The following is a 71800-nucleotide window of genomic DNA, read 5'->3' as shown; positions in this document are numbered from 1 at the left end:
CACCATACGCCCAGCCTGGGGTTTTTTATTATAAACAGACTTTGTTTTCATGTACAGTTCTATGGATTTTATCACACATATATGTTTGTTTAATGACCACCATAATCACAATATAGAACAGTTCTGGCCAGGCACGGTGGCCTGAAATCCCAGCACTTTGGGAGGCCGAGGCAGGTAGATCACTAGGTCAGGAGTTCAAGACCAGCCTGGCCAAGATGGTGAAACCACATCTCTACTAAATATACAAAAATTAACCAGGCATAGTGGCGGGGGCCTGTAATCCCAGCTACTCGTGGGGCTGAGGCAGGGAGAATCCCTTGAACCCAGGAGATGGAGGTTGCAGTGAGCTGAGATCACCACACTGCACTCCAGCGTGGGCAACAGAGTGAGACTCTGTCTCAAAAAAAAAGAAAGAAAAAGAAAAATTGAGCCGGGCACAGTGGCTCACACCTGTAATCCCAGCACTTTGGGAGGCCAAGGCAGGTGGATCACAAGGTCAGCAGTTTGAGACCAGCCTGACCAACATGGTGAAACCCCATCTCTACTAAAAATACAAAAAAATTAGCTGGGCAGGGTGGGCGCCTGTAATCCCAGCGACTTGGAGGCTGAGGCAGGAGAATTGCTTGAAACTGGAAGGCAGAGGTTGCAGTGAGCCGAGATTGTGCCACTGCACTCTAGTCTGGGCAATAAAAGCAAAACTCCATCTCAAAAAAAAAAAAAAAAAACAGTTCCATCAGTATCCATGTCTTCATGTCTTCAACAATAACAATAATTCCTCTATATACTAAAACCCATCAGTAAATCTAAAGGTGAGAATTTTTCAACCTTAGGAAGGAAACCTACTTTGAAGACCTTCATAGATAATAGCACAGTTCTTTTGGGAATTCTGGACAACTACCACTTAATCTCCTTCTGGCTTCCCTTGAATTCTACCATATACAATTTCTCCCTGAGCATCTGTCTCAGAGCAGGGGGTGTGTGTGTGTGTGTGTGTGTGTGTGTGTGTGTGTGTGTGTGTGTAATGTGCTGTGCCCCTGCTGTCTTACTTCAGCACTGCTGCCCAAACCAAAACAGGTATGCCAGTGTGATTTCCATGCTCTCTCACCACCTCGGATGCCTTTAAATGGACTGTGCTTCGCTGGCTGGCTGGGAATCTTTCACATTGCTGGTGAGCTTGCCAAGTACCACGGACAGATCACAGCATGCATGGAGATCCTTACCCACAATTCTGATTAAGAAAATAGTAAATCAGATATACAGGAAATTTGGAAAGCAAACATCCAAAAATTACACTAAACTATCATAGAAAAGAGACTAATTTTTCATCCTAGTCCTACTTATGAGATTAGAACCGGTGATCCCTGTTTATTTGCAAAACAAAAAGCCTCAAAAACCAATTTGTTAATTTGACCCTGAACTTGTTTAAGTGCCCCCTGCTTTTCCTACTTGTGTAGCACTCAATCCGGTTGCCTATTTCTTGCTACATCTTACTGACTTTCCCTAAACAGGAGTTACTGGGTTGTCCAATTAAAAGCTTTCTATTATTGCAAGTTTTTCTTGGCATTTAGCATTTGACCTAAATAGATTTATGTTTTTTTTCTCCGTCTTTGACTTTAAATTCTATGGTGAGGTGGGGCACAGTGGCTCACACCTATAATCCCAGCACTTTGGGAGGCTGAGGCAGACAGATCACCTGACGTTGGGAGTTCGAGACCAGCCTTACCAACATGGTAAAACCCCATCTCTACTAAAAATACAAAATTCGTCGGGCATAGTGGCGGGCGCCTGTAATCCCAGCTTACTCAGGAGGCTGAGGCAGGATAATCGCTTGAACCCAGGAGGCAGAGGTTGCAGTGAGCCGAGATCGTGCCATTGCACTCCAGCCTGGGCAACAGGAGCAAATCTCTGTCTTAAAAAAAACAAAACAAAAAAAGGACTATGATGAAATACTCAACAGGAAGGCAAATGGGGCTGCTTTCCTTTAAAATACCAGATAAAAGATGTATTTTACTGAAACACTAGCTTTTTCATTAGATAAATAAATCTTTATGTAAAGCTAATTCTGAGAAATGTGTTAAAATTTTTCAGCATGGGAATTTGGACAAGAGACTGTTCAACAAAGGAGAACAATGTGTAACTGTCCCATGTACCCACTAACTCCCCCGTTGGGCATGGAGTAAGTCACTTCTAGGTACAGTTGCTCACTTGTTCATTGAAAATGCTTCTTTTTTATTAACTAGGTTTGAGGACATGATGAGGTTGGTATCCACATCTATTGCTGAATAACAAACCACCCTGAAACTTGGTGACTTGAACCAAGCGATTATTTGCTCCCATTCTTTAGTTTGGCAACTTAATCTAGGCTCTGCTCAATGGTACTTCTGCTCTGTGGTGACATGCATTTGCACACAGCACACAGCCAGGCTGACCTCACGCACAGGAGTTTCAGCTGAGATGGTTGTACAGCTGAGCAAGTGAGACATTTTCCATTGATCACTCTGTCTTCCAAGGGTCTCATCCTCAAGTAGGCTAGTTCAAGCTTGTTCACAAGGTGACAGCGTTCACAAAACGCCTGAGAGTAGAGCCTGCAAAGCCTCTGGAGGCCGAAGCTCAAAGTCACACAGTGCCACTTCTGTTGCATTTATTGGTCAAAGCAAGTCACAATGGCAGCACAGATTCAAACATGTACTGGAATTTGTAGCCATTTTAATCCATCATTAGCTTTTGGTGTTGATCACCCTGAAGAAAATACAAATATAATGTGCTATCTAATTGACCTATAGAAAGTGAATCCAGGCTGGGCGCGGTGGCTCATGCCTTTAATCCCAGCACTTTGGGAGGCCAAGGTGGGCGGATCACGAGGTCAGGAGTTCGAGACCAGCCTGGCCAATATGGTGAAACCCGTCTCTACTAAAAATACAAAAATTAGCTGGGTGTGGTATCACATGCCTGTAGTCCCAGCTACTCAGGAGGCTGAGGCAGAAGAATCGCTTGAACCTGGGAGGTGGAGGTTGTAGTGAGCCGGGATCGTACCACTGCACCACAGCCTGGGCAACAGAGTGAGACTCCATCTCAAAAAAAAAAAAAAAAAAGTGAATCCAATATAAATCTATCAAATAAGAAATACTGAGGCCAGGGCATGGTGGCTCACACCTGTAATCCTAGCACTTCGGGAGGCAGAGGCAGGTGGATCACCTAAGGTCAGGAGTTCGAGACCAGCCTGACCAACATGGTGAAACCCCATCTCCACTAAAAATATAAACATTAGCTGGGCATGGTAGTGCATGCCTGTAATCCCAGCCACTCAGGAGGATGAGGCAGGACAATCGCTTGAACCCCAGAGGTGGAGGTTGCAGTGAGGTAAGATTATGCTATTGCACTCCAGCCTGGGCAACAAGACTGAAACTCCGTCTTAAAAAAAAAAAGAAACGAAAAGAAAAAAAAGAAATATTATCCTAATTTAAATTTACCCCAGAAGTCTGATACATAAAGCTGCTATATGACTGAGGAGAGAAGAGGGGAGAGATTTTGGGCTTTTGATTTCATCATAAATCCTTTAGAAATATTTTGCTTTTACTTATGTGTACATATTACTTTGGTAAATTTCAATGAAAAAAAAAAAATCCATGCAGACTCAATTCTAGGCTCTCTCTCCCTCTAGCTCCAGTACTTATACTAGAAGAAAGCTATCCTAGGAAGTCCTCTACCTGGAAGTCTCTGTAATGGGGAAGGTAATGAGAACACAGAAATGAAGGGCCTTCATGTCTCCAAATAGTATCCTACTGCTCTCCAAGAAAGAAAAATGGACAAGGGTTTGAGGCAGAGTCCAAGCTGAGGGTCCTGAGGCCATACAAACTCCTTTCTTTTCCTGGGTCCATGACCAGGGAGAGAGGTGGGGAGGACATGTGGCTGGAAGTAATTTCAGAACCCCTTTTAGCAGTGGCCATGTGCCAGCATTTCTGCATCTCTATCCCTCCCCTCCCCACACCCACCAGTCCTGCCGGAGCACACTGGACCCATACTGAGGCAGAAGGGGAGGCAGGGAGCAAGGAGAACCATAGAGGAGGTCCCTTTGTTCCTAAATCCATCTTTGACTCCATGTTTTACTAGAATCTTATATTGGGGTATCTAGAGATGTGATAGTGTTGTAACCCAAAAAGAAACTCCTTGGACTGTCCCCACCAGTTAGTGTAAAAACTATCAAGATGAAAAAACCATTGGGCAAAAGGTGTAAAGTCAATTTTTTTTTTTAAGATGGAGTCTTACTCTATCGCCCAGGCTAGCATGCAGTGGCGCAATCTCAGCTCACTGCAACCTCCACCTCATTCAAGCAATTTTTCTGCCTCAGCCTCCCGAGTAACTGGGACTACAGGCATGTACCACCATGCCCGGCTAATTTTTGTATTTTTAGTAGAGACAGGGTTTCAGTATGTTGGCCAGGCTTGTCTCTAACTTCTGACCTCAAGTGATCTGCCCGCCTGGGACTCCCAGAGTGCTAGGATTACAGGCATAAGCCACCATGCCTGGCCCAAAGGTGATTTTTAAATGCTTTATGAATTAATTTCATCAGATGTTTACAAGGTTATTAAGTTTGAAGAGGCCACTTACTCTAATGAAAGTGATCCAGTATTCTGGCAGGACTTGAAATCTGGGGATCTGCATAGGTCTCAGGGAATATCTTGAGGTTTTCCAGGTTCTGCTACAAGGCACGTTTCCCACATATGTATGAGTGTCAGAGGTGTGTGAACCAGAGCAACTCCATCTTAAATAGGAGCTGGGTAAAATGAGGCTGCAACCTACAGTGCTGCATTCCCAGATGGTTAAGACATTCTAAGTCACAGGATGAGACAGGAGGTCAGCACAAACTACAGGTCATAAAGACCTTGCTGATAAAACAGCTTGCAGTAAAGGAGCCAGCCAAAATCAACCAAAACCAAAATGGTGACGAGAGTAACCTCTGGTCATCCTCACTGCTACACTCCCACCAGTGCCATGACAGTTTACAAATGCCACAACAACATCAGGAAGTTACCCTATATGGTCCAAAAAGGGGAGGGATAAATAATCCACCCCTTGTTTAGCATAGAAATAAGCATAATAATGGGGAACCAGCAGCTCTCGGGGCTGCTCTATGGAGTAGCCATTCTTTTAGTCCTTTACTTTTTTTTTTTTTTTTGAGATGGAGTCTTGCTTCGTCACCCAGGCTGGAGTGCAGTGGCACGATCTCAGCTCACTGCAACCTCCACCTCCTGAGTTCATGCAATTCTCCTGCCTCAACCTCCTGAGTAGCTGGGATTACAGGCATGCACCACCATGCCAGGCTAATTTTTGTATTTTTAGTAGAGACGGGATTTCACCATGTTGGCCAGGCTGGTCTCGAACTCCTGACCTCAAGTGATCCACCCATCTCAGCCTCCCAAAGTGCTGGGATTACAGGCGTGAGCCACCGTGCCCAGCTCCTTTACTTTCTTAATAAATTTGCTTTCACTTTGCATTGTGGACTCGCCCTGAATTATTTCTTGTGTGAGATCCAAGAACCCTCTCTTGGGGCCTGGATTGGGACCCCCTTTCCTGAAACATATTTCTGGTGACCACAGAAGAGACTCTAGTGCAGAAACCCTGACCCAACAGCTACCTTTGGGTGAGTGCTGGGGTCCGGTAACATCTTTCTGGTGACCAGGGAAGCGACTATACCGCAGAAACTCCCGACCCAAAGGCTAACATTGGGTAAGTGGTGGGGTCTGGTAACATCTATCTTGCAAACCACAAAAGGGACAATACTGAGGAGACCCCCCTCACCCACAGGAAATAGACTCCAGCAGTGACTGGACAACTTTGGTAAGTGGTGGGGTAAAGAATCAGATTGGGTTAGAGACCCAACTTAGGGGAGTTAGAGTCTCCTCTAAGACAGAGTAGGTCAGAGGCCCCTCTTAATAAAAGGCAAGGATGCTTGACTAACCTCGGGTTAGAGGCCTGACTTAGAAGGGTTAGAGTCCCTTCTAAGATTTAGGGGGTTAGAGGCCCCTCTCAGTAAAGTCTCCCACTCAGCTAAAAAGGGGTTTGGCACTGCAGACTATGCTCTTTGTATTAATCTGCCTTGCACTCTTTGCTGATGGCTGTGGGTGACAGGATTAGGCATGTACAGGATCGTGGGACATGGGGAGCTTTTTCCTCCCTAAGAGGGGAAACTTGAGAACTGATGGGACTGTCGGAAAAGATACCTTCATGACAGCAGCCGCAGCCACTGAACTTTTCATTGTTGCTGCAATGGGTGGCTCTTTCTCTGGCCTCCCTGAGCATTTTGCCTTCCCCGCCCCACCATAGGCAATGCTTTTTTCTCTCTCCTTTCCCTTTTTTTTTTTTTTTTTTTTTTTTTGAGACGGAGTCTCGCTCTGTCGCCGGGGCTGGAGCGCAGTGGCCGGATCTCAGCTCACTGCAAGCTCCGCCTCCCGGGTTTACGCCATTCTCCTGCCTCAGCCTCCTGTGTAGCTGGGACTACAGGCGCCCGCCACCTCGCCCGACTAGTTTTTTGTATTTTTTTAGTAGAGACGGGGTTTCACCGTGTTAGCCAGGATGGTCTCGATCTCCTGACCTCGTGATCCGCCCGTCTCGGCCTCCCAAAGTGCTGGGATTACAGGCTTGAGCCACCGCGCCCGGCCCCTTTTTTTTTTTTCTATCTTTTCTGCTACTCAGGGCAACCATATTGCCCAGAGTCCATGTGCTGAAACTCTAAATCGGAGGCTGGATTAAAGATGACAGGGTTGCCAGCCTCGGTGGCTCACACCTGTAATCCCAGCACTTTGGGAGGCGAAGGTGGGCGGATCACGAGGTCAGGCGTTCAAGACCAGCCTGACCAACATGGTAAAATTCCGTCTCTACTGAAAATACAAAAATTAGCTAGGCGTGGTGGCGTGCAACTGTAATCCCAGCTACTCAAGAGGCTGAGGCAGGAGAATCGCTTGATCCCAGCAGGCAGAGGTTGCAGTGAGCTGAGATCGCGCCACTGCACTCCAGCCTGGGTGACAGAGCAAGACTCTATCTCAAAAAAAAAGGCCGGGCGCGGTGGCTCAAGCCTGTAATCCCAGCATTTTGGGAGGCCGAGATGGGCAGATCACGAGGTCAGCAGATCGAGACCATCCTGGCTAACCCGGTGAAACCCCGTCTCTACTAAAAAATACAAAAAACTAGCCGGGCGAGGTGGCGGGCGCCTGTAGTCCCAGCTACTCGGGAGGCTGAGGCAGGAGAATGGCGTAAACCCGGGAGGCCGAGCTTGCAGTGAACTGAGATCCGGCCACTGCACTCCAGCCTGGGCAACATAGCGAGACTCTGTCTCAAAAAAAAAAAAAAAAAGAAAGAAAAAAAAGAAAAGAAAAGAAAAAGAAAAAAAGATGATAGGGTCCATCTGGGGGCAAATTTAAGCCTTGCCAGTTTGATATTGGGTGCTAAGCAGAGTAGCTAATGTCTATGTTTTATCACACATACTTTGCTCTAGCCAGAACAAAAAAATATTTTTCCTTTATGATGCTGCTTGGCCTCCAGGGTGATGGTGCCACAAGCTGCACCACTAGGGCCACTCATGGAAAGGGAACCCAGAAGCCTGGCATCCCGGGAGAAGGTTAAGAATTTCTTACCAGTGAGATTTCTGGCTTCTCTCTGCGCAAACAGTTGAGTGAATGGTAAAATAATAATAATAATAATTGCAAAAAGAAAAAAAAAGTCTTATCTGAAATTCCTTCTATGGAATAGGGTTCCATCAAAGCCAATTTAAAAAGAGCTTATGTGAAAAATAATTATTCTTGCTGCACTTTATACATATAATCAGGCCAAGTATAATAAAGCCAATCAGTCTTACGATTTCTCTTTAGTAAAAATAGGAAATTGGAGAAAAATATTATGTTTCAAGAACTATGGTACACTTGTTATTAAATTCTAGTCTTATTAGTTATTTTTAAGTTTGTTTCTGCAATTTAGGCTAACGTTGCTCATTCCTGTGAACCAAGCAGTAATCTCTGACTGCTGTTCAGAAGAAACAAGAAGATGGGTAATGTAAAATCTGGATCAGTATTCTTATTCTGGGCACATTATAATCAACTAACAACCCCATATCAGCTTAGTTCCAACAGTTGCCCAGTTCATGAAAAGCCTTCTAATTTAGTTTACTTGGAATAACTTTACTTATTTTGCTTTACTCTTGTGGAATATATTGCTGTTGTACTCTTTGTGTAGGAATACAGGACAAGTTTACTAAATGTTTTCTTAAACACTAATCTTCCAGATATCACCTTTTGTCAAAACTCAAGAGTTATGAATGGACCTTACCATACTGATGCTTTCTGACTGAGCTCCTCTCTACCCTAATTAGCCAGAGACCCTCATAGTTAGGCAGAAATATCTTTGCCCCTTATTCAGCCTGAAGAAGTTAAAGAAGATAGAACTTAATCCCTCTGCAACCTTTAGGATTAAGGGTTCTCCTATAAAAGGGAGGAGGAAATGTCAGAGGCGCGTGAACCAAAGCAACTCCATCTTAAATAGGAGCTGGTTAAAATGAGGCCAAAACCTACCGTGCTGCATTCCCAGATGGTTAAGGCATTCTATGACACAGGATGAGACAGGAAGGTCAGCACAAACTACAGGTCATAAATACCTTGCTGATAAAATAGGTCGCAGTAAAGGAGCCGGCTAAAACCCACCAAAACCAAACTGGCGACAAGAGTGACCTCTGGTCGTCCTCACTGCTACACTCCAGCCAGCGCCATGACAGTTTACAAACGTCAGTAAGTTACCTTATAAGGTCTAAAAAGGGGAGGCATGAATAATTCACGCCTTGTTTAGCATGTCATCAAGAAATAACCACAAAAATAGGCGACCAACAGCTCTCAGGGCTGCTCTGTCTATGGAGTACCCATTTTTTTATTCCTCTTTTTTTTTTTTTTTTTGAGTCAGCTCACTGCAAGCTCTGCCTCCCGGGTCCACACCATTCTCCTGCCTCAGCCTCCCAAGTAGCTGGGACTACAGGCGCCCGCCACCACGCCCGCCTAATTTTTTTTGTATTTTTAGTAAAGACGGGGTTTCACCGTGTTAGCCAGGATGGTCTCGATCTCCCTACCTCGGGATCCGCCCGCCTCGGCCTGCCAAAGTGCTGGGATTACAGACGTGAGCCACCACGCCTGGCCATTATTCCTCTATTCTCTTACTAAACTTGGTTTTTACTGTGGACTTGCCCTGAATTCTTTTTTGCGCGAGATCCAAGAACCCTTGGGTTCATGTTGGCCAGGGCAGCCTGGCCAACATGGAGAAAGCCCCTCTCTACAAAAAAAAAAAAAAAAAAAATACAAAAATTATTAGCCGGGCGTGGTGATGCATGCTTGTAGTCCCAGCTACTCAGGAGGCTGAGGCAGAAGAATCGCTTGAACCCAGGAGGCGGAGAGTGCAGTGAGCCAAGATTGTGCCAATGCACTCCAGCCTGGGCAACAAGAGGGAAACTCCGTCTCAAAAAAAAAAAGATAGAAAATTCCTATGCCTATTATTGCTATCAGTGCTATTACTGCTGTGGCTGGTCAAAGAGAAATGAAACAGGGCAGGACAGCACAAAAAGCAGCTTACATTTTTAAAAGATTTAAAATTAAGCAAAATACAACACAAGTGTCCAGTGGACACCAAGCAAGCAGATAGAAAGCCATTTGGGGGACATTTGTTGCTCTCACGGCCTCCTGCTTTCTAGAGTCGGTTATTGGTTCTGGGACACCAAGAGACACTGGCCAACTATAAGTGTCTTCAACTCAAGTGATACTCTAATAAGTGAATCAGATGAGACAAATAGCAAGGCTGTAATACAGCAGGCGCACAGGCCCAAGAATGAAGAACTTTTTCAAACAAATCCAAAACTTTGTGACATATTCTTTTGAGATGGGGTCTTGCTTTGTCGCCCAGGGTGGAGTGCAGTGGCGTGATCTCAACTCACTGCAACGTCTGCCTCCCACGTTCAAGCAGTTCTCTCGCCTCAGCCTCCCAGGTAGCTGGGACTACAGGCGTGCATCACCATGCCCAGCTAATTTTTGTATTTTTTGGTAAAGACGCGCTTTTGCCATGTTGGCCAGGCTGGTCACAAACTCCTGAGCTCAAGTAATCCGCCCACCTTGGTTACGGCTGTAAAGAACTGCACACACAATGAATACAGTGGCTTATCTAAAAATGCCGGCTTATGCTATCTCAGATCTCTCTGTACAAGTAGAATCAGGGCCGGGCATGGTGGCTCACACCTGTAATCACTGCACTTTGGCAGGCTAAGGAGGGCAGATTGCTTGAGCCCAGGAGTTTGAGACCAGCCTGGGCAACATAAGTGAGATCTTGTCTGTAGAAATAATAAAGAAAATTAGCTGGCATGGTGGCATATGCCTATAGTCCCAGCTTCTCGGGAAGTGGAGGTGGGAGGATCACTTAAGCCGGGGGCTGTCAAGGCTGCCGTGAGCTGAGATCATGCCACTGAACTCCAGACTGGGCAACAGAGTGAGATGCTCTCAAATAAAAAAATAAAAATAAAGCAGAATCAGGGTATGACTGTTTTATACATTTACTTTTATGTCAAAAGGATGAAATTAATCCGCCAAGTGTTGGTAGATTATGGTCTTTAGTAAATTTATTTATTTTTTGAGGAGCCTCGCACCGTCACCCAGGCTGGAGGGCAGTGGTGCAATCTCTGCTCACTGCAACCTCCACCTCCCAGGTTCAAGCAATTATCCTGCCTCAGTCTCCTGAGTAGCTGGGACTACAGGCGCTCACCACAACACCTGGCTAATTTTTGCATTTTTAGTAGAGATGGGGTTTCACCATGTTGACCAGGCTGGTCTCCAACTCCTGACCTCAGGTGATCCACCTGCCTTGGCCTCCCAAAGTGCTGGGATTACAGACCTGAGTCACTGTGCCCAGCCAGTCTTTAGTAAATTTAAACTGGTGGTTAGATATCATAATAAAGGGAAGCCAGTAAGATGTTACTCATTATTGTTTGGTTGGTTTTTTTTTGTTTTTGTTTTTGTTTTTGTTTTTTTGAGACGGAGTCTCGCTCTGTCGCCCAGGCTGGGGTGCAGTGGCCGGATCTCAGCTCACTGCAAGCTCCGCCTCCCGGGTTCACGCCATTCTCCTGCCTCACCGCCACCTCGCCCGGCTAGTTTTTTGTATTTTTTAGTAGAGACGGGGTTTCACCGTGTTAGCCAGGATGGTCTCGATCTCCTGACCTCGTGATCCGCCCGTCTCGGCCTCCCAAAGTGCTGGGATTACAGGCGTGAGCCACCGCGCCCGGCCTGTTTGTTGTTGTTGTTTTTTTTTTTTTTTTTTTTTTTTTTTTTTGAGACGGAGTCTCGCGCTGTCGCCCAGCCCAGGCTGGAGTGCAGTGGCGCGATCTCGGCTCACTGCAAGCTCCGCCTCCCGGGTTCACGCCATTCTCCTGCCTCAGCCTCCCGAGTAGCTGGGACTACAGGCGCCCACAACCGCGCCCGGCTAATTTTTTGTATTTTTAGTAGAGACGGGGTTTCACCGTGGTCTCGATCTCCTGACCTTGTGATCCGCCCGCCTCGGCCTCCCAAAGTGCTGGGATTACAGGCGTGAGCCACCGCGCCCGGCCTGTTTGTTGTTTTAATAAACACTGAATTAAACATTCCAAATACACCTTCTGTGTAAAAAGAAACTTTTAACATAATGCCTCTAAAACTTAGGTACTATTGGAAAATATGAAAGTGTTTGTTTGTTTTGAGACGGAGTCTTGCTCTATTCCCAGGCTGGAGTGCAGTGGCACAATCTCCGCTCACTACAACCTTGGCCTCCTGGGTTCGAGCTATTCTCCTGCCTCAGCCTCCCAAGTAGTTGGGACTACAGGTGCATGCCACCACGCCCAGCTAATTTTTGCATTTTTAGTAGAGACGGGGTTTCGCCATGTTGGCCAGAATGGTCTCAATCTCTTGACCTCGTGATCCACCCGCCTGAGCCTCCCAAAGTGTTGGGATTACAGGCGTGAGCCACCACACCTGGCTAAGTAGTTCTATCTTAAGAACACAAGGATAGGCTGGGTGCGGTGATGCATGCCTGTAATCCCAGCACTTTGGGAAAGGAAACAAAGGAAGGAAAGGAAGAAAAGGAGGAGGGAAGAAATTCGACTTTAGGCCGTGGCTCACACCTGTAATCCCAGCACTTTGGGAGGCCGAGGAGGGAGCGGATCACCTGAGGTCGGGAATTCAAGACCATCCTGACCAACATGGTGAAACCCCATCTCTACTAAAAATACAAAAATTAGCTGGGCGTGGTGCAGGCACCTGTAATCCTAACTACTTGGGAGGTTGAGGCAGGAGAATCACTTGAACCTGGGAGGTGGAGGTTGCAGTGAGCCTAGATCGCACCACTGCCCTCCAGCCTTGGCGACAGAGCAAAGACTCTGTGTCAGGAAGAGAAAAAAAAAGAAATTCAACTTTATAAGATATTAAGGGACATCATGCTGATTTTGGAAATGTTAAGAAGTAGAAAACAGAATATTTAAGAGACCATAACAAATTATGATATTTATGGATATTCCTTTAGACTTACACTAACTTACTAGATTTCAAAGATATAGGGGTCCGATTTTTTTTTTTTTTTTTTTTCCTTGAGAAGGAGTATCACTCTGTTGTCCAGGCTGGAATGTACTGGAGCAATTCCAGCTCATTGCAACCTCCACTTCCTGGGTTCAAGCAATTCTCCTGCCTCAGCCTCCTGAGTAGCTGGGATTACAGGCGTGTGCCATCACACCTGGCTAATTTTGGTATTTTTAGTAGAGATGGGGTTTCACTGTGTTGGCTAGGCTGGTCTTGAACTCCCAACATTAAGTGATCTGCCCACGTCAGCCTCCCAAAGTGCTAGGATTACAGCGTGCGCAACCACGCCCAGTCAGATCTGATTTTGTAATAACCTATAACATTTAGGATTTAGTAATACAATAGTAGATAACTTACATCTACAAAATGAACGTGGATCAGCATGAAGTTGTGAGAGGTGTGGTATTAATAAAAATAAGCACATTAGGTTGCAAATGCTGATTCCATGTTGAGAAATCATGCATTTCAATCCGCATATACAAGTAAGTAACAAGTTAACAGTAAGCAGTTAACAGTGGTTAATTCTGGAGAAGAAACAAATCAAAGAGAGTTAGTAGGAAGAGAGCTAATCAAGATGAATTCGAGAATGTAATTGTGTGAGTTGTGACCTAAACATTATCTAATTAGAGCACATAAAGGAAGACATGAAAATTGTGGTATTTCAAAGTTAATAAAAGTTAGGATACTGTTCTCTAAGATTGCCTCTTCTGGTAGAATCTTCAGTACTGGTAAATTTCCATTTGCAGTTTATCCCTTAAGATCTTCCATCAAGCTTTCATAAATTTTAAATCTTATAGTACTGTTATGACTTATACAGACGTTTGATGTAGCTGAGTTTGAACGTCTTTGGTCACAAATTGGAACCCTTCAGTGTATTAACAGACTGTATAAAGTCTCATTCAAGGAGCTGAGATGAGCACCCCAGCCCCCAACAGCTGAATGGGGTAAAGTGAATGACTGTCATAGGTCACAACACATTAATCAAATTAAAAATTAAGTCTACACCAACACTGGTGTAGAAATTAGCAATGATATAAAAGAAATGAGAAGGGAAAGTTCTTCTTGACTGGAGAAATTTATCAGCTAATATATAAGGTATGGTAGTAATAACTGATTCAAGCAAGAATCAATAGATGTTAAAATCAGTGGGTTTGTTGAGGAAGGAGACTCAATGTATCCTCCCACAGAATTATGAGAAGAAACCTTATAGTAGAGAAATCTGGCAGACAACCCCTTAACCACCTAACACAACAAATATTGGAATAAGCTGACATCATGTGCCTTCTGATGTAATATAACAGAGTTAAGTATCCTTGCCAAAATGCATAACCTGAACTGAAGCTGGAAAAAACAGAAAAAAACAAATTAAGGGACATTCTTTAAACATCTGGTGCACACCCTTTAAAGTGTCATTGTAAAAGACAAAGGCTAAGGAATTGTTCCAAGTTAAAGGAAACTGAAGAAATGTAACAACTGCAATGGATAATAAATGGAGGGGATTAGGTATCAAGATATTTATGTTTGAAAAGACATTTGTTGAGCATCCCAAATCCAGAAATCTGAAACTTTCTGAGCACTAACATGATGCTCAAAGGAAATGCTCATTGAACCATTTCAGATTTTTGATTTTCAGATTCGGGATGCTCAACTGGTAAGTATAATGCAAATACTCAAAAATCCAAAATCCGAAACACTGTAGTCCCAAGCTTTTTGGTTAAGGGATACTCAATCTGTAGAGACTGTATATTAGAACATTACATTAATTTTGCTGGGTGCAGTCACTCATGCCTGTAATCTCAGCACTTCAGAAGGCCAAGGTGAGCAGATCACTTGAGGCCGTGAGTTCCAGAGTCTGGCCAACATAGTGAAACCCCGTCTCTACTAAAAACACAAAAATTAGCCAGGAGTGGTGGCATGCGCCTGTAATCCCAGCTACTCAGAAAGCTGAGGCACGAGAATGGCTTGAAACTGAACCTGGGAGGTGCAGGTTGCAGTGAGCTAAGATTGAGCTAGACGACTGTCTCAAAAAAATTTTTTTTAAATAATCATCAATGTCCCAAATGTATTATATTGATTGTAGAAGAAAATGCCCTTATCCTTAGGAGATACAAATGACATATTTAGAAAGGGTATATCTGCAACTGAATTTCTAGTGGTTTAGCAAATAACATAAATATATAGAAAGCAAATGTGAGTGGTGAATCCAACTGGAGTACGTTTTCTTTCTTTTTTTTTTTGAGACAGAGTCTCACTCTGTCACCCAGGCTGGAGTGCAACGGCACGGTCTCAGCTCACTGCAACCTCCACCTCTGGGTTCAAGCGATTCTCCTGCCTCAGCCTCCCGAGTAGCTGGCATTACAGGTGTGTGCCACCATGCCTGGCTAATTTCTGTATTTTTAGTAGAGATGGGGGATTCACCATGTCAGCCATGCTGGTCTTGAACTCCTGAGCTCAAGTGATGTGCCCGCCTTGGCCTCCCGAAGTGCTGGGATTACAGGCGTGAGCCACCACGCCCATCCTAGTATACCATTATTTCAATGTCTCTATGAGCTTGAACCTTTCTCAAAATAAAGTTGAAAAAAATATCTTTTTCGGCCAGTTGTTTCAATGTCTCTGGAAGCCTGAACTTTCTCAAAACAAAGTTGAAAAAAGTATCTTTTTTGGCCGGGTGCGGTGGCTCACCCCTGTAATCCCAGCACTTTGGGAGGCCAAAGTGGGAGGACTACTTCAGGTCAGAAGTTCGAGACCAGCCTGGCCAACAGGCGAAACCCCATCTCTACTAAAAATACAAAACTTAGCCAGGTGTGGTGGCGCATGCCTGTAGTCCCAGCTACTTGGGAAGCTGAGGCAAGAAAATTGCAGTGAGCCGAGGTTGCAGTGAAACAAGATCGCACCACTGCATTCCAGCCTGGATGACAAAGCGAGACCCTGTCTCAAAAAACAACAATCATCTTTTTCAAAGCTTGCTATTTCTTGATACTTGGGATGACTCTCCTTACTTTTTTTTTTTTTGAGATGGAGTTTCGCTCTTGTTGCCCAAGTTGAAGTGCAATGGTATGATCTCGGCTCACCGCAACCTCCGCCTCCCAGGTTCAAGCAATTCTCCTGCCTAAGCCTCCCAAGTAGCTGGGACTACAGGCATGTGCCACCATGCCCGACTAATTTTGTATTTTTTCAGTAGAGATGGCATTTCTCCATGTTGGCCAGGCTGGTCTCAAACTCCCAACCTCACAAGATCCACCCGCCTCAGTCTCCCAAAGTGCTGGGATTACAGGCGTGAGCCACCACGCCTGGCAATTCTCCTTACTTTGTTAGGCATCCACAAAGAAAACAGTCTGTTTACAAAGAGATTTCTACGTTATCAGAATTTTAAAATCACAGTAAAACTACCATTGTGTATTAGTTAATATCAATATACACATACTATTCTTGGCCTAGGCAATTAACTCTTTGTCCCAATAAGGGCCAGTATGTGAAAATAAAAGCATTGTGGCTCTCATGGAAATGTTAACAGATCGACACAAAGGCTTACATACTACTTACATACCAGTAAAATGCTCACTACTTCGCAAACCATGCAAAAAAGATGAGCTATACAACTTAACCAGAAACTGAGAACGCAACTTTTCTTTAATAGTTGGTTATCTAGTGAAAGAAGTCTTAATGCTAGTACTATATGCCAAGCAAATGCCACTCTATAGATAGATGTGCTACACATCCACTTTATAGATGAGGAAACAGGCTTAGTAAAGTTAAAATGATCTGCCTGATTATGGAAGAGAAGCCCCTTGTAAACCTGGCTCCCACTGCAGGGCCCACAAAGCTCTTGATACAGTGAACTTCAAATCCTTTGAAAAAGAGCCACTTTTGGCTGGGCGCGGGGGTGGCTCACACCTGTAATCCCAGCACTTTGGGAGGCCAAGGCAGGCAGAACACGAGGTCAGGAGATGGAGACCATCCTGACCAACATGGTGAAACCCCATCTCTACTAAAAATACAAAAATTGGCTGGGCATGGTGGTGGGTGCCTGTAATTCCAGCTACTCCAGGAGGCTGAGGCTGGATAATTGTTTGAACTAGGGAGTCAAACCCCATCTCTACTAAAAATACAAAAATTGGCTGGGCATGGTGGTGGGTGCCTGTAATTCCAGCTACTCCAGGAGGCTGAGGCTGGATAATTGTTTGAACTAGGGAGTCGGAGGTTGCAGTGAGCAGAGATCGCACCACTGTACTCCAGCCTGGGCGACAGAGCGAGACTCCGTCGCAAAAAGAAGAAAAATAAGAAAAGCCACCACTTTCTTCACACTGACCTCCCTGAGTAGCAAATGTTAGCATATGGGTCTTAGAACTTTCATCAATCTGCCTTTATGAAGCTGAGGATGAGTTTCCATAGGCTGCTCACCCTACTATACTGTTAACTCTTCCTACATTCAATCCAAGTGAGACCCTTGGGAAGAAAAAGGGATGGAGCAACAAGGCAAGTGTGAATGTGTAATATATGTAAAAACCCTTACCAGGGATAGTTGTGGGAAAGCAACAGCAAAAGACTGGAGAAAGACCTTGTACCAATTACTTCATTCATTAAACACACCAAACCAGATTATCAAAGGATTTATATATTCAAGATAAACTCCCCATATATCCCAGATGAGCTAGAAAATTCCATGCTACTCATCATCGACTCTACCATAATAAAATCAATGCTTAGAAAATTCATTTTGTGGTCGGGCATAATGGCTCACACCTGGAATCCCAGCACTTTAGGAGGTCGAAGCGGGTGGATTGCTTGAGTCCAGGAGTTCAAGACCAGCCTGGGGAACAAGGCAAAAACCCTGTCAATAAAAAGAAAGAAAGAAAAAAAACAAACTAGCTGGGTGCGTGGCATGCACCTGTAGTTCCAGCTACTCCAAGAGGCTGAGGTGGGAGGATTGCTTGAGTCCAGAAGGTTGAGGCAGCAGCAATGAGCCATGATGGTGCCACTGCACTACAGCCTCGGCAACAGAGCAAGACCGTGTCTCAAGGGAAAAAAAAAAAATCATTTTGCTTTGTTGCTGATAAGGAGTTTTGCGGGAAGTGGAAAGAGGGTGAATAACTCACCAATCCAAATATGAAATATCCTTCTCCAGACTCAGAATCTTCCAGATCTGATGCTGCGTCAAAACAAAATGTGGCGGGGCATGATGGCTCATGCCTATAATACGCTTTTGAGAGGAGGATGCAGGTGGTGTGGTGGGGTAGGTCTGTAGTGCCAGCTACTCAGGCTGAGGCAAGAGGACCGCTTGAGCCCAGGAGTTGAAGGCTGCAGGGACTGTGATCATGCCACCACACTCCAGCCTGGGAGAGAGTAAGACCTTTTCTCAAAACAAAAAAACAACAGGCCGGGCATGGTGGCTCACGCCTGTAATCCCAGCACTTTGGGAGGCCAAAGTGGGAGGAATACTTCAGCTCAGGAGTTCGAGACCAGCCTGGGCAACATGGTGAAACCCCGTCTCTACTAAAATACAAAAATAAGCTGGGCATTGCAGCGGACACCTGTAATCCCAGCTACTCAGGAGACTGAGGTAGGAGAATCTCTTGAACCTGTCTTGCAGGAGGCCAAGGTTACAGTGAAAGGAGATCATGCCATGGCACTCCAGCCTGGGCAACAGAGCAAGACTCCGTCTGGGAGGGGGGAACACAGGCTGGGCACAGTGGCTCATCTGTAACCCCAGCATTTAGGGAGACTGAGGTGGGAGGATCATCTGAGCCCACCCTGGGCAACACAGTGAGAACTCCATCTCATTTTATAAAAAACAAAGTAACAGCAACCGGGTGCTGTAATCCCAGCACTTTGGGAGGCTGAGGCGGGTGGATCATGAGGTCAGGAGATTGATACCATCCTGGCCAACATGGTGAAACCCCGTCTCTACTAAAAATACAAAAATTAGCCAGTGTGGCCGCACACGCCTATAGTCCCACCTACCTGGGAGGCTGAGGCAGGATAATCGCTTGAATCCGAGAGACGGAGGTTGCAGTGGGCCAACATTGCACCACCGCACTCCAGCCTGGCAACAGAGCAAGACTCCATCTCAAAAAAATTAAAAAATAACAAAATGGCCGGGCGCGGTGGCTCACGCCTGTAATCCCAGCACTTTGGGAGGCCGAGGCGGGCGGATCACAAGGTCAGGAGATCAAGACCACGGTGAAACCCCGTCTCTACTAAAAATACAAAAAATTAGCCGGGCGCGGTTGTGGGCACCTGTAGTCCCAGCTACTCGGGAGGCTGAGGCAGGAGAATGGCGTGAACCCGGGAGGCGGAGCTTGCAGTGAGCCGAGATGGCGCCACTGCACTCCAGCCTGGGCGACAGAGCAAGACTCCGTCTCAAAAAAAAAAAACAAACAAACAAACAAAAAAAACAAATGCCATCATATTGCTTCAAAGCCCCACGTGGCCAGAGAGGTCTCTCAACTCTTCCCTAAATTGCACAAAAGTATATGCCTTGCTCAACATACAGTTCAACTGTTTTAAGTTTCTTTCTGTTAAGAGGAAGCAGAGGCTTACTACGAGATGTATCACTTTCCCTTGGGTTTCTTCTCAGAGCTTCATTAAACACAATAAAAGCTTAAAATCATGCCCTGGCACCAATGAACACTGTACTGTGTAACTCAATTTATCTTCCTGTCCAAACATCTGGTGGTGGGACGCAGCAGCTCACACCTATAATCTCAACACTTTGGGAGGCCAAATCGGGAGGATTACTTGAGGCCAGGACTTTGACACCAGCCTGGGCAATATAGCGAGACCTCATGTCTATTTAAAAAAAAAACATCTGGCCAGGCACAGTGGCTCACGCCTGTAATCCCAGCACTTTAGGAGGCTGAGGCGGATGGATCACGAGGTCAGGAGTTCAAGACCAGCCTGGCCAACTAAAACTACAAAAATTGGCCAGGCGCAGTAGCAGGCACCTGTGATTCCAGCTACTTGGGAGGCTGGGGAAGAAGAGTCACTTGAACCCAGGTAGCAGAGGTTGCAGTAAGCCAAGATCATGCCACTGCACTCTAGCCTGGGTGACAGAGACTGTTTCAAAATTCACTAACTCCAGGCCTGCTACTGAATCAAAATTCACTAATTCCAGGCCTGCTACTGAAAAGGGATATGCATATTAAAACTATTAAGGGGACTTGTGGTTGGGAAGTAATTACTATGTAAAATCTTGTGTGAATTGTTCAATTTCTCCCCCACCTCCCACCAAGCAGTGTATGCTTTGGGTTACTACCCATACTGGATTGTTACCTCAAACATGCTGTGACTTTTCTACCTACAACTGGTCACCTGTGATAAATACATACTTTTTTAAGACGGAGTCTCACACTGTCGCCTGGGCTGGAGTGCAACAGGGCGATGTCGCCTCACTGCAACCTCCACCTCCTGGCTTTAAGCAATTCTCTTGCCTCAGCCTCCCAAATGGCTGGGATTACAGGCTCCCGCCACCACACCCGGCTAATTTTTGTATTTTTAGTAGAGACGTGGTTTCACTATGTTGGCCAGGCTGGCCTTGAACTCCTGACCTCATGATCCACCTGCCTCAGCCTCCCAAAGAGATGGGATTACAGGCGTAAGCCACTGTGCCCAGCCTGAGAAATAATCTTGAAAAGCCTATTAATACACTTGCAGTTCCAGCAACATAAATTTGGCTTTCCTACATTCTGGATATACCAATAATAAACAAAGGCATCATGGTTTTTAAAACTTTATTTCAACATTAACTATGCTTACAGAAATACACTCATATTGGTTAATAGAATGCAATTTAACTTATCCTACACAATTTGGACCAAAAACTTGGTACATGGTTTAAGATTTTAAAAAAGGATTTGCAATCTGTTTTATTTTTATCTATTACAAATGTATAAAAGATCTTCCATCAAATGCTGCTAAAGAAGGCAGCAAGAACCTTGAGAAATTTACCTTTGGTTTGCCTCAGAAAAGTAACACGTATTGCACTGCATAAGTTTATAAAATTGGTGCAACAAAACATTGTTGTAATGTTTCAATGCCAGTTTAGAAAGTTCAATAACTAATGGATATGCAAGGGACTGGGAGGGAACCTATGTACACATGTGAAACTGTAAAAGCTAACTGATTTAGTTAATATTGCATGTAGATTGTAAATCTACACAAACCAAGATTCAGATAATTTCTTCAATCTGAATTAACACTATCTGTTCACTTCATCTGCTGAGGTCAACCAGGAAACTAGGAACACCAGCTGTTAAGTTTTTCTAACTTACGTGAAAAAGAAAATTAACTTTCTTCCTCAGCTTTTCAGTCCAGAAGTGACAGTATGCTACAGGCAAGGTATTCCTTCCATTGTCAACATTCATAGGGTGACATGCAATGAGGTCTACTTGGGTTTTAATTTGTATCAACACTCATATGCAAAATAGTCTCCAAAGTTAATTACCACATGACTTTAGAAGTGACTCTAAAAAATAAAATGGCCCTTCTTAGAAGACTAGAGCAAAAGATCCAGCCATACTTATAAGTCTTATTAAAAAAAAAAAAATGCAGCTCCTTGTGAATTACACAATTTTTAAAAAAAGTAGCCCCAGAATAAGAAGCAGCTCTGAAAAGAGGAAAAAATATAACTTAAAATATCTTGAAAACCAATGTGAATACAGGTTCAAAAGATAGTTAAGAGATTCATTTTCATAAGACTACCTAAGATTAAGGCTTATACGCTAGTATTTCAAGTTTATCACTAATTGCTAAACATCAATTTACAAATAACATGTTCAATTTTCGTTCTTTTATCCAAAGGGAAAATTCTAGGTTAAATTCTATCCAGTGTGGGGGAGGGGGACTAGAAAATAAAAATATTCAAACAGTTCCATGCAAATATCACATTTTTCAAATGGAAGAACTTCCACCTAGACCAGAAGTTCATACTGCTAATGTACTTTTCATTGAAACAATTTTTAGTAAGTACAAATACACGGCATTAAGGTTCAGAACCTAATATAGGCCTGACAATCAAGTCCTTATTTTCTGGAAGAAGGCCTCAAGTCCAATCAATTTCCAGTAACAATGTTTTTACAAATCAATCAAATAATAAGGGGTTTTAATTTCCTTCATGTTTTTCTTTTTAGCACTTTAGTCTTAAGACTAGATTAGAATTAGAATTCCCCAAAAGGCAAATGGTTTTTCTTTGCAGTATGAAAGAATCCACAAAAAAACCTCTTCCCCAAACTAATTGCTAATAACCAATCTGTGCTTAAGATGAATCTTTTTCTATACAATGTAAACGGTAACTTAGGTAAAATGTCCCCATGAACATTAAAACTAGTCGTTAGTAAGACTTAACTAGCTTTATAATTTAAGTTTTAAAACATAAATATTTGCAGCTTGATCTTCTGTTGACAATGATTGTCGGAGCCTAGAATTCAACATTTACAACGTCCATTCATGCACACAAAACACACACCATTATCACACAACTTACTCCTCATGTCTTAAGAGAAGAATCTTCTGCTTCTTTAAATCTTTGGCCTCCCAGTCAATTCCATGTTCAAACAACTTTTAACTCAAACTTCACTCTCAGATTTTTAACAAGCTTTCTACCCACACATTATTAATGCGTTTCCTAATCTTTCATGTTGTACTGCCAAAATCTGAAACCTGCCTCAAAGAGATCATCAGATTTTTAAAAAAATGATAAAGTGGTTATTTCAAAACAGAATATGGGAGGTCAGAATTCAAGATTCCCTAATGGGATCATATTTTATTTTACTGCAATTAATGACTGCTATCAGTAAGAAAAATCCTCTATTGGATTCTTTCATACACTTTGGCAACTGGCCAAAGAACCTACAAAAACGTTTTGAAGTACATGCCCTTTTTCATACAAAGTGCCCTCATAGGAACACTAGGATAGCTGCAATTCATTTGAGGCCTCACCTGTAGAAAGAGGCTATCACACAGACAGCCAGGACACCCACCAGTTTGTGGAGATCCCTGAGAAAGTATGATTTTTAAAAATCTGGACTGTACTTGTTTCACCAGCCTTTTTCACTGTATAGGAAAGTTGCAGCTGGTCTACCAGCACTCATACTACCTCTCTTATCCTAGGTTTGCCGCGTAATAGCTATGGCTTTGGAATCTCCCAAGTGATATTCTATAAATGAAGGAATAATTATGTCTCCTAATTCCAGGTTTGCAGTTTCCAAATAACACTTACAGTTCTTTATTGTAAAGTAGCCATATGGACACCAACCATCTATGAGAAAAGGTTTTCCTCAAGCATTTATCACTCTACAATTAGGAATTAGCTGTACCAAAACACACAGAAAAAAACCCAAAAAACTGATGGTTGGTATTTGAGATAAAAATTTGTTCGATATGGAACCTAGTGATTTATTGCAAAATCAAAACTGATAGCTGTGAATTTACTACATCCACTCAAAATAAATAAGTTATATGAAATACAGATTCTGGCATAGATATAAGATGTAAAAATCAAAATCAATGGATTGAACCTGCATGTTTCATTTGCTCACAAACTTGCACACACTATTATTCTGCAAAATAGACAACTGCAGCAAAGAAAAAGAAAACTGTCCTTTTGCAAACAAGTCTAAAAGCATCCCTCCAAAGCGCCGAACAAAATAAACATGCATATATATGTATAAAGTGTTACTGTTCAACACAAATGCTATTTCTAGGAAAAATTTAACTGCATAGGCAAAAAAAACAAAAACAGAAACCAAAAGAAAAAAAAATGTGCAACATCTTAAGCCATTAAAGCACCAAAATAAAAAACACACCAAAATCACTGTTTTTATGATGATTAACATACACAAATAAAAAATATTGATCAATACTCAGGAAGTAAATACTTGGACTGACAGAAATGTCTATTGTTGGGAAAATTTTCTTCAATTTAAATGTCTTATCTCTAAAAAAAAATCTTAAAGTGCTAACTTTATATAAAGCAGGCAAATTCTTCAAGTAATTTGCTATTAAGTAAGCCAATTTTTTATAGATCTCAATAAAAAATGAATAAACTAAAGTGAAACAGGAAGATAAGACATGGAGGAAAAAAATGACAAGTTGTAGCTGGATAAAGCAATAAAATGCTGTTATACCATCTTAGGCTTCTAATTTCAATTAAACACATAAGCTAACAGATTTAGGTATCTGCTGGTTTAGTACACTAACTCTCTTACATTTGCTAAAATTTACACAACAATCAACAAACAGGTACACATAAAAAGTCCTAAGGAAAAGAATGCCACTTAAAAATCAACATCAGATACTAATTAAAGCAATCTTAAAAGGTTGTCTGCTACTATAAATGAATATAAAATATAATATACCTTACAAACTAAGAACCGAAACCTTGTTCAAAGTTTCATTACTCCTGCCCTTGAGCTGCTTCTTCAAGATAGTACACATTAACCAAATGGCGATTGAGGTGTTTGCTGTAATCTTTTCCCTTTCTGAAAGAACGATCACAGAAGATACAAACAAAATCTCCCTTAGCCGCTTTGACTGCCAAGGCTTCCTTTGCATTTTTTCTGCTAGATTCTTGTGGAACTGGCCGAGCCCCATGCAATCCAGAATCATCACTACCCTCTGACATGTTGTCACTTAGGTCACTTCCTTCATGGCTGTGGATGCCTTCATCTTCATCAATTTCCTGAGACTCATTTACTGCCATGGTAGCAGGAGGTGATGCCAGTGCAGTTTTGGACACTGCTTCATGTTCTTCTACTGCTGAAGGGGGAAGCACTGGTGAAACTGCTTCTTCAACTGTTGAATTTATACCGGGGAGATTCTCTCTTATGTTCTGATCAGTGTCCATTTTCATTTCACAAACCATAGTGTCAGTCTGATGTTTACCATTTAAAATTTCACCCTCTGGCGTATTCAAGTTTTGTCCAGAGGATGAAACATTGGTAGATTCGTTGATATTAGCAGCAAGACCAGGTAGGCTCTCATCTGCCTCTTCTGCTCCTACTTTCTGAAGAGGGGCTTCTTTATTTCCTTCACCTATGTTGAGTAATTTTTGGTCTCCTGATGCCTCTTCTCTTAAATTTTCCTTTGGCAGCGGTGGTGATGGTGGTGAGAGATCCTCTGTGCTTACACTTTCCTTTAGAAGCCGGCTATCTTTAACAGGCACTAAGCCAACTTCAATAAGGACTTGCTCCTTCCGTGCCCTTTCACTCTGCATGTTAGACTTTTCCTTTTTATCTTTTCGGAGAGGAGGCTTTTTGGAAACTGACTCCATGTGAAGGGGAGGCTCTCTGGGAGGTGGCTCCCTCTGATCAGGCTCCTTCTGAACCACCCCCATGGGAGGAGATGCCTCCATCTGAACAGGCTCGTTCTGGACCACCTTTATGGGAGGAGACAGCTCTATCTGAACAGGTTCCTTCTGAACCACCTCCATGGGAGGAGACAGCTCTATCTGAACAGGTTCCTTCTGAACCACCTCCATGGGATGAGACAGCTCCATCTGAACAGGCTCCTTCTGGACCACCTGCATGGGAGCAGGTTCTACCTGGGCAACCTCCATCTGAGCAGGTTCCACGGGAGCAGGCCCCATTTGGGCAACCTCCGTCTGAGCAGTCTCCATGGGAGGAGGCAGCTCCATGTGAGCAGGTACCATTTGGGCACCCGCCATCTGAGCAGGCTCCAGGGGAGGCAGCAGCTCCTTCTGAGCAGGCCCCTCCTGAGCCACCTCCATCTGAATAGGCTCGTCATGAGCAGGCTGTATCTGGGCACCCTCTACCTGAGCAGGATCTATGGGAGGTGGCGGCTCCACCTGAACGGGTCCCTTCTGAATCGCCTCTGTGGGAGCAGGCTCCACCTGAGGAGGGTCCATCTGAGCAGATTCCTTCTCAACAGGTTCCTTCTGAGGAGGCTTACTGCTTTTCTTACTTGATTTATTTTTCAGAGTTTTCTTCTTTGTACTTTTTTTCAAGCAAGTATTTTGCTTTTTATTCTCCTCCACTTTGCTGTCACCCTTTGGCACTTCCTGACTATTATTTTTGGATTTGCTTTCTACCTTCTTTTTCTTTTTTGTTGAAGATTCCTCATCATTCACAGCATCATGTAAAGAATGGGTGTCAACTTCCAGCTTCCTTTTGCTTTTCTTAGTTTTACTGAATTTTTCTGAATTGCTTCCTGTATGCACATCCATTTCTTTCGTCTCTGTTACTGATTTTCGAGTTCTGGTAGTCACCTGAATCATTGACACATTATTAGAAGGCTTTTTCTCTTTTGAGACATCTCTTTTCTCTGCTTTGACGGACTTTTCGTTTTTCTTTCCAGCCACATCCCCTTTTATTTTTGTTTGTTCTATTTCTGTTTTTTCATTGGTAATATCAGGCAAGTCCACCTCTCGTTTTTTGGTTTTCTTTAGTTTCACTTTTGAGACATCCATTGTTTTATTAGGACAAGTAGGATGCTTAGATTTGAAGTGATACTGTAGATTACACTTCTTGGAAGCTGCATAGTCACACACAGGGCAATTGAACTGCCGTGGGTTCACATGTAGCTCTACGTGTTTTTTGAAGTTGCTTCTATCTGCTGTTTTGTAATCACAGTGTGGGCAATTAAGAGGTTTAGGCCCATTGTGAACCTGTCTTGCATGGCGGGTTACTTCGTGTTGATTAGAGGCCACGTAACTGCACTGATCACATTTAAATGGCTTCTCACCTGAAGACAAATCAAAAGTATAAGAGAAGACATAGATTAAGACAAATTCAAGATTAAAATATAAGGAACTGTATATGTAAAGTAACAACAAAGACTATTTATTGAAAATGCTGTATCATGCACCTTACATTTACCATATTTATTTGTATAACATTTCTCTTATCCTTTGACATTGATTCTCAAAAGAGAGGAATAAATCTCAGTCAACCACAAGCTTCAAAAAAGTTCAAGTTAGAGTCCTCAAGTACTATTAAAGAACAGAGATTCTTTAAGACATACACAACTATTGGCAAAGTTCAATTGGGCTCTGGATGTTAATTTGGGGGAAAATTATCAATTTTAATTTTTTGTGTGTTTAGTTAAAACAAATACCTAATGAAGTAGAAAATAAAATTCTGGCCAGGTGCAGTGGCTCACGACTAGAATCTCAACTCTATGGGAGGCCATGGCAGAAGGACTGCTTGAGCCCAGAAGCTACAGAACAACCTGAGCAAAATAAATAAAAACAAAAATTAACTTTGGGAGGCCAAGATGGGCGGATACCTTTTGGCCAGGAGTTTGAGACCAGCCTGGCCAACATGGTGAAACCCCATCTCTACTAAAAAATACAAAAAAAATTAGCTGGACATGGTGCTGCACACCAGTAATCCCACCTAATCGGGAGGCTGAGACACGAGAATTGCTTTAACTCAGGAGGCGGAGGTTGCAGTGAGCTGAGATCGCACCACTTCACTCCAGCCTGGGCAATAGCAAGACTCTGTCTAAAAAAAAAAATTAGCCAGGCATGGTGGAGTGCACCTGTAGAAGTCCCAGCTACTTGGGAGACAAAGGCAGGAGGACCGCTTAAGCCCAGGAATTTGAAGTAGCAGTGAGTTGTGAATGTGCTACTGTACTCCAACCTGGGCAACAGAGCAAGGCCCTGACTCAAAAATAAATCTATAAATAAAATTCCCGGCCAGGCATGGTGGCTCACACCTGTAATCCCAGCACTTTGGGAGGCCAAGGCAGTGGATCACCTGAGGTCAGGAGTTCAAGACCAGCCTGGTCAACACGGTGAAACCCTGTTTCTACTAAAAATACAAAAAATTAGCCGGGTGTGGTGGCAGACGCCTGTAATCCCAGCTACTCGGGAGGCTGAAGCAGGAGAATTGCTTGAACCCAGAAGGTGAGGTTACAGTGAGCCAAGATCGCTCCACTGCACTATAGCCTGGGCAACCAGAGCGAAATTTCGTCTCAAAAATAAATAAAAATAAAATAAAATTCCCGTACTCCCTCCACTCTAATTTTCTTATGGTAAATCTTGAGAAAAATATCTTTCACGCTGGGCTATACTCCCAGATCCTAGATGCAAAAGTTTTGAAATTCTGCTTTAGCCTGAGCAAAGGCTTTTTCTTGAAATTTAATCCTTCTGTCCATCATGGCAAGAGCTGAGTAAATTTTCACTTAGCAAACTTTCTGTGCTAGCGTTGCTATTTTAAAGCAAAAATACAAGCCAAGGTAATTATTCAGAAAACTTTCCTGATTTCCTCCCCTCCTCTTTCTATAAAATACATAAAGGAACTAGGTAATGAGAAGTGGCACACAAATAGATATGGTATGTAAAATAAAGTCACAATCACTGATACATACAAAACCAGAACCACCCCCACCCCCAAATTAAAGGCATAAGAGTAATACATTCTACCTGAATACATACCCATCTAGATCACACTCTAGTAAATATTACCAAATGGTATCCATACCCCACTGGTCCAATGGAATGCATAGTAGAAAAACGGAAATTGACATTTATGAAAATTCATCTCAAACATTCTCAAATTCATATCAAATCTTACTAAAACTTTTCATAAAACAAAACTCAGACATTAGGTAAAACCATGTAGATGTTAAGTTTTACATGATTAGAAAATGCCTGGTGATAAAATAATCACCTTATCCAGGTAGTCAAATTGGATATTCAGCTGACTGGACAATTCTTCTCCATGTTGGTCTACTAACAGATTTATAAATATGCAAGTTTCTACAACATGCTACATTACTCTAAACCTGGTTCTATACTGTCCTCTCCAGTGAATGATTTAAATGAAGACAAACATTTTCTTAACATATATGGACATAGAACATAGAAAGATAGGTAGCATAAGGCCTAAGAACTTCTTCTAGATAGAGCTAGACTGGGAGATAAAACAACGATGTCTGCAAGTTGCTTACTCTGAGACTTTGAGCAAAGTCCTGAAACCTCTCTCGAGTTCAATTTCTTATTTTCTTTTTTTTGAGACAGAGTTTCGCTCTTGTTGCCCATGCTGGAGTGTAATGGCGCGATCTCAGCTCACCACAACCTCCGCCTCCCAGGTTCAAACGATTATCCTGCCTCACTCTCCCTAGTAGCTGAGATTACAGGCATGTGCCACTAAGCCTGGCTAATTTTGTATTTTTAGTAGAGATGCGGTTTCTCCATGTTGATCAGGCTGGTCTCGAATTCCCGACCTCAGGTGAGCCGCCCTCCTCAGCCTCCCAAAGTGCTGGGATTACAGGCATAAGCCACCATGCCCAGTCTCAATTTCATCTATAAAATACTCTCTAAGTGTTGTCAGCTATAAATAATCTTATCTATGTAAAGTCCTTAACATGAAACAGAGAGCAAGAACTCAAAATGAATTATCTATAATTGTTCACTTTTGGAACCAACTGGTAACTCTGAGTATGGATAAATAAAAGGCGGACTTGGCCGGGCACGGTCGGTCACACCTGTAATCCCAGAACTCTAGGAGGCATTTTTGCAAAAATATAAAATTTTGGGGGGCATTTTGTAAAAACAAAAAAAAATTAGCTAGGCATAGTGATGTGCATCTACAGTCCCAGCTACTTGGGAGGTTGAGGCAGGAGAATCCCTTGAACCCGGGAGGCAGAGGGTGCAGTGAGCCGAGATTGCACCACTGTACTCCAGCCTTGGCAACAGAGCGAGACTCCATCTCAAAAAATAAAAAAATAAAAAAGGCTGGGTGCAGTGGCTCACGCCTGTAATCCCAGCACTTTGGAAGACCGAAGCAGGCGAATCAAGAGGTCAAGAGTTGGAGACCAGGAGTTCGAGACCAGTCTAGCCAACATGGTGAAACTCCATCTCTACTAAAGATACAAAAAATTAGCTGGGCATGGTGGCACGTGCCTGTAATCCCAGCTACTCGGGAGGCTGAGGCAGGAGAATCGCTTGAACCCAGGAGGCAGAGGTTGCAGTGAGCTGAGATTGCACCACTGCACTCCAGCCTGGACAACAAGGTGAGACTCCATCTCAATCAATCAATCAATTAATGAGAAGACTCTTACGTATCCTGTCTTTCCTACATTATGACTAAATAGATAAGTAGAATTTATCTCTCCTCTTCAAATTTACACTAATAATAAAATAATTATAATTAAAATAGGACTGTTTTATAACTCTAATGAATAAGGAGATCTATACAGCAAGCAAGCATCAATCAAGGTACAAGGGTCTACCTAAGGAATGGTGAACGGAAAGGGAGGATGTAGAAATTTTCTGTTTAAAATTTGATGGCATGATTTATTTGCTCCATTGTTTTTCTCCCATAATTTTTACTTTATTGCCATTAAATCTTGCTTATATCATGTTCATCAAGATTTTCTAATTAGTACCTACCTGAATATTAATCTTTTTGCCCTGTACAAACAATTTTAAATTCTTTTTCCCAATTCTAGTAACAGCTTCTCTTCTTTATAAATCTGCCAGTCTGTTTTATGCCTCCGAAATGAATTTATAGGTGTAAGCCAAGACAAAAAGGGAAAGCGTTTTGCAAGATTTATACATATGTAACAAAAATATTTTTAGAAGAATGGCCAGGCATAGTGGTTCACACCTGTAATCCTAGCACTTTTGGGAGGATGAGGTGAGGAAGATTGCTTGAGCTAAGGAGTTTGAGACCAGCCTGGGCAACCTAGTAAGACCCTGTCTACAAAAAAATTTAAAACTTAGACAGATGTTGTAGCACAAGCCTACAGTGCCATCTACTCCAGAGGCGGAGGTGGGAGTACCGTTTGAGCCTAGGAGGTCAAAGCTGCAGTGAAAAATACACAAATACAAGCCTCTCAATTTTTTAAAAATTTTTGAATTCTATTAAAAATAAAAACAAAACAAAAATCTAGAGAGAATGGCAAATAAATTTTTCTCCCTTTTTTTTTTTTTTGAGACTGAGTCTCTCTCAGCCGCCCAGGCAGGAGTGCAGTGGTGCGATCTCGGCTCACTGCAACCCCTATCTCCCAGGTTCAAGTGATTCTCCCATCTCAGCCTCCCGAGCAGCTGGGATTACAGGCACCTGCCATCATGCCAGGCTGATTTTTGTGTTTTAGGAGTGATGGGGTACCACCATGTTGGCCAGCCTGGTCTTGAACTCCTGACCTCAGGTAATCCACCCACCTTGCTTTCCCAAAGCGCTAGGATTACAGGTGTGAACCACCATGCACAGCCAGAAAAGAAAATTTTTAAGTAAAAAGTAATGGGGACATACAATACATTACCAGCAATAAAATGAAGTCCAATAATGCAACATGGATAAGTCTCAAGAACACTTTATAAAAGAATGTTCTAAAACTAGGTACAGTGGCCCATGCCTGTATTCCTAGCACTTTGGCAGGCTGAGGCAGGTGAATTGCTTGAGCCCAGGAGTTCAAAACCAGCCTAGGCAACATAGTAACACTCCAACTCTACAAAAACAAAAAACAAAAAAACAGGCATGGCAGCGCACACCTGTAGTCCCAGCTACTTGGAAGGTTAAGGTGGGAGGACTACGTGAGCCCAAGAGGTTTAGGCAGCTGTAATTGCACCCACTGCACTCCAGCCTAGGTGACAGTAAGATCCCATCTCAAACAAACAAACAAAAAATGCTATAATGTTCTTTGGTAGGAGACAAAATATCATCCAGGGGAAAGACTGAGTGGAAAGGGCAAAGTGTTTCTGAGCAGAAATATTCCATCTCTTGTTCTTGAGTGATAATCAAATAGGTGAAAGCACAGTCACTGCGCTGTACACTTAAGATCTGTGCATTTTTAAATTTATAAATTATACCTCAATAAAATATTGTTTTTAAAATTTATTCTACAAAGGCTCTCAAACCATTACAATATCTTTCAAACAATCCCAGCTATTTAAAAGAGTCCCTTGGAACCAACGTTATCAATAGAAAAAATAAAAAATATGTATGTATGGGCAGTGATTCATACCTGTAAGAGACAAGAGAATTGCTTGAGGCCAGGAGTTAGAGGCCAGTCTGGGCAACACAGAATGACCCAGTCTCCATAAAAAGAAATAGGATATTGGCTGCACGCAGTGGCTCCCCCCGCTGTAATCCCAGCACTTTGGGAGGCTGAGGTGGGCGAATCACAAGGTCAGGAGATTGAGACCATCCTGGCTAACATGGTGAAACCCTGTCTCTACTAAAAATCCAAAAAATTAGCCTGGCATGGTAGCACAAGCCTGTAGTCCCAGCTACTCAGAGGCAGGAGAATCGCTTGAACCCAGGAGGCAGAGGTTGCAGTGAGCCGAGGTCGCGCCATTGCACTCCAGCCTGGGTGACAGTGAGACTCGGTCTCAATAAATGAATAGTATATTTAAATAAAAATAATAGTCCCAGCCAAACGCGGTGACTCATGCCTGTAATCCCAGCACTTTGGGAGACTGAGATGGGTGGATCACCTGAGGTCAGGAGTTCAAGACCAGCCTAGTCAACACCTCTACTAAAAATACAAAAATTGGCCGGGCGCGGTGGCTCACGCCTGTAATCCCAGCACTTTGGGAGGCCGAGGCGGGCGGATCACGAGGTCAGGAGATCGAGACCACGGTGAAACCCCGTCTCTACTAAAAATACAAAAAATTAGCCGGGCGCGGTTGTGGGCGCCTGTAGTCCCAGCTACTCGGGAGGCTGAGGCAGGAGAATGGCGTGAACCCGGGAGGCGGAGCTTGCAGTGAGCCGAGATCGCGCCACTGCACTCCAGCCTGGGCGACAGAGCGAGACTCCGTCTCAAAAAAAAAAAAAAATTTGGCCGGGCATGGTGGCTCACGTCTGTAATCCCAGCACTTTGGGAGGCCAAGGCAGGCTGATCACGAGGTCAGGAGATCAAGACCATCCTCGCTAACACGGTGAAACCCCATCTCTACTAAAAATACAAAAAAATCAGCCGGGCGTGGCGACGGGCACCTGTAGTCCCAGCTACCCAGGAGGCTGAGGCAGGAGAATGGCATGAACCCGGGAGGTGGAGCTTGCAGTGAGCAGAGATCGCGCCATTGCACTCCAGCCTGGGCGACAGAGCAAGACCCTGTCTCCAAAAAAAACAAACAATTAGCCAGGCATGGTGGCAGGCACCTGTAATTTCAGCTACACAGGAGGCTGAGGAAGAATCTATAGCTTGAACCCGGGAGGCAGAAGTCGCAGTGAGCCGAGATAGCGCCATTGTACTCCAGCTGGGTGACAAGAGCGAAACTGTCTTGAAAATAATAATAATCCCCAATTAGCTGAAGTGGTGGCATGTGCCAGTAGACCTAGCTACTCAGGAGACTGAGGCAAGAGGATGGCTTGAGCCCAGGCATTTGAAGTTGCAGTAAGGCATGATCACAACACTGCATTCCAGCCTGCACAACAGAGTCCCCAACTCCAAAAACAACAACAAAATTACTTATTTGTGAGCTTGTATCCTATAATATGTAATCTGAAACTCAGTATCTTCTTAGTACTAAGATTGGAGACAGCAAATACTTGTTTTTAGTACCCAGCATACATACAATAGCTAGTGGCTACTACTAGTTTTTAAGATACCATTAAAATACTTGCTATACTGTTAACAACAAATACTAAAAATCATTTTTAAAATATAGCAGGCAAAACTCAAAACATTTTGCGAACCCAAATACAATGGTTTCAGGCAAAGATTATCAACTGGTATAAAACATCATAAACATTTAAACAGTGACAAGACAAAGTATTACTAATTGAACAAAAGGATAAAAGTATGTAGTCATTCTAAATACAGTGACCTAACATTATATTAATGGATCAACCACTTGTGACTTTAAATGAGGCTTATCATTTGTGAGAAAGATTATCAAGCATTTAAATTTAATTTACAATAATTAAATTTAGTTTACAATATAAGGGACAGAAGAAAAGCTAAATGACACCATGAAAAAACAAGTGGACATATCCAGAAGGAAGGACATTCTACAGGAAAAAAGGTCTGTAAAATGGGGATAATAGAACTCATGCAACATAAAACTGTTATGAAGACTAAAACTAGTTAACTAATATAAAGCTCTTGGCCAGGAGCAGTGGCTCACACCTGTAATCCCAGCACGTTGGGAGGCTGAGGCAGGCGGATCACCTGACATCAGGAGTTTGAGACCACGCTGGCCAACATGGTAAAACCCCATCTCTACTAAAAATACAAAATTAGCCAGGTGTGGTGGCGCATGCCTGTAATCCCAGTTACTCGGGAGGCTGAGGCAGGAGAATCACTTGAACCCAGGAGACAGAGGTTGCAGTGAGCTGTGATCACACCATTGTACTCCAGCCTGGGCAACAAGAGCGAAACTCCATCTCAGAAAAAAAAAGTAATATTACTGCTACTACAAAACTCTTAAATATTTCACTAAAAAACTAGAGTACAACTATCAACAGGACATGATGCCTACTTCCAAAGTCTGAGATTGCATCCACGTTACCATCAGAGAATGAAACCAAAAAAAACACCCAAAAATAATAAAACCAGGTTTCTGGTTAAGTGGCACCACTCAATGGCTTAGAGGTTTAGGAAAAAAAAACACTCAAAGTACATTAGTGTGACAACCATGTAGGGTCAAGAAAGGCTAGCAAGCATACTATAGGACACCTTCATAGCTGTTCAAATAAATCAGAATCTGCAATATAATCAAGTCTGATTATCAAGTCTTGTTACTAACTCATGGCAGCAATGTCCAGTAGAAATATAATGCATATCACACATGTAATCTTAAATTTTCTAGTAGTCATACTACAAACGTAAAAAGGAAACAGGTAAAATTAATTTTATTACTTTTTAAAGCCAATGTATATAACAGTTTTGCCATATGATCAACTTGAAAAATAAATATTTAACATTCTTTATTTTTTCTCTAACCTGCTTCAGAGAAAGACAGTCTTTTCTTCATACTGTTTGAAATCTGTGGCCAGGCACAGTGGCTCACACCTGTAATCCTAGCACTTTGGGAGGCCAAGATGGGCAGATCACTTTAGGCCAGGAGTTCAAGACAAATTACAAAAATTAGCTGGGCATGGTGGCACCTGCTTGTAATCCCAGCTACTGGGGAGGCTGAGGCATGAGAATTGCTTGAACCCGGAAGGCAGAGGTTGCAGTGAGCTGAAATCTATGCCACTGCACTCCAGCCTGGGGGACAGAGTAAGACTCTGTCTCAACAACAACAAAAAATCTGGTAAGTACATATTTTATAAGTATCAATTTAAACTACTACTGCTTCAAAAGCTTAATGTGGCTAATGGCTACTCAGCTGAATAGCACACATCTAAGGTAAGGTAATTACTAACTTAAGGGGGACAGGCCTACATAGGCTTTTGTAACAGCAAGATTGAAGATACTTTTCCCACAGGGATATACTTTCTAAATCTGTATTCTAATCAGAAGCGGTAGTTCGGCCAGGCGTGATGGCTCATGCCTGTAATCCCAGTACTTTGGGAGGCCAAGGTGGGCAGATCAGGAGGTCAGGAGTTCGAGACCAGCCTGATCAACATGGTGAAACCCCATCTCCACTAAAAATACAAGAATTAATCGGGCGTGGTGATGTGCGCCTGTAATCCCAGCTACTCAGGAGGCTGAGGCAGGAGAATCGCTTGAACCCGGAGGCAGAGGTTGTGGTGAACTGAGATCACACCACTGCACTCCAGCCTAGGCAAAAGAGCAAGACTGTCTCCAAAAAATAAAAAATAAAAAGTAAAAGTGGTAGTTCACCAAGAGTCAATCAGGGCTACCCATTCAAGCAAGATCACCGATGCTAACATCACTTTTTAACTTGGCCACTTACATACTTTAATAGGGACTTCTTTATCGAGATGGAGTTTTGCTCTTAATGGCATGATCTTGGCTCACCGCAACCTCTGCCTCCCAAGGTTCAAGCAATTCTCCTGCCTCAGCCTCCTGAGTAGCTGGGATTACAGGCATGCACCACCATGCCTGGCTAATTTTGTATTTTTAGTAGAGATAAGATTTCTCCATGTTGGTCAGGGTGGTCTCGAACTCCCAGCCTCAGGTGATCTGCCCACCTTGGCATCCCAAAGTGCTGGGATTACAGACTTGAGCCACAGTGCTGGCCAATGGAGACTAACTCTGAGCGGTGATGGTGATTGTTTCAGTCCCTGCAGTGGACGAATCTCTCATGTCACGGTCCTACACTCTTACCATAGCTTAATAAATTGGCATCCTAGATTGTCATTTTCTTTTTCAAGCTAAGATTTTGCAGTCAGTCCTCAAAAGCTCTACCAAACCTTGAAACAGAACAAACCTAAATTTCAGGACCTGAGAAGCTAAGAAGGAATCCCTGACACTTGTCAACCACACATTGTGAGTCTCAGCTTTATACTGTTAGGAGAAATGTGAGAAGTAGGGGTTAAAGGATCAATCAGCCTTGGTGTACATTAGTTTAACTTTTGTTGGAGTCACGGAACACTTCAAAGATTTGATGAGAATTAAGGCCCCTCCTCCCAGAAAAAGTGTACAAAAAAATTTCATTTTCAGGAAGTCCACCTTTGGATTCCATGTCCTCAGATTGACAGAACATTGATTTTCAAATTCTGAATTCTAGGCCGGGCGCGGTGGCTCAAGCCTGTAATCCCAGCACTTTGGGAGGCCGAGACGGGTGGATCACGAGGTCAGGAGATCGAGACCATCCTGGCTAACACAATGAAACCCCGTCTCCACTAAAAATACAAAAAAATTAGCCGGGCGTGGTGGCGGCGCCTGTAGTCCCAGCTACTCGGGAGGCTGAGGCAGGAGAATGGCGGGAACCCGGGAGGCGGAGCTTGCAGTGAGCCGAGATCGCGCCACTGCACTCCAGCCTGGGCGACAGAGCGAGACTCCGCCTCAAAAAAAAAAAAAAACAAAAAAACAAATTCTGACTTCTAAATTATATTAAAAATAAATAATAAATAAACGACTCGGTTACAAGCCCTTAGAAGAACTTCCCTAAAATGGTCGTTGACTGAAAATGATAGGAAAGTTCCCATTTCTTACCAACCTGAATGAGTACGCATATGTCTAGTTAGATGAGTCTTCTGAGAACTTGAGTAAGGACAAAGTTCACATTTATATGGGCGTTCTCCTGCAAATTTCAATAATGAAGAGTGTTTAAATGTCACAAAATAAGCCAAATACAATTCTTACTAACAATGCAACAATATTCAGTGCTCAGCACATTTTAACAAGAATTTTTTTTTTCCTATTTCTGGCAAAAAGATCAATTTATCATGTATTTAAAATGTAAGTTATTTATTTCAGAAACTATGACTACATTATTTTGGCTTTGCTGACAAAAAAACATTGACTTTCTGAATTCTCAAAGCCCTTTGAATTTTCACAGTGATACTGCATGTTAATACATTAAGTAGTGAGAAGTGAAAAACTATCTTTATAAGGTACAAAGCATATTTTTGTTATGTAAGATTCACCTTTTATAAAAGTCTACCCCAACTGTCTGATGCTATTAACAGTTTTTTTTTAACTTGTAAATGACGAATCTACTACCATTTGAAAGTGTTAGCTTAAAACAACAATACTTTTGAGTGAGAATGTAACTGCTTTATGCTAAAAATTTTCAAGTGGTAGAGTTCCAGACCAGACTGGGCAATACAGCAATACCCCATTTCTAAAAATTTATTTTAAAAAACTAGCCTGGGGCTGGGCACGGTGGCTCATGCCTGAAATCCCAGCACTTTGGGAGGCCGAGGCTGACAGATCACGAGGTCAGGAGTTCAAGACCATCCTGGCCAACATAATTAAACCCCACCTCTACTAAAAATACAAAAAAAAAAAAATTAGCCAGGCACGGTGACATGTGCCTATTGTCCCAGCTACTCAGGAGGCTGAGTGAGTCAGGAGAATCGCTTGACCCCGGGAGGTGGAGGTTGCAGTGAGTGAGACCTCATCTCATTAAAAAAAAAAAAAAAAAAAAAAAGCCTGGGCTGAGCATGGGGATTGAGGCCCCCAACTGTAACCCCAACACTTTGGGAGGCCAAGACAGGTCAATCACTTGAGCCCAGGAGTTCAAGACTAGCCTGGGCAACATAGCAAGACCTCCTCTCTACAAAAAACAGAAAAATTAGCTAGGTGTGGTGGCGCATGCCTGTGGTCCCCGCTACTTGGGAGGAACGAGATGGGAGGATTGCTTGAGCCCAGGAAGGACGAGGCTAGTGTGAGTCATGATTGTACCACTGTGCTCCAGCCTGGGTGAAAGTGAGACCCCATAGTCTCACTTGGGAGGCTGAGGCAGGATGATCACTTGAGCCCAGAGTTTGAGGTTGCAGTGAGCTATGATGGCACCACTATACTCCAGCCTCGAGTACAGAGAGAGGTCCTGTCTCTAAAAGTAAAAATAAATAAAAAACAGTAAGTTAAAAAGAAAAATGTAAGAGAAGATCATCAATTTTCTTTTTATTGTTTTTTATGAGACAGGGTCTCACTCTGTCGCCCAGACTGGAGTGCGGTGGCGTGAACATAGCTCCTGCAGCCTGGACCTCCCGGGCTCAACAGATCCTCCCACTTCAGCCTCCTAAGTAGCTGGGACCATAGGTGTGGCAACCAAGCCCAGATAATTTTTTTTTTTTGGTAGAGAACAGGTTTTGCCATGTTGCCCAGACTGGTCTCTAACCCCTGGGCTTAAGCAATCTACCTGTCTTGGCCTCCCAGAGTGCTGGGATTACAGGCATAAGCCACCATGCCCAACCAGTTACCAATTTTTAAAACAAATTACAAAAGTTACAGGGACTGAAGACTAGAAGCCAGTGATTTAATACTGAATTTTAAGACTCAAAGGTAGGACATGTATATTCTTTTTAGACACGGCTATCAACAACAAAACAAGGTTTTTTTTGTTTTTTTTTGAGACGGAGTCTCCCTCTGTTGTCTATGCTAGAGTGCAGTGGCGAGATCTCAGCTCACTGCAAGCTCCGCCTCCTGGGTTCACACCATTCTCCTGCCTCAGCCTCCTGAGCAGCTGGGACTACAGGCGCCCGCCACCATGACCGGCTAATTTTTTTTGTATTTTTAGCAGACACAGGGTTTCACCTTGTTAGCCAGGATGGGCTCGATCTCCTGCCCTCGTGATCCACCCGTCTCGGCCTCCCAAAGTGCAGGAATTACAGGTGTGAGCCACCACACCCAGCAAAACAAGCTTTTAAAAAAAGGTGTACAATTTGTTTTAATATAGTCTCCAGACACAAGATAATTATGACCTTGGTAAAGTTACTAAAACACCCCGTTTCCCCATCTGCAAAACTAACAGAATCTTCATTCCCTGTAATTGCAAAAGTTTAAATAATACATGCAGAGCATTTAACACTGTGTCTGGCACATAGTAAAGCCCTCAATAAATGTCAGCTATCAATTTTGTCTAAGACAGAAACAAATGTTGTCTAATAAAATAAGGAAAAGGTGGTACACAGAAAACAAGAATAGGCCAGGCATGGTGGCTCATGCCTGTAATCCCAGCACTTTGGGAGGCAGGCGGATCGTTTGAGCCCAGAAGGTCGAGGCTTCAGTGAGCCGTGATCATGCCACTGCACTCCACACAGGGCAACAGAGCGAGACCCTGTCTCAAAACAAAAAACAAACAACAACAACAAAAAGAATGGTGATAGGTGGGAAATGTGTTCCTAGTAACTATTCTTCTGTAATTCGCTGGTAGCTATGTATTAGCTGTAAAGAGCTGGTAGCAACAGAATGCCTACCTTATGACCTGGAACAATCAAGATAGTTTTACATTAATGGAATTCTGTAAAAAAGGGATATACAAATAGCCAATAAACACATGAAAAGATGAACATTGGCCGGGCGCGGTGGCTCACGCCTGTAATCCCTGCTCTTTGAGAGGCCGAGATGGGCGGATCACGAGGTCAGGAGATCGAGACCATCCTGGCTAACACGGTGAAACCCCATCTCTACTAAAATACAAAAAAAAAATTAGCCGGGCGCGGTGGCGGGCGCCTGTAGACCCAGCTACTCGGGAGGCTGAGGCAGGAGAATGGCGCGAACCCGGGAGGCGGAGCTTGCAGTGAGCCAAGATGGTGCCACTGCACTCCAGCCTGGGCGACAGAGTGAAGACTCCGCCTCAAAAAAAAAAAAAAAAAAAAAAGATGAACATTATCATTAGCTGTGAGGGAAACGCAAATCAAAACCACATGAGATGAAGACTTCATACCCACTAGGATAGCTGTAATCACAAAGACAGATGTTAACAATATTATTGCTGAGGATGTGCTGAAATTGGAACCCTCACACATTGCTGGTGGGACTGTAAAATGGCATGGCTAATTTGGAAAACAGTTTGGCAGTTACCCAAAATGTTGCTACTATACTGCCCCACAATCTCACTCTTAGGTATACATCCAAAAGAAACAAAAACATATGTCCACACAACACTTAAACATGAATATTCATAGCAGCATTATTCAGATTGCATATTATGATGCCACTTATATGAAATATTCAGAATAGGCCAATCTATAGTGAACTGTACATGTAAATTGTATCTCAATGAAGTTGGAAAAAATTAAATACCATTGCAGATAAACTTGAAGAATCAAAAATAATTTACTTTTAAATTCTTTTGTTTTATTGTTTTTTGAGACAGAGTCTCATTCTGTCGCCCAGGCTGGAGTGCAGTGGCACGATCTTGGCTCACTGCAACCTCTGCCTCTCGGGTTCAAGCGATTCTCCTGCCTCAGTCTCCCAAGAAGCTGGGACTTCTCGTATTTTTAGTAGAGACAGGGTTTCACCATGCCAACCAGGCTAGTCTTGAATTCCCAACCTACTACTAAAAACAATACAAAAAAAAACTAGCCGGGCGAGGTGGCGGGCGCCTGTAGTCCCAGCTACTCGGGAGGCTGAGGCAGGAGAAAGGCGGGAACCCGGGAGGCGGAGCTTGCAGTGAGCTGAGATCCAGCCACAGCACTCCAGCCTGGGCGACAGAGCCAGACTCCGTCTCAAAAAAAAAAAAAAAAAAAAACCAAAATCACTAAACTAAAGAGGTCAACCTGAATGAAAGTAATCCCCAGCTCCCAACTTCCCCTGGTTTTGGTGGAGGCTGCAGTGAGTGGAGATTGCTGAACTTTAAATGCTACTTTTGTTTTTGGTTTTTTTTTGAGACAGAGTCTCATTCTGTCGCCCAGGCTGGAGTGCAGATGCGCAATCTCGACTCACTGCAACCTCCACCTCCCAGGTTTAAGCGATTCTCCTGCCTCAGCCTCTCAAAGTGCTAGGATTACAGACGTGAGCCATCGTGGAAGGCTTTAAATGTGATACTTGTATATGACCTTGGGAACATCACTTCAGGCTTTTAAATCTGAAGTTTTCCCCTCTGCAAACATGAACTATCATCACAGATGCTATTTTCCTCAATGGATTGTTCTGAAGATTAGCACAGAAAAGAAGACAGCACCTAACACTGGGCACAAGAAACACAATTAAGCCCATTAAGTCAATCAGAAAACTGGGCTACTTACAAGTGGAAATGAGAAGTAATTCCTGAACACTATCAATTAAGTGATTCCTGTCTTTTCTACTCTTCCGCACCAGATGAATTTATTTTCCATAATTTTCAGAACTATCCATTTAATACAAGAGATACTTTCGGAATTTACATAGTCAAAATATTAACCTTCAATCTATACATCACCCAATTGTTTTAAAATGTAAAAAAAGGCCAGGTTCAGTGGCTCACGCTTGTAATTCCAGCACCCTGAGAGGCCGAGGCGGGCTGATCACAAGGTCAGGAGTCTGAGACCAGCCTGGCCAACACAGTGAAATCCTGTCTCTATTAAAAAATTTTTTAAAAATTAGCTGGGCGTGATGGCACGCGCCTGTAATCCCAGCTACTCGGGAGGCTGAGGCAGGAGAATTACTTAAGCCTGGGAGGCGGAGGTTGCAGTGAGCCGAGATCACGCCATTGCACTCCAGCCCGAGCAACAGAGCAAGACTCCGTCTAAAAAAAAAAAAAAAAATATATATATATATATATATATATACACACACACACATACACACACACACACACATATACATACATAAAAAACTGGATGGACACGGTGGCTCATGCCTGTAATCTTTGGGAGGCCGCAGCGGGCATATCACTTGAGGCCGGGAGTTTGAGACCAGCCTGACCAACATGGAGAAACCCCATCTCTAATAAAAATACAAAATTAGTCAGGTGTGGTGGCACATGCCTGGAATCCCAGCTACTCAGGAGGCTGAGGTAGGAGAACTGCTTGTACCTGGGAGGCGGAGGTTGCAGTGAGCCAAGATTGCGCCACTGCACTCCAGCCTGGGTAACAAGAGTAAAACTGTCACACACACACACAAAAAGAATCAGAATGAAGGTAATACCGGGCAAAAATAAGCATTAAGACCAAATAAACCAGGCATGATGGCTCATGCCTGCAATCCCAGCACTTCATTAGGCTGAGGTGGGCAGATCACCTGAGGTCAGGAGTTCAAGACTAGCCTGGGCAACATGGGAAACCACATCTCTACTGAAAATACAAAAATTAGCCGGACATGATGGAAGGCACCTGTAATTCCAGCTAAATGAATATGATGTACTTATTTATGAGTTTAGTATACATGATGGCTGGGATTTAAGATATTGTAGGTGAGGCTGGTTTAGTCTAACAATTTGTCTAATTCAAACTGTCAAGTGATTAATGGGGTTGTATCCCCAAGTAACTTTCATTTCCTACTCTACATATTTTTATAATGCTTGACCTTTACTTCTGAAATCAAATGATTTCAAAGCATGGAGACAATCACAGGTTATGATCAATTCCAAAGGGACTACAAATTCTTTTACTGGACTAAATTTTAAAGCATTCGACACATGAGCCATCCATCTGCTGGGGCCTAGCAATCTTGTAACAGAGGTCATTCTTGTAATGGAATCTCACCTGCAAGTTTTATTGTTTAAGCCTACCACTTAATAGTTTCAAGTCTTTGGGATGTAAAAAATAACTAAATAAAATAAATTTTTAAAAATTAAGTCGGCTGGATATGGTGGCTCACACCCATAATCCCAGCACTTTGGGAGACTGAGGGCAGATTACTTGAGTTCAGGAGTTAGAGACCAACCTGGGCAGCATGGCAGAAACCCTGTATCTACAAAAAATACAAATATTAGCCAGGTGTGGTGGCATGCATCTGTGGTCCCAGCTACTTGGGGGACTGAGGCAAGAGGGTCACTTGAGTCCAGGAGGTCGAGGGTGCAGTGAGCAGTGATCACACCACTGCACTCCAGGATGGGTGACGAAGTAAAGCTATCTCAAAAAAAAAAAAAAAATTGGCCAGGTGCGGTGGCTCACACCTGTCATCCCAGCACTTTGGGAGGCTGCGGTGGGTGGATCACGAGGTCAGGAGTTTGAGATCAGCCTGGTCAACGTGGTGAAACCCTGTCTCTACTAAAAATACAAAAACTTAGCTAGGCATGGTGGTGGGCACCTACAATCCCAGCTACTCGGGAGGCTGAGGCATGAGAACTGCTTGAACCTGGGAGACAGAGGTTGCAGTGAGCCAAGACCATGCCATTGCACTCCAGCCTGGGGAACAGAATGACACTCTGTGTCAAAAAAAAAAAAAAAAAAAAAAATTAGCCAGACACAGTGGTGGGCGCCTGTAATCCCAGCTACTTGGGAGGCTGAGCCAGGGAGGTGGAGGCAGGAGAATCGCTTGAACCCTGAGGCAGAGGTTACACTGAGCCGAGATTGTGCCACTGCATTCCAGCCTGGGCGACAGAGCCAGACTCCGTCTCAAAAAAAAAAAAAAAAACAGTTTCAACATTATTTTTTTTTTTTTTTTTTTGAGACGGAGTCTCGCTGTGTCTCCCAGGCTGAAGTGCAGTGGCGTGATCTCGGCTCACTGCAAGCTCCACCTCCCGGGTTCACGCCATTCTCCCGCCTCAGCCTCCCAAGTAGCTGAGACTACAGGCGCCCGCCACCACGCCCGGCTAGTTTTTTGTATTTTTAGTAGAGACGGGGTTTCACCATGTTAGCCAGGATAGTCTTGATCTCCTGACCTCGTGATCCACCCGCCTCGGCCTCCCAAAGTGCTGGGATTACAGGCTTGAGCCACCGCGCCCGGCCTTGTTTCAACTTTTTTTATACAGTTGCGCTTAGTATGAGTTCAAACACGCTAAACACAATTGTCTGAAAAATACATTTTCTACATGTGTTTGCTTTCATAGCAAAATAGTTTCAATTGGTGATAATCCCACCCATGTTTTAAAAACTATCTTCTCACATTTCTTTTTTGTGGACAAAGACAAGTTGTCCATTTAGGAACTCAATGCTATAAGTCAAATGTTTCCAAGTTTGAGGCTTTTGTTAAGTGGAGATATGCAAGGTTAATCACTGAGTTTTCCTTTTTATATAAGCCCTCAATTCCTTTCAGAAACTATACTGCATCTTAAATGTGTTCACTGTCACAGAAATAAATATAGAAACTTTTTTTTTCTGTTTTCTTTTTGAGACGGGGGTCTTTCCATGTTTCCCAGACTAGTCTAGAACTTCTGGGCTCAGGCAGTCCTTCCGCCTTGGCCTCCTGAAGTGATGGAATTACAGGCATGAGCCACCATGCACGGCCAGTCTAATTTGCTGAAGGTAAATCCCAAGTTAGGATATGTACTTTAGGAAGAGCATGGTAAGATGTCTTGGCTGTTTCTCCCAGGTAACATTCTGTGCTTTACATGTAACTTCACATAATCCTCCCATCCCAGATATTGTTACTCCATGGAGAAATTTCTGAACAAAGAGGTTAAACAACTTGTGCAAGGTCACAAAGATAGCAAAAATGGAACCTGGATTTGAACCAGAGTCCTTTTCCTCAAGCACTACTTAACCACTCAAGTAACAATCAGAAAAGAGAACTGAACTTATGGACTAGAAAGCTTCTCTTACCTGTATGAGTTCTAACATGCTGAACATAATTGTTTTTTCTGTCTGAAAAATAGTTGCATTTTCCACATGTGTACACTTTCCTTGGAAAATGGTTTCTTAAATGTTTCCTCCAGTGATACTCGCTCACTGTTGTGTATGTACAAATGATGCACTTGTAGACTCGCTCATTATCCCCAGCTCTGGTGTGGTGTTTCAGGTGTGCAGTATAGTGATCGTATCGATTGGTATTGTAGCCGCAGCGGTCACAGCGAATGGGGCCCTTGGAGAAATCTCCCTCTTCTGCAGTGGAAGAGCCAGATTCCCTGGCTTTTGCCTGCTTCTCCGCACTCTCTTCCACAAAAAATTTCTTAGCACTGTGAACTCTGATGTGATGCACAAACTGTTCTTCAGATTCTGCTTCATACTGGCATGGCTTACAGCGAAAGGGTTTGGTCTTCGAGCTCTTGCCTTTGTCCTCTGCTCCAGGTGTTTCAGGAGAAAGATCTTTATTTGAGCTGTAAATCTCTGGAGCACCTGATGCCTCAAATACAGGCTGAGGTTCTACAACGCTGAGTTCCAAACTTCTCAGTTCCATGTTTTCCAGTCCATGAGGTTCACCTTTTATTTCAGCAGACTCTTCAAGTCCTTCTCCTTCTTCACTATCTGAAAAGTTGTTATCCCCAACAGGCATCAATTCTGCCATCTGTCTTTCTTCACCGACCAGGTAATCACAGCAGCTGCCATTTACTTCCCCAGTTAAGGCTACGTTTGCCAGCATAATAAGCTGAGGTGCGGCCAGTTCAGCTTTGGAAAGGTCATGCAAGTCATACATGTCGTTAGGCAAGGCCATTCCAATGTTGCCACTGCTGGTAAACAGCCCTCCTCCTCCAGAAGACTGCCCCATTACCTGGGTGGCCATAACTGTATTCTGAATTAAAAACAAAACAAAACAAGAGCACCAGTTTAAACACTGCTGTTACTGGCTTAAAACCACATCACTGTAAATCTTCATAACTTAAAAATTTTCCAATATGATCTTTATAACTCAGTAAACTTCATCACCTATTAAAAACAAATCTTTAAAACAGCAGTTAATTCCCAATAGTCTTTACGGCAATCACCAAAAAAAAATGTCTACTATCCCTAGAAAACACTTCTACCAATTGTTTGACGTAACTCATTCACCATCCAGCCACTGGCATGTGGTCCCTCAAGCACTTTTAATTGTTCTGGTGGGGATAAAAAGTAACCTTCATTTTTACTGTTAAAATTACTCCAAAAATTCAAAACATTAGTAAATTATTGTCCTCCCAACTTTTCCCACCTTCAACAGTTCAATGGTCTGAATCAGAAAGCCCAGAAATCCACAAGCCATTCAGTGCATTTATTAAGTACACAAACACATCTGGAAAGTAGAAGCCTGCAATAATTGTTCAACTTAATTGGATTTCGCATGAACTCAACTAACTCCAAAAGAATAAACTACTGTGAAAAACTACCACTACAAGTCAGTCCCTTAATTTTTCGACAACTCCACAGGCTTAAAAGGAAAAACATTATGGACCCCTTTTCTTGTGAAAAAGGAAGTTTGATTTATTCAAAACTTCACAAATAAAAATTAATAAGCTTATTTTTCTGCAGGCTGAAGTTCCACAACACTGAATTCCAAGCTTTTCAATACGAATAAAATCATCGTGGAACTCAACTCGACAATCAGCAACTTTCTTGCATTGTGCTTGACTTGGCCTACTTGCCTAGTGGAAGCCATTACAAGATCACCTTCTTGAAAACAAGTTGGGCTTTCTAAATGCTACGTTACTTCTCAATCTAAAAGGTGCCATTCTCAAACGAAGTGTTCACTTGCAAATTAAAAGAAGTAACAAGTTCTAAGAAAATAAAGTTAAACCGAAAATACAAAAAGTAATCCGCCTCATCCAAGTGTATAAACACAAACCGGTTTAGTTCTACGTACCAACAAAAGTTGGAAGCAAATGCCATCACAGAAAACAGGGCGAAGGCTGTCCTGGGGCTGAACAGCCCAAGCTACTCGGCAATTTGGCCCAACATCGACTTTTCTAATGGCTCCCTACCCCCTAACTGCCACCCCAAATGGAATTTTAACGATTGTTAGGAAGACCATCCAAGCACAGCCCGAAAGCCCAACATGCCGCACGAATTCCTCCGTGCTGCTGCCACCAGCGCCTGCCTCGGCGGCGGCATTCCTAACTGAAATAGGCATTCGGCCATTTTCTCAAAATACCAAACACAAAGCAGCTCTTTGCAAACTCGGGCGCTCTCGCTTCCTCTCGCCTCGGCCCGCTCACTGCACATATTTACACACCAACTCGCGGGAGTCGCCCTGACACTCGTCCCGAGCCTTTTCCTGCGCTCTCCAACACTAAAACGGGGGAAGGGAGCAAGCTCGGGACGCTGTTTGGCCGGACCGAGTCCTCCCGGAGTCCAGGCAGCCCCCTCCCCAGCCCTAGGGCCCCCGTCCCGAGAAAGAACGGAAAGTTACCGCGCAGCCGGCGTCCGGGCTTCTCCGACCTCCCCCGGGCCCCTCCGACTGCCCCGGGACTCGCCCAACGCCCAGGGCCGGGGAGGCTCCGCGGGCGCCCTCGCGAGGCGTCGGGCTCCGAGCACCGGAGAGGGCCCCCACGCGGGCCAGCCGCCGCCCCCGCGCCCCGGAAGTTTGCGAACTTCACTCCCCCACGGCGCCCGGCAGGACGCGCGCCCCAGCCCCGCCAGCTCCAGCGGTCGGGTAGCCGGACGCGGGGGCCAGCGGCGCCGGGCGGCCGAAGCGCAGAAATCGCTGTCCAGCCCCGCTGGCGGAACCGCCCGGGCCCCGGGGCTGACTCAACCCGCCCGGCCGCACTCAACGGCGCCTTCCGGCGACAGGGAGAAGCCCTGGGGGAGGGGACCAGGAGGGCCGCGGGCCGGCGCGGGGCTGCGGTGGGACCCGGGGGCAGGAGGAGGAAGCAGAGGAAGTTTCAGGACTAGGGGCCCGAGCAGCTCCGCTCCTTGGTCTCAGAGGACCCGACTCGGAGGAGCGTCCGGTCAGCGCGGAGGCGGCGTCCCGGCCTCCAGTGGGGAGGGGGTCCAGGCGACGCGCCGCTCCCAACAAACGCCCCCAGCCCCCGGGCGGCGGCTGTGTAACCCGATCCTGCTCGGCCGCCAGCCCCCGCCCGGCGCGGCCGCCGCCGCCGGAGCCACAGTATCTGCAAATCAGCCCTGGACAGCGCCTGGCTCCTAGTCCTTCCGCGCCCTCCCCCTCCCGCCACCGCCGCCACCCGGCCGGCCCTCCCCCAACCCTGACCGAGCCCCCAGCCGCGCGCCGCACTTACCGGCCTTCCTCGGGGAGGAGGGGCGGGCGACCCCAAGTCGCCGCTCCTTCTCCTACTACTTTTCTTTGTTGCTGGAGTTTCGGGGGAGGGGTGGGGGAGGGTGGAAAAGTTGGGTGCTGGGGCCGTCGAGGACGAAGAAGGCCAAAGAGTGGGGCTACAGAGGGTGCTCAGACCTCCGGGCCTCGCCCTGCCGTCTCGGCTGCCGCCGCCGCCGCCGGGGTCTGGGGCCCCGGGCCTCGGCGGCGCTCGCTCCGCTGCTGCGCCGCGAGCTCGCGGGAGCCGCACATTCCAACACAGGACGCTGCGCCGCGCACCCAGTCCGCGTCGCCGCCGCCGCCGCCGCCGCCCGCGGGACACGCCCCCTCCGACGCCCGCGCGCGCCCCCGAGACACGCCCCCTCCGACGCCCGCGCGCGTGGCCGCTAGGCGCGCCCCGCCCCCCGACCAAGCAGGGAGTGCCCCAGTCTCCAGCCCGCCTGGGGGTGCGTCTAGGGGGAGCCGCCCGTAATCCTCGCTGCCCCTCACTCCTGCCCTTAGGTCAGAAAAGAGGCGGGCCCCACTCCCTTTCTCGATTTCTTTTACAAACAAACAACAAAAGTTCCCCCCAGCCCTGGCGTGCATACATGAGAATAGAGCTGTTAAAAGAAGAATCCGCAGGCTTTGACTGGTCTCTTTAGAGCTATTGTCACCGGCCTCTCAAGTATAAAGCGCTCCAAGATACCCTTCAGATCTTTTCAAGTCTCCACCCATAGCTATCCTTGACTAATTAAGCTTCGTTTTAAGCATTTGCGGTAAAAAAAAAAAAAAAAAAAAAAAAGCCTTCCAAATTTCAAACTTCCGGAGGGGGAATGTAGTCAGTTTGGAAGACGTGAGAAGACGTTTCGGGAAGGAGGTTATGGACTCAGAAAGTGAGCGTGAGGACTGAGGGGACAGATCCTTAGACGTAGCAGGTTGCAAGTCATTGCTGAGCCCGGAAAGCACGACTACAGGGGAGGAATTACCCTCAGATGACAGAAGAAAAGGTGCTGAGGACGGGAAGGCTGCCTGGAACCACGTTGTGTCGGAGTAACCCGGCTCACGTCTATGAAGCGAGATAACGAAGCGGAATGCCTGGCCCATGGTCATGTGCTGAGAAAAACAAAAACAAACAACAGGAACAGAGAGAGAAAGAGTAATTCCACCCCCTTTCTCACCTGAAATAGCTTATCCAGTCGGCCTTTGAAACACCTTCCTAAATGTCTGTCATAAGTCACACCTGTCCTCAGAAGCATAATGGCTCCCCATGACTACCAACTTAAAGCTTAAACCTCTTAGTGTGGCGTTCAAGCCCCTACTTAACTTGACCTAGATAAGCCTATTGCTGGTATTAGAACATAAGTAGCAAGTGCTATGGGGGTTTGCCAGTAGGGAGATGGATCCCAAGAGGTTCTAGAAACTCTTCACAGTAGACGCATTCTGTCTGAACTTGGAGAATGAGGAAAACTTCAACAGGTGGAAAGTAGGGCAAGGAACACTCCACACTGTGAAAAGGGCAAGCTCAAAATCTCAAAGCAGTTGTTAAGACATCCCAGCTTCTCCTCAGGGTACCTCACTTCCTTCTCTTTGAAGTTCCTTTATTTGTTTCTCTTGGGGCAGGGCTTCCAGACTCTTCATTTCCTGGTATACCCACATAGGACCTCTGTTTCCCTCTATCTGGACAATATATTACTAATTAATGCAGTCTCCGATGCAAGATGAAATGAAGACTCTAAGGTGCTCGGCCACCAAAAGTTTCAGTGAGGCGATTTCAAATGTAAGACCTCTCCATGAATCAAACCTGAAAAGTACTCATTTTCATTCAACCAAAGAGACAGGAAGGAAGGGAGGGAGGGAGGAAAGGAAGATCAACATTTTTAGGACTGGTACAAACTTTTCTATATATATTTTATTTGTTTAACTAAAATCGAATTTGAGGTCACATGGCTTTTTTGGATGCTGTAGCCCAGGGTACAGTTCAGGTCTCTACCAAGGTTGTCAAAGACATAAACTTGTTTTCTTTCCCTTTTTTGTGTCCAAAAAGGCAAAAATGAAATATCTCTTGTTAAACTTGCTAAACGTCCTTCATTTCCTCAATCTGCTTACTGGAAATGTCTTATTAATTGCAAATTTATTCCCACATATTGTGATGCAAATAGAAGAATGGCAAACGGGCAGCTGCATTCATTTAAAATTAGCAGAGGCCCTTGTTCAAAGGATGGCATATTGAGAGTGACCCAAATTATCATGACATGAAGGCCACAGGTCAAATTCAAGGCCAAATTACAAATCAATAGAAAATTTCCTTGGGGGAAGCTGTTACTATGAACTTGAATTCCTAATTGTTTTTCAAAAGTCTGTATTTTACTTTGCTGTATCCAAACGTTAGGATCTTCTGCAAGATAAAAACTTTGAGAATGAGTTCTGCTTTTCTTATATGGTTTTTGCCCTGCAGATTTAACTTGTCGATTTTTTTATTTTAATTATCATATGTTCTTAATAATATTTTCTCTAGAGATTTATTTCTTTTTTTTTTTTTTTTTTTTTTTTTTTGCAAGACAGAGTTTCGCTCTTGTTGCCCAGGCTGGAGTGCAATAGTACGATCTCGGCTCACCACAACCTCCGCCTCCCAGGTTCAAGCAATTCTCCTGCCTCAGCCTTCCGAATAGCTGGGATTATAGGCATGCGCCACTACGCCAAGCTAATTTTGTAGTTTTAGTTAGAAACGGGGGTTTCTCCATGTTGGTCAGGCTAGTCTCAAACTCCTGGCCTTAGGTGATCTGCCTGCCTCGGCTTCCCCAAGTGCTGGAATTACAGGTGTCAGCCACGGCACAAGGCCAATTATATATATATATACATATATATATTTTTTTTTCTTTTCTTTTCTTTTCTTTTTTTTTCAAGACAGAGTCTTGCTCTGTCGCCCAGGCTGGAATGCAAAGGTGCAATTTCGGCTCACTGCAACCTTCACCTCCCCGGGTTCAAGCGATTCTCCTGCCTCAGCCTCCCAAGTAGCTGGGATTACAGGCACGTGCCACCTCGCCTGGCTAATTTTTGCATTTTCAGTAGAGACGGGGTTTCACCATGTTGGCCAGGCTGGTCTTGAACTCCTGCCCTCAGATGATCCACCTGACTGGGCCTCCCAAAGTGCTAGGATTACAGGTGTGAGCCACCGTGCCCGGCCGGCCAATTATATATTTTTTAAAGTTCGGTATACCTGGTCTGCCTAATTTCTTCTCTATATCTCTCCTTTGCCTTCTATAGAGACCCACCAACAGGCCCTGAGCTACACTGGCTTCAAGATTGATGGTATCTGAAGACAGACGATTAAAGGCCTGGTCTAGTCCTGTTTGATTGTTTGATGCAGCATCATCTACTCTTTTTTTCTTTTTTCTTTTTTGATAGGGAGTCTCGCTCTGTTGCCCAGGCTAGAATGCAGTGACGAGATCTTGGCTCACTGGAACCTCTGCCTCCTGGGTTCAAGCAATTCTCCTGCCTCAGCCTCCCAAGCAGCTGAGATTACGGGCACCTGCCAGGACGCCCAGCTAATTTTTGTATTTTAGTAGAGATGGGAATTCACCATGTTAGTCAGGCTAGTCTCGAACTCCTGACCTCAAGTGATCCACCCGCCTCGGCCTCCCAAAGTGCTGGGATTACCTGTGTAAGCCACTGAGTCCAGCCAGCATCATCTACTCATGCTGCCGGTTGGACTCTGACCTCTTATTCTGGTTCTGATAACTGGAATAGTGTCTTATTCATTATAGGCATCAACAGCTTGAGCCAGGGAGGTGTTCCCTACATGCTGAGAAGGGAAAGAGGTGAACAAGAGAACTTGAGACTTGAGCTGGGCTCCTTCCTGCCTTCTTTTGAAGCCTAGATCACATTTGGAACTACTCTCTCCATTGTTCTCTTCCCTTCAGCCACTCTGGCCTCCTTGAACCCTGGCTAGTCTTCTAACTCAGATCCATTGCTTTGCTTGCTGTTCTTCTTTTGAAAGACTATCCAGGGGCTGGGCGCAGTGGCTCATGCCTGTAATCCCAGGGCTTTGGGTAGGCCGAGGCAGGCAGATCATGAGGTCAGGGGTTCGAGACCAGCCAGACCAACATGGTGAAGCTCCGTCTCTACTAAAGATACAAAAAATTAGTGGGGAGTGGTGGTGCATGCCTGTAATCCCAGCTACTTAGGAGGCTGAGGCAGGAGAATCACTTGAACCTGGGAGGCGGAGCGTGCAGTGAGCCAAGATCATGCAATTGCACTCCAGCCTAGGCGACAGGGCAAGACTCTGTCAAAAAAAAAAAAAAGAAAGAAAGAAAGAAAGAAAGAAAAGAAAAGAAAGAAAAGGAAAGGAAAGGAGGGGAGGGGAGGAGAGGGGAGGAGAGGGGACGGGACAGGAGGGGAAGAGAGGGGAGGGGACGGGAGGGGAGGGGAGGGGAAGGGACTACCCAGGCAGTGGTTTACACCTGTAATCCCAGCACTTTGGGAGGCCGAGGCAGGCGGATCACAAGGTTAGGAGATCAAGACCATCCTGGCTAACATGGTGAAACCCCGTCTCTACTAAAAATACAAAAATCGTTAGCCAGGCGTGGTGGCAGGCGCCTGTAGTCCCAGCTACTCAGGAGGTTGAGGCAGGAGAATGGCATGAACCTGGGAGGCGAAGCTTGCAGTGAGCCAACATCGCACCACTGTACTCCAGCCAGGGCAACAGAGTGAGACTCCGTCTCAACCAAAAAAAAAAAAGACTATCCAGGACCTCTCCATCACTGCTGCTCATCCCTTCCCCTCCTTGACACAAATGTCATTTTCTCAGCGGCCATACTATTTAAAATTATAATCCTCTCCCATTTTCATCCAATCCTGATGCCCTTCCCTGCTGTTTCTGTCTCTGGCATTTATTACTAACTTGCTAGGTATTTTTATTTATTTACCCTACTTATTGTTTCTCTTCCTTCACTGGAACTTAAGCTCCAGAAAGGTAGAGACATTTCTTTATTCCCAGCACCTATAACTTGGCAGTTCCTCAACAAATATTAGTTAGATGAATGGTTACAAAATCCTAGCTTGGTATCACAATCTCTCAAAGTGGGGACCATCTTTACCCATGTTGGTACCCACCATTCAGTACCCATCACAGTCTTCCCTCATGCTAAGCGTGAGCTTGCCTCCTTGAATCTCATAATAACTACTGTTAAATAAATAAATGCTCCTGGATCTCTGGTCTCGGCGTTCTGCCCTCCTGGTGAAAATCTCCCTGCCTGCTCTTCTTCATATTGTATTCCTAGCACATTCCTGGTTTCACACATCAGCCTCTGGTTGGATTTTCCTTGGTGATCATTAACAATCTGTTTTGGCCAGGTGTGGTGGCTCACGCCTGTAATCCCAGCACTTTGGGAGGCCGAAGCGGGCAGATCACCTGAAGTCGGGAGTTCTAGACCAGCCTGAGCAACATAGAGAAACCCTGTCTCTACTAAAAATACAAAAAGAGCCGGGGCATGGTGGCACATAACTGTAATCCCAGTTACTCAGGAGACTAAGGCAGGAGAATGGCTTGAACGTGGCAGGCGGAGGTTGCGTGAGCCGAGATCGCACCAGTGCACTCCAGCCTGGGCAACAAGAATGAAACTCCATCTCAAAAAAAAAAAAAAAAAAAAAAAATCTGCTTCAACCTTAGGTGTCACTCCATTTGATGGGTTTAAATACAAGTTGCATAGCCCATCATCTGCATTTCTCTGCCCCTGTCTTCTCTGGCCTTCACCATTGTCCTTTTTTCCAGAATTCTCCCTCCATATGGTATGTAGACCACAAAACGTCACAAATGCGAGAGATCTTAGAGGTGCAGGCTCTTGTTTTATGTATAAAAGGAGACAGGCCTTCAAGCTTTTGGCTTGTCCAAGTTTGCACATAGTTAGGGCACAGATGGAAGTAGGACCCGTGACTCAATTTCTAGTCAGTCCAGTGCTCTTTCCATGTCTCTCAGACACTTCGTCCAGTCTTCTTTCTGCTCTTCCCTGGCCCCATTCCCAAAAACATCTTTTAATCTTTGGGACCTGATGGGTGACTATGTACAATGGCTTTAGAGATGTATATATTTGAGATACGGGGACTTTTCGGATCCCCAATTCCATAACTCTGAAGCCTACTTTTTTTTTTTTTTTTTTGAGACGGAGTCTCGCTCTGTCGCCCAGGCTGGAGTGCAGTGGCCAGATCTCAGCTCACTGCAAGCTCCGCCTCCCGGGTTTATGCCATTCTCCTGCCTCAGGCTCCCAAGTAGCTGGGACTACAGGCGCCCGCCACCTCGCCTGGCTAGTTTTTTTTTTTGTATTTTTTAGTAGAGACGGGGTTTCACTGGGTTAGCCAGGATGGTCTCGATCTCCTGACCTCGTGATCCACCTGTCTCAGCCTCCCAAAGTGCTGGGATTACAAGCTTGAGCCACCGCACCCGGCCGAAGCCTACTTTTTATATTATGATTAATTACCTTCTGGGTCGGGCCCAGTGGCTCACACCTATAATCCCAGCACTTTGGGAGGCCGAAGTGGGAAGATCACTTGAGCCCAAGAGTTCGAGACCAGCCTGGGCAACATAGTGAGACCTCATCTCTAGTAAAAATCGTTTTTTAAAAATAGCTGTTGTGGCCAGGCGCAGTGGCTCATGCCTGTAATCCCAGCACTTTGGGAGGCCAAGGCGGGTGGATCACGAGGTCAGGAGATCGAGACCATCCTGGTTAACATGGTGAAACCCCGTTTCTACTAAAAATACAAAAAATTAGCCAGGTGTGGTGGCAGGCACCATGTAGTCCCAGCTACTCTAAACACTGAGGCAGGAGAATCACTTGAACCTGGGAGGCAGAGGTTGCAGTGAGCCGAGATCGCACCACTGTACTCCAGCCTGGCAATAGAGACTCCGTCTCAAAAAAAAAAAAAAAAAAAAAAAAAAAAAAGCTGGTGTGGTGGGGTGTGCCTGTAGCCCCAGATACTTGGGAGGCTGAGGTGGGAAGATTGCTTGAGTCCAGGAGATTTAGGCTGCAGTGAGCCAGGATTACACCACTGCGCTCCAGCTGGGTAACACAGCAAGACCATGTCTCAAAAAAAAAAAAAAGATTTATTACCTTCTGGCTTGGGAAGCAGAAGCCCTTATTGTCTTCCATGGCATTTAAAACACTCAAGAGCCAACATTGACATGTTAATTTACAAAGCTAATCATCAATTTAGAGGAATATGGACTTGACTCACAAGACAACTTCTGGCAACCTTTCCTTCTTCCCAAGGAGAGGTTAAAACCTTCCCACATGAGCTCCTAAAGTGCCATAAGTATACTCTTGTACCTGTATTCTTTCCCATGTCTTTCTCATCTGTCTGAGAGGGTCTAGAGACAAGAAACCGTGTTGTGTGTTCTCAACATGCTGATATTTCTGACACAGTAATTAAAATCAAACTCCTGGCAAAGTGTATCAACCCAGACAAAGCTCAAGCCAGGCACTGGTTTTATGCATAAATGTTTCCTAGATTAATGAGCCTGTACATTTTCCTTGTTTGTCTAAAAATTATCACTAAACCTACTAGAATGGCTAAAAGTTTAAAAAACTAAGTATAAAATGCAACAAGGACTGGGTGCAGTTCTCATGTGGGGCTAGGAGGTGGGTAAAGAAGTATAAAATCGGCCGGGCGCAGTGGCTCAAGCCTGTAATCCCAGCACTTTGGAAGGCCGAGACCGGCGGATCACGAGGTCAGGAGATCGAGACCATCCTGGCTAACCCAGTGAAACCCCGTCTCTACTAAAAAATACAAAAAACTAGCCGGGCGAGGCGGCAGGCGCCTGTAGTCCCAGCTACTCGGGAGGCTGAGGCAGGAGAATGGCATGAACCCGGGAGGCGGAGCTTGCAGTGAGCTGAGATCCGGCCACTGCACTCCAGCCTGGGCGACAGACTGAGACTCCGTCTCAAAAAAAAAAAAAAAAAGAAGTATAAAATGGGTTTTGACTTTCACCAGCTCATTATCTAGTTGAGGAAATAAAATATATCCTGCTTTAGTAAAAGCACAGTCAGTAAGAGCTTTTAGAGTTTGAAGAATTTGCTTCCAGCTAGTAGATTTAAGTAAGCTTCAAGGAGGAGGTGGGATTTGTTTTGCCAGAAACGATGCAGTCCATGGCACAGTTTACATGGGGAGAGTCCAAAGTACAGAGATCAGTTACCTTAAGGTCATTCCTAATGCATCACTCCATGAAAGGCAGGGAAACTGGTCCTCACGAAAGATGAAAAGGCAGAAGAAGCAATGCAGGAAAAACAGCTAAACCAAGATGGCACATCAGCTGGAGTTGGAGCAAAAGAAGACTGAAGATGAAGTGTACAGGATCAATGGGGTACAGAAGCCCTTTTACATATTGGTGTGGCCTGCTCCAAAGAGGTATTTAAAAAGCAGAGATCCGACCAGGCACAGTGGCTCACACCTGTAATCTCACCGAGATCGCACCACTGCACGACAGCCTGGTGACAGAGCGAGAGACTCCGTCTCAAAAAAAACAAAAAACAAACAACAATAACTACAACAAAAAATGGCTGGTTGCAGTGGCTCACACCTGTAATCCCAGCACTTTGGGAGGCTGAGGCGGGCAGATCACAAAGTTGGAGTTCAAGACCAGCCTGTCCAGCATGGTGAAACCCCATCTCTACTAAAAATACGAAAATTAGCCAGGCATGGTGGAGGGTGCCTATAGTCCCAGCTACTGAGGAGGCCAAGGTAAGAAAATCGCTTGACCCTGGGAGATGGAGGTTGCAGTGAGCCCAGATTACACCACTGCACTCCAGTCTGGGCAACAGAGTGAGACTCTGTCTCAAAAAAAAAAAAAAAAAAAAAAAAAAAAAAAAAGCAGGGATCAAGTCTTTCAGCAAAGCACAACCAACAGCACTACAATCCAATCATAAGCATGGATGTCACAGACAAACCGTGAACTAATGAAGTGCATGAATTTCGATGAAGATTAAGTCTAAATTCCTGGATTATACTAAGAAGAAATAATGTATTTCCCTAAGAAGCTAGTCTGCATGTAATCTATAAGGACAAAAATGAAGGTGAAACATTGGGCACTATTAGGCCAGGCGCAGTGGCTCACACCTGTAATCCCACCACTTTGGGAGGCAGAGGTGGGTGGATCACCTGAGGTCAGGAGTTCAAGACCAGCCTTGCCAACATGGTGAAACCCCATCTCTACTAAAAAATACAAAAATTAGCTGGGCGTTGTGGCGAGTGCCTGTAATTCCAGCTACTTGGGAGGCTGAGGCAGGAGAATCACTTGAACATACGAGGCAGAGGTTGCAGTGAGCCCAGATCACACCACTGTACTCCAGCCTGGGAAACAAGAGAGAAACTCTGTCTCAAAAAAGAAAAAAAACAAAAAAAAGAAAAATTTTACACTACTCACCTGAAATTGTCTAACAATGATTGAGACACTGAATCTGGTAGACAGAGATGCATAATCTAGGTTTAGGACAGGGATAGTTCACTCAGATTTTTCATGGCTTAGAATAAATGTCAAGTTTTTGTTTTGTTTTGTTTTGTTTTGAGACAGAGTCTTGCTCTGTCACCTAGGCTGGAGTGCAGTGGCACGATCTTGGCTCACTGCAACCTCCACCTCCCGGATTCACACAATTCTCCTGCCTTAGCCTCCCAAGTAGCTGGGACTACAGGCATGAGTCACCATGCCTGGCTAATTTTTGTGTTTTTAGTTGAGATGGAATTTCACCATGTTGACCAGGCTGGGTGCGAACACCTGACCTCAAGTGATCCACCCACTTCTGCCTCCCAATTACAGGTGTGAGCCACTGTGACTGGCCAAATGTCAAGATTCTTTATCTCTTCTGGCATTAAGTCCATACTCAGCCAGGCACAGTGGCTCACGCCTGTAATCCCAGCACTCTGGGAGGCCGAGGCAGGTAGGATTACCTGAGGTCAGGAGTTCGAGACCAGCCAGGCCAACATGGTGAAACCCCGTCTCAACTAAAAATACAAAAATTAGCCAGGTGTGGTGGTGCAGTCCTGTGATCCCGGCTACTGGGGAGGCTGAGGCAGGAGAATTGCTTGAACCCGGGAGACCGAGGTTGCAGTGAGCCAAGATCGCGCCACTGTACTCCAGCCTGGGCGGCAGAGAGAGACCAAAAAACAAACAAAAAAATTAGCCGGGCATCATGGCAGGTCCCTGTAATCCCAGCTACTTGGGAAGCTGAAGCAGGAGAATCACTGGAACCTGGGAGATGGAGGTTTCGGTGAGCTGAGATCATGCCATTGCACTGCAGCTTGAGACAGAGCCAAACTCTGTCTCAAAAAAAAATAAAATAAAATAAAATAAAGGCTGGTGGCTCATACCTGTAATCCCAGCACTTTGGGAGGCCGAGGGCGGGGGATGGGGGGAGATCACCTGAGGTCAGGAGTTCGAGACTAGCCTGGTCAACATGGCGAAACTCCATCTCTACTATAAATACAAAAATTAGCTGGGCCTAGTGGCAGGTGCCTGTAATCCCAGCTAGTTGAGAGGCTAAGGCAGGAGAATTGATTGAACCTGTTAGGCGAAGGTTGCAGTGAGCTGAGATTGTGCCACTGCCCTCTAGCCTGGGCAACAGAGTGAGACTCTATCTCAAAAAAAAAAAAAGAGTCCCTACTCATCAAGTAACTTAATGGTTAATAACATGCCCTTCCCAGTATTTTGATTTCTAGCCACAATTAATTCATTTATCAACTAGTATTCTAAATTACGCATGTCTTCCTTCTATTCCCTTATATCTCCTGCTATATCACTTCCTTTTCTCACACTCATTAAACTCCAGCCACACATGCCAGCCTTTGCAGATGCAATCATTATTATTATTGTTGTTATTTTTGAGACAAGGTATCACTCTGTCACCCAGGCTGGAGTACAGTGGTGGGATCTCAACTCACTGCAACCTCCGCCTCCCAGGCTCATATGATCCTCCTGCCTCTAAACACGTGACACTGCCTGGCACAGTAGCTCATGCCTATAATCCCAGCACTTTGGGAGGCGTAGGTGGGTGGATCACCTGAAGTCAGGAGGCCAACATGGTGAAACCCCATCTCTACTAAAAATATAAAAACTGTCCGGGTGTGGTGGTGTGCGCCTGTAATCCCAGCTACTCCAGAGGCTGAGGCAGGAGAATCGCTTGAATCCAGGAGGCGGAGGGTGCAGTGAGCTGAGATCGTGCCACTGCACTCCAGCCTAGGTGACAGAGTGAGATGCTATCTCAAGAAAATAAATAAATAAATAATAAACACATAAGACCCTTCCTGGCTAATTAAAATATGTATATATATATTTGTAGAGACAAGCTATATTGCCCAAGCTGATCTTAAACCCCTGGGTTCAAGCAATCCTCCCAATCTTAGCCTCTCAAAGTGCTGGGATTACAGGTGTGAGCCACTAAGACTGGCCATATTATCATTATTTTAGAGACAGGGTCTTGCTATGTTGCCCAGGTTGAACTTGAACTCTGGGTTCAAGGGATCCCTCCACCTTGGCCTCCCAAAGTGTTGGGATTATAGATGTGAGCCACTACACTTGGCCAAGTTGTTAATTTTGATAAACTATTTTATTTATTTATTTATTTGAGATGGAGTCTCACTCTGTCACCCAGGCTGGAGTGCAGTGACGTGAATTCAGCTCACTGCAACCTCCGCTGTCCTCGGTTCAAGCAATTCTCCTGTCTCAACCTTCCAAGTAGCTGGGATTACAGGTATATGCCACCATGCCTGGTTAAGTTTTGTATTTTTAGTAGAGACAGGGTTTTGCCATGTTGGCCAGGCTGGTCTCAAACTCCTTAGCTCAAGTGATCTGCCTGCTTTGGCCTTCCAAAATGCTGGGATTACGGGCGTAAGCCACTGTGTCTGGCCCTAAACTAGCTATTTTAGTTGGTTCATAGTGACATCTTCCATCAGCAAAAATTTCATAGAATAAATAGCTAAATTATTTTTGCCTAATCCGAGAAATGTTTAGCACAGGAAAAGGAAGATGTTTGTTCAGAGAATATAGCACAGAGACAAGAAAGTTAATTTCAGTTCTCAAGGCAAACAATTTTAAAATACACATTAAGGGATTAGATTAACAATTGATTGGAGGGACATGGTGGCTCATGCCTGTAATCCCAGCACTTTAGGAAGCCTAGGCAGGTGGATTACTTGAGTCCAAGAGTTCAAGACCAGCCTGAGCAACATGGTAAAACTCAGCCTCTACAAAATATACAAAAAGTAGCCAGATAGGTGCCTGTAGTCCCAGTTACTAGGGAGGCTGAGGTGGAAGGATCTCTTGAGCACAGAAGGTTGAGGTTCCAATGAGTCATGGTTGCCCCACTATACTTCAGCCTGAGCCTGGGTGACTGAGCAAAACCCTGTCTCAAAAAAAAAAAAAAAGGCCGGGCGCGGTGGCTCAAGCCTGTAATCCCAGCACTTTGGGAGGCCGAGGCGGGCGGATCACAAGGTCAGGAGATCGAGACCACAGTGAAACCCCGTCTCTACTAAAAATACAAAAAATTAGCCAGGCGCAGTGGCGGGCGCCTGTAGTCCCAGCTACTCAGGAGGCTGAGGCAGGAGAATGGCGTGAACCCGGGAGGCGGAGCTTGCAGTGAGCCGAGATCACGCCACTGCACTCCAGCCTGGGCAACAGCGTGAGACTCCGTCTCAAAAAAAAAAAAAAAAAAAACCCAGAAACCAAAAAAACAAAAAAACCCATGGTATATCAACAAGAAAAAAATATTATCAGCCATTAAATAGGAAAATTATTTAAAATACTCAAAAATATGTTTATGTCTTTATAATGTTAAATGATCAAAACAGAAGACAAAATACTAACTTATGTGGCTGTGATAATGTCAAAACATGTGAGCATGTAGAAGAAAGTATGCTAAGAAAATAATGCTAGGATGGTGACGTGATCAGCATGTCAGTCAGGGTTCTACTAGGAAACAGAATTCTTTCAAAGTACTTAAAACAGGGAATTTGAGGCAATTAATTTTTTATGGAGGTGATATGGTTTGGCTGTGTCCCCACCCAAATCTCATTTTGAGTTGTAGCTCCCATAATCCCCAAATGTTGTGAGAAGGACCCAGTGGGAGGTAATTGAATCTTGGGGACAGGTTTTTCCATGCTGTTCTGGTGATAGTGAATAATTCTCAAAAGATCTCATGGTTTTATAAAGGGCAGTTCCCCTAAACACACTCTCTTGCCTGCCACCATGTAAGATGTTCCTTTGCTCCTCATTGACCTTCTGCCATGATTGTGAGGCCTCCCCAGCTATGTGGAGCTGCGAGTCCATTAAACCTCTTCACTTCGTAAATTACCCAGTCTTGGGTATGTCTTTATTAGCATCATGAGAATGGACTAATGCAAGAAGTGATTGAAGTGTTGAGTATACAAGCAGGACAGTCAAGGAGATGGGGACACCAACAGAAGCTGGAACCACCCCAGGCCTGTTTACCAGGAGGGGAAGTCATGGAAGAGCTGGAGCAAACGAGTAAGTAACTGCTCTTGCTATAAGACACTGCCCAGGACAATCTCTTGCCAGTGCTTCCCACTGACCAAACCCAGCCTGATGCCAACTTACATGAAGCCTGGGAAATAAAGGCAGCAAAGACCAGCCCCACTGAGATTCAGAAGAGTGCAGAGACCAGATCTGAGGCCACATTGGCAGCTTTTCATTTGCTTTAAAAAATATTTATTTAGGCCAGGCGCGGTGGCTCATGCCTGTAAACCCACCACTTTGGGAGGCCAAGGTGGATGGATCACCTGAGGTCAGGAGTTTGAGACCAGCCTGACCAACATAGGCTCTATTAAAACTACAAAATTAGCCAGGTATGGTGGCATTTAGGATAGTTAGCTCTTCTTGTTGAACTGATTCCTTTTCCATTATGTAATGGCCTTCTTTGTCTCTTTTGATCTTTGTTGGTTTAAAGTCTGTTTTATCAGAGACTAGGATTACAACCCCTGCTTTTTTTTTTTCTTTCCATTTGCTTGGTAGATCTTCTTCCACTCTTTTATTTTGAGGCCATGTGTGTCCCTGCACTTGAGATGGGTCTCCTGAATACAGCACACTGATGGGTCTTGACTCTTTATTCAATTTGCCAGTCTGTGTCTTTTAATTGGGGCATTTAGACCATTTACATTTAAGGTTAATATTGTTATGTGTGATTCTGATCCTGTCATTATGATGTTACTTCGTTATTTTCCTGTTAGTTGATACAGTTTCTTCCTAGTATCGATGGTCTTTACAATTTGGCATGTTTTTGCAGTGGCTGGTAATGGTTTTCCTTTCCATGTTTAGTGCTTCTTTAAAGAACTGTTGTAGGGCAGGCCTGGTGGTGACAGAATCTCTCAGCATTTGCTTGTCTGTAAAGGATTTTATTTCTCCTTCATTTATGAAGCTTACTTTGGCAGGATATGAAATTCTGGGTTGAAAATTCTTTTCTTTAAGAAGGTTGAATATTGGCCCCCACTCTCTTCTGACTTGTAGAGTTTCTGCTGAGAGATCTGCTGTTAGTGTGATGGGCTTCCCTTTGTGGGTAACCCGACCTTTCTCTCTGGCTGCCCTTAACAGTTTTTCCTTCATTTCAACCATGGTGAATCTGACAACTATGTGTCTTGGGGTTGCTCTTCTTGAGGAATATCTTTGTGATGTTCTCTGTATTTCCTGAATTTGAATGTTGGCTTGCCTTGCTAGGTTGCGGAAGTTCTCCTGGATAATATCCTGAAGAATGTTTTCCAATTTTATTCCATTCTCCCCCTCACTTTCAGGTACACCAATCAATCATAGATTTGGTCTTTTCACATAGTCCCATATTTCTTGGAGGCTTTGTTTGTTTCTTTTTACTCTTTTTTCTCTAACCTTGACTTCTAGCTTTATTTCATTAATTTGATCTTCAAACACTGATACCCTTTCTTCCACTTGATCAAATCAGCTATTGAAGCTTGTGCATGTGTCATGAAGTTCTCATGCCATGATTTTCAGATCCATCAGGTCATTTATGGTCTTCTCTACACTGTTTATTCTAGTCAGCCATTTGTCTAACCTTTTTTCAAGGTTTTTAGCTTCTTTGCAATGGGTTAGAATATGCTCCTTTAGCTCGGAGAAGTTTATTACTGACCTTCTGAAGCCTACTTCTGTCAACTTGTCGAAGTCATTCTCTGTCCAGCGTTGTTCCATTGCTGGTGAGGAGCTGCAATCCTTTGGAGGAGAAAAGGTGCTTGGTTTTTAGAATTTTCAGCATTTCTGCTCTGTTTTTTCCCCATCTTTGTGGTTTTATCTACCTTTGGTGTTTGATGTTGGTGACATACAGATGGGGTTTTGGTGTAGATGTCCTTTTTGTTGATGTGAATGCTATTCCTTTCTGTTTGTTAGTTTTCTTTCTAAAAGATCCCTCAGCTGCAAGTCTGTTGGAGTTTGCTGGAGGTCCATCCACTCCAGACCCTGTTTGCCTGGTTATCACCAGCGGAGGCTGCAGAACAGCAAATATTGCTGCCTGATCCTTCCTCTGGAAGCTTCGTCTCAGAGGAGCACCCGCCTATATGAGGTGTCTGTCGGCCCCTACTGGGAGGTGTCTCCCACTTAGGCTACACAAGGGTCAGGGACCCACTTGAGGAGGCAGTCTGTCTGTTCTCAGAGCTCAAACGCCATGCTGGGAGAATGACTGCTCTCTTCAGAGCTGTGAGACAGGGATGTTTAATGACTTTTGTTCAGCTATGCCCTGCCCACAGAGGTGGAGTCTATCGAGATAGTAGGCCTTGCTGAGCTATGGTTGGCTCTGCCCAGTTCAAGCTTCTCAGCCACTTTGTTTACCTACTCAAGCCTCAGCAACAGCAGAAACACCTCTCCTCCAGCCAGGCTGCCACCTTGCAGTTCGATCGCAGACTGCTGTGCTAGCAGTGAGCAAGGCTCCGTGGGTGTGGGGAATCTCCTTGATTGCAGGTTGCTAAGACCCTGGGAAAAGTGCAGTATTTGGGTGAGAGTGTCCCATTTTTCCAGGTACAGTCTGTCATGGCTTCCCTTGGCTAGGAAAGGGAAATCCCCCAACCCCTTGCACTTCCCAGGTGAGGCAATGCCCCACCCTGCTTCAGCTCACCCTCCGTGGGCTGTACCCACTGTCCAACTAGTCCCAATGAGATGAACCAGGTACCTCAGTTGGAAATGCAGAAATCACCTGTCTTCTGCATTGATCATGCTGGGAGCTGCAGACTGGAGCTGTTCCTATTCGGCCATCTTGGAACCCACTAGACTTCTACTTTCAAATAATACTTTTCTTACTGTCTGAACCTTTTTTTTTTTTTTTTTTTTGGAGACAGAGTCTCACTCTTTCACCCAGACTGGAGACTGTCTGAACTTTTTATTTATAATAAGTATAATTATTTTATTTATTTTTTATTTGGCTAAAAAATTTTTTTTTGAGACAGTCTCTTGCTCCGTCACCCAAGCTCAGTGCAGTGGCACAATCGTGGCTCGCTGCAGCCTGGAACACCTAGACTCAATCAATCCTTCTGCCTCCCTAGTAGCTAGGAATATAGGAATGAGCCACCCCATCATGCTCAGCTAATTTTTTTGTTTTTGTTTGAGACAGAGTCTTGCTCTGCCACCCAGGATGGAGTGCAGTGGCATGATCTTGGCTCACTGCAACCTCCACCTCTTGGGTTTAAGTGATTCTCCTGCCTCAGCCTCCTGAGTGGCTGGGATTACAGGCACATGCCACCACACCCAGCTAATGCCCAGTTGAGCTAATTTTTAAATTTTTTGTAGAGAGGAGAGTCTCTGTTTATTTCCCAGGCTGGTCTGGAACTCCTGGCCTCAAGTAATCCTCCCACTTTGGCCTTCCAATGTGCTGTGATTACATATGTGAGAAGTTGAGGCTGGCCAGCTAAGATCATAACATCTTTTTTTTTTTTGAGATAGGGTCTCACTCTGTCACCATGCTGGACAGGCTGGAGTGCAGTGGTGTGGACATGGCTCACTGAAGTCTCGATCTATTTTTTTCTTTTTTTTCCTGTAGTATGTGTAACCAACCTATGTCACTGCCAAAGCATTCTGTGAGAGACCTGTTTAGGCCTCCTAGGCCCTCAGCTGTCTTAATTTTGAAGATCCTACCAATCATTTTCAAATGCACTCACCCACATAAAATATATATACATACACACACATAGCATACAAATATATTTATTTATTTGAAATAATGTAACATTCTTTTCTATTAAAAATACTTGGCCGGGCGCGGTGGCTCACGCCTGTAATCCCAGCACTTTGGGAGGCCGAGGCGGGTGGATCACAAGGTCAGGAGATCGAGACCACGGTGAAACCCCGTCTCTACTAAAAATACAAAAAATTAGCCGGGCGCGGTTGTGGGCGCCTATAGTCCCAGCTACTCGGGAGGCTGAGGCAGGAGAATGGCGTGAACCCAGGAGGCGGAGCTTGCAGTGAGCTGAGATCGCGCCACTGCACTCCAGCCTGGGCTGGGCGACAGAGCGAGACTCCGTCTCAAAAAAAAAAAAAAAAAATACTTGGCTATTAGTAACTTATTTAATTTATCAGCAATGATTTCTTTTTTTTTTTTTTTTTGAGACGGAGTCTCGCTCTGTCGCCCAGGCTGGAGTGCAGTGGCGCAATCTCGGCTCACTGCAAGCTCCGCCTCCCGGGTTCACGCCATTCTCCTGCCTCAGCCTCCCGAGTAGCTGGGACTACAGGTACCCGCCACCGTGCCCGGCTAATTTTTTCTATTTTTAGTAGAGACGGGGTTTCACCATGGTCTCGATCTCCTGACCTCTTGATCTGCCCGCCTCGGCCTCCCAAAGTGCTGGGATTACAGGCGTGATCCACCACGCCCGGCCACCAGCAATGATTTCTGAATAATTGTTCTTCCCTTTTAGGATATCTTGGAAGTGGGAAAATGTAACTTTTTTTCTGAAATATAAGGATATTTTTATAAATACTAAATCTATGACTAAGTAAGCTGACATAATGTATTTCATAGACATTTTATTAAATCTTTACTAATTTCTGTCTTACAGTTTACCTTTCAAATTTTGGAGCCACCAAAATAAATAACTTTCAGGTTCTAACATTTTCATAAATTCTCGTAATCTGGTACACATGTTTGATTCACTTAGAAATGATTGTAGCAGGCTGGGTGTGGTCACACATGTGTGTAATCTCAGCACTTTGAGAGGCTGAGGCTGGAGGATCACTTGAGCCCAAGAGTTCCAGATTAGCCTAGGCAACATAATGAGACTTCCTCTCAAAATAAAAGGCCAGGCAAGGTCAACATCATAAAACCCTATCTCTACTAAAAATACAAAAAATTAGCAGGGTGTGGTGGTAGATGCCTGTAATCCCAGCTACTTAGAGGCTGCAGCAGGAGAATTGCTTGAGCCTGGGAGGTGGAGGTTGCAGTGAGCCGAGATCGCACCATTGCACTGCAGCCTGGGAAACAAAAGCCAGACTCCGTCTCAAAAAAAAAAAAAAAAGAAAAAAGAAATTATAGAGCTCACATTTGCTTATTCATTGCTTCATTTGCTCAACAACTTTTTTTCTTTTTTTGAGACAGAGTCTTGCTCTATGGCCTAGGCTAGAGTGCAGTGGTGCGATCTCTGCTCACTGCAAGCTCCGCCTCCTGGGTTCACACCATTCTGCCTCAGCCTCCCCAGTGCCTGGGACTACAGGCACCCGCCACCACACCCTGATAATTTATTTTTGAATTTTTAGTAGAGATGGGTTTTCACAGTGTTAGCCAGGAAGTTCTCGATCTCCTGACCTCGTGATCCACCCGCCTCGGCCTCCCAAAGTGCTGGGATTACAGGCATGAGCCACTGCGCCTGGGCTCAACAACTATTATGTAGTTGTAACATGCCAGATTTGCCCCTCGAATCTGTCCTCACCAGTTTAAGACTGGAATAAAAAGGACATGTGTTAAAGAAGAGGAAATGGAGAGGTGACTAGTCAAATGTCTTCTGTATACCAGAGTGTCTATGTGGAGTAGAAACATTGGGAAGAGGATAAAATTGAAGGTGCTATTTGAAGAGCTACTTGAGCACATTCTCTAAAGAAGGCCAACCAGCCACTTGAAAATAAGCCAATTAATTTTTATTTATTTACTTATTTTGAGATGGAGTCTGTCTCTGTTGCCTAGGCAGGAGTGCAGTGGCAGGACCTTGGCTCACTACAAGCTCCGCCTCCTAGGGTCACGCCATTCTTCTGCCTCAGCCTCCCGAGTAGCTGGGAATACAGGTGCCCACCACCATGCCTGGCTAATTTTTTTATATTTTCAGTAGAGATGGGATTTCATCATGTTAGCCAGATGGTCTTGATCTCCTGACCTCGTGATCCACGTGCCTTGGCCTCCCAATGTGCTGGGATTACAGGCCTGAGCCACCATGCTGGGCCTAAAGCTGATTAATTTTTTTTAACTGTCCACCACCAGCCTCCAAGACCCAGAGACTTCAGATCAAAAGCAAATCTCCACCTTCCACATCATTGTTTTAGCAACGTAAATGTTACCTTTGCTTTCTATATTGTGAGGGTTTAAGACGAATAACAATCCCCGAATTAAATAAAAAATAAAAATAAAAACACAGACTGTCTTTAAGGTTAACATGTAATGTAAATCATGTATAGACAACTATGCCAGCCTGGCCAACATGGTGAACCCCCGTCTCTACTGAAAATACAAAAATTAGCTGGGTGTGGCGGCAGGCGCCTGTAATCCCAGCTACTTGGGAGGCTGAGGCACAAGAATCACTTGAATCCAGGAGGTGGAGGTTGCAGTGAGCCAAGATCATGCCACTGCACTCCAGTCTGAGTGAACAAGAGAGAGATTCTGTCTCAAAAAAAAAAAAAAAAAAAGAAAAGAAAAGAAAAAAGGCCAGCAAGGTGGCTCACACCTGTAATCCCAGCACTTTTCGAGGCCGAAGTGGGCAGATCACCTGAAGTGCGGAGTTCGAGACCAGCCTGATCAACACGGAGAAACCCCATCTCTACTAAAAATACAAAATTAGCTGGGCATGGTGGCACATGTCTGTAATCCCAGCTACTCAGGAGGCTAAGGCAGGAGAATCCCTTGAACCCAGAAGGCAGAGGTTCTGGTGAGCCAAGATCGTGCCATTGCACTCCAGTCTGGGCAAAAAGTATGAAACTTTGTCTCAAAAAAAGAAAAAAAAAAAGAAAAAAACAAAAAACCCCACAACTATGTGGTCACTCTTGGTGGTTTATGCAGACAGCTGTGGTGACATTACCCAATTTCAAGGAAAGTTTTTTGTAAAATAACATTCATTTGATAGGGAATGAGGGGCAGACAGGAACTTGTAAATACTTCAATCTCACAACATTCTTTGTGTTATAGGCATGGACTCCTATTTTACAGAAGATCCAAAGAGAGGTTCTGTGTCTTGCCCGAGGCAAGTGTCATGGAGTCCAGCAGTCTAGCATTGTGTATGACTGTGGCAATAGGTACAAACACAGCCGAGCTGAGTCAGGCTGCGGATTAGTGAGTGCCATGTAAGGATGTGAGTGCCAAGAAGCCCTGGACCTCTTCCCTTTCCCAGACTGTTTGAAAGGCCTTGAGTTAGCACCTATGCCACAACAGTTTTAAAATGTTGCTTCTTATAAACCTGATTACTATTGACATTTTCAAACATGTCAATGTAGAGAGAATAGTGTAGTGAACTTCATATATCCATCGCTTGGTAAAGCACTGCTTTTAATTCAAAAGCTAGCTGAGTCACATGGGAAGGTCCATGAAAAAAGAGGAAAAGACACAAAGTGCACGACTGGTTTGTCGTCCTAACTGTGCTATGAATGAGCTGGAACGCACTGAGTCAGTTATGGTTCCACTGTGGGACTCAGTTTCCTAGTTAACTGAGATGGGATTTCTGGGGACTTTCCAGGCCTTGCATCCTATACTTTGGTTCTCATTCACTCCACATACACTCATGAAGCCACCGTTCTCTCTTGCCTTAACTAACTAATCTCCCTTTGCCGATTCCTGCTTCTCTACATTCCATTCTTCTTCTAGCAGCCTAAGAAAGGTCAACTTTCAGAAATCCAAATCTCATCATCTGATCACATCATCATTCTCTGCTAAAATCTCCTCAGTGCCTTCACATTTCTTTTTTTTTTTTTTTTTTTTTTTTTTTTTTTTTTGAGGCAGAGTTTCGCTCTTGTTGCCCAAGCTGGAGTGGTGCAATGGCACAACGTTGGCTCACTGCAACCTCCACCTCCTGGGTTCAAGCGATTCTCCTGCCTCAGCCTCCTGAGTAGCTAGGATAACAGGCGCACACCACCACCATGCCTGGCTAATTTTTTGTATTTTTAGTAGAAATTTGTTTTCACCATGTTAGCCAGACTGGTCTTGAACTCCTGACCTCAGGTGATCTGCCCACCTCGGCCTCCCAAAGTGCTGGGATTGCAGGCATGAGCCACCACACCCGGTCCACATTTCTTTTCTTTTTTTCTTTTTTTTTGAGGTGGAGTCTTGCTCTGTTGCCCAGCTAGAGTGCAATATCACAGTCTTGGCTCACTGCAACATCTGCCTCCCAGGTTCAAGTGATTTTCCAGCCTCAGCTTCCCAAGTAGCTGGGACTACAAGTGTGTGCCACCACACCCACCTAATTTTTGTATTTTTAGTAGAGATGGGGGTTTCACTATGTTGGCCAGGCTGGTCTTGAACTCCTGACCTCGTGATCTGCCCACCTTGACTCCCCACAGTGCTGGGATTACAGGCGTGAGCCACTGCACCTGGCCGGCCCACATTTCTTTTAATGTTTGAACTGCTTAACAAGGTCTGTGAGGAACCGCCTAATCTTGACCTCTCTTCTCAGCAGCTCAGCCACACTGACCACTTCCAGCTTCAGCCTCCTTCTGTGTGCTGTTCCAACTACTTGAAGGGTTCTTCTCGGTCTCAGCACCCCACCTATCCCCATTTCACCACAGACACACTTTGCTTGGGCAACTTGCTCTCATTTTTCAGAAATCAGCTTAAATGTCATATCCTCCAGGAAGCGTTCATCTGAACTCAACCAAGTCCTGTTAAAGCTACATATGCTCTGTTAGCCCCCAGTACTTGGATTAAGTGGCCCTAAACAGGCCGGGCGCGGTGGCTCAAGCCTGTAATCTCAGCACTTTGGGAGGCCGAGGTGGGTGGATCACGAGGTCAGGAGATCGAGACCATCCTGGCTAACATGATGAAACCCCGTCTCTACTAAAAATACAAAAAACTAGCCGGGTGTGGTGGCGGGCGCCTGTAGTCCCAGCTACTCGGAGGCTGAGGCGGGAGAATGGCGTGAACCCGGGAGGTGGAGCTTGCAGTGAGCCGAGATCGCGTCACTGCACTCCAGCCTGGGTGACACAGCGAGACTCCGTCTCAAAAAAAAAATAAAAATAAAAATAAAAATAAAAAAGTGGCCCTAAACACCATCTTAATTAATTAGTTACTTATGTATCTTTTTAATGACTGATTCCCCCAACAAACTGTAAATCCCATAATGTCAGTATTTACTGTTTTGGTCACCATTGCAACTCCAGCACCTAGCACAGTGCCTGGCACAGAATAGACATTCAAATAAATATTTGTGGACACATGACTAATTCCCTGCTAGGCCTTAGGGATAAAAAGAATCTCACAATTTAGTGGAGAGTACAGACTGATAAGTCAGTGGGAAGATGAAAACGCATTTCTAGAAGTGCTAGCTGGGGAAAGAATGCATGACATCTGAGGAGACCCATGAAAGGGGTGCTTAATTCAGGCTGGGTCAGAATAGGCCTACGGGAGAGGCAACGGTGACTTTGTGGAGGAAATCCATCCATAAGCCTCAAACGCAGAGGGGAGGGGTGGGGTGACCCTTTAAGAATGTTTAGAGATTCTTGGCCCGGCGCGGTGGCTCAACCCTGTAATCCCAGCACTTTGGGAGGCCGAGGCGGGTGGATCACGAGGTCAGGAGATCGAGACCATCCTGGCTAACATGGTGAAACCCCGTTTCTACTAAAAATACAAAAAACTAGCCGGGCGTGGTGGCGGGCGCCTGTAGTCCCAGCTACTCGGAGGCTGAGGCAGGAGAATGGCGTAAACCCGGGAGGCGGAGCTTGCAGTGAGCCGAGATCGCGCCACTGCACTCCAGCCTGGGTGACACAGCGAGACTCCGTCTCAAAAAAAAAAAAAAAAAAAAAAAAGAATGTTTAGAGATTCCTATTTGATATTCGATATTCTCCCTGACTTATTTGGCCTGTAGCCAGGCACCATCCGTTAGAGAATAATCACTGAAAATTTGTCTGCTAGCAAGTTTAAGGTCATCTTGAACTGAAAGTCGAAATAAAATGGACTTAAATGAAATAAGCCAGTCACAGAAAAGTAAATACCCTATGTTCTCACTCATATATGGAAGCTAAAAAAGTTGATCTTGGGCTGGGCATGGTGGCTTACGCCTGTAATCCCAGCACTTTGGGAGGCTGAGGCAGGTGGATCATGAGGTCAGGAGTTCGAGACCAGACTGGCCAAAATGGTGAAACCCCGTCTCTACCAAAAATACAAAAAATAGCTGGGCGTGGTGGTGGCGTGCACCTGTAGTCCCAGCTACCCAGGAGGCTGAGGCAGGAGAATCGCTTAAACCCGGGAGGCGGAGGTTGCAGTGAACCGAGATCATGCCACTGCACTCCAGCCTGGGCGACAGAACGAGACTCCGTCTCGAGGGGGAAAAAAAGTTGATCTCATAGAAGTAGGGAGTAGAGGCCAGGTGTGATGACTCATGCCTGTGATCCCAGCACTTTGGGAGGTCAAGGGGGAGTTGAAGCCAGGAGTTCCAGACCAGCTTGGCAAATATGGTGAAACCCCATCTCTCCTAAAAATACAAAAAATTAGCCAGGCATAGTGGTATGTGCCTGTAGTCCCAGCCACTTGAGAGGCTGAGACTTGAGAATCACTTGAGCCTGG

The 71800-nt window shown here is 44.6% G+C and overlaps 1 protein-coding gene across 3 annotated transcripts; it reads right to left on the bottom strand.

Moving 5' to 3' along the window:
- Window positions 1-20330: 20330 nt before the first annotated feature.
- LOC105463564 (RE1 silencing transcription factor) lies at window positions 20331-48155 on the bottom strand. Of its 3 annotated transcripts, none has more exons than XM_011710748.3 (4): window positions 47842-48155; window positions 44519-45425; window positions 36601-36684; window positions 20331-26315 (listed from the first exon to the last, which is right to left on the bottom strand). In XM_011710748.3, exons 2-4 carry the CDS (start codon window positions 45414-45416, stop codon window positions 24010-24012), a joined length of 3288 nt encoding a protein of 1095 aa, XP_011709050.1. In that variant the 5' UTR covers window positions 45417-45425; window positions 47842-48155; the 3' UTR covers window positions 20331-24009. The 3 variants fall into 3 exon arrangements, with proteins under 3 accessions (XP_011709050.1, XP_011709049.1, XP_070949517.1); XM_011710747.3 differs by lacking the exon at window positions 47842-48155 and adding an exon at window positions 47016-47168; XM_071093416.1 differs by lacking the exon at window positions 36601-36684 and having other exon boundaries at window positions 47842-47924.
- Window positions 48156-71800: the final 23645 nt, after the last annotated feature.

The sequence above is a fragment of the Macaca nemestrina genome, chromosome 3 (genome assembly GCF_043159975.1).
Source record: "Macaca nemestrina isolate mMacNem1 chromosome 3, mMacNem.hap1, whole genome shotgun sequence".
NCBI lineage: Eukaryota > Metazoa > Chordata > Mammalia > Primates > Cercopithecidae > Macaca > Macaca nemestrina.
Note: the sequence above shows the minus strand (reverse complement) of the source record. Positions and strands in the feature narration are given on the sequence as shown.

What these genes read in the sequence shown, in the direction of transcription:
- LOC105463564 (XM_011710748.3), bottom strand. Translation starts at nt 45,416, where the DNA reads ATGGCCACCCAGGTAATGGGGCAGTCTTCTGGAGGAGGAGGGCTGTTT. An exon ending in GCATGTTAGAACTCATACAG is followed by an intron (nt 36,685 to 44,518) that starts GTAAGAGAAGCT and finishes TGAAATTTGCAG; the next exon opens with GAGAACGCCCATATAAATGT. An exon ending in ACATATGCGTACTCATTCAG is followed by an intron (nt 26,316 to 36,600) that starts GTTGGTAAGAAA and finishes ATTTGTCTTCAG; the next exon opens with GTGAGAAGCCATTTAAATGT.